The sequence below is a fragment of the Centropristis striata genome, chromosome 11, assembly GCF_030273125.1.
Source record: "Centropristis striata isolate RG_2023a ecotype Rhode Island chromosome 11, C.striata_1.0, whole genome shotgun sequence".
In the NCBI taxonomy this organism is placed as follows: Eukaryota; Metazoa; Chordata; class Actinopteri; order Perciformes; family Serranidae; genus Centropristis; species Centropristis striata.
The window spans coordinates 15,511,293-15,583,381 of NC_081527.1; the positions used below are offsets into that span (position 1 = coordinate 15,511,293).

Genomic DNA, 72,089 nt, shown 5'->3' on the forward strand with positions numbered 1-72,089 from the left:
GAGTTTTCATAATTTCGTCAAATTTTAATTAACGTCTTTGTTATAAGTTAAATCTGTAAATCAGATACCAACAGGCTTTATATTTGTGAGATTTTTCATAAAAAATGGCATGCGATGACACTGACATATTTCATAGTGAGTGCTTTATTCAAGTGTTCCTAATTTGAGCGATTTTATTCATCATTATGGAGAGGCAACAAACATATCAGGAACAGGAAGAACAGTACAAACCAGTATGCCTGAATGATCAGAGTGGCCAAGAGTGGTCTATGCTCCTGAATGATCACATGATCTACCAAAAAAAAAACTATGCTGTTGTCGTAGTTTTTTATTTGCTGTTTTTGTTTTTATTTATTCCAGTTTCACTGACAGATAATGAGTTTCACCGACAACCTGTAGAAAAATACATAATGTTGCACTTGAGTCCATTGACTTGACTAGAAATTCTCCAATGTACCAAAATTCAAACACACGTTCTAACCAAATGACAGAAACATTTCTTCCACCAAAGTTATTACACAGTGACATATATTGCATTTGGAGTCATAATGTCATGTGTACACCCAAGGACCCATGTAATCAGTGTATATACTGACATTTCCAAACAGCTAAAGAATAATTAACCTAGTATACATGCCAGTGACACATATTAGTAAAGATATTATTTTTAGAGTTAAACAAAAAGGCATCGACAAGTTCTGATTAGAGCCAAAGCTTAACCAAACCAAACTGCTTGAAACAGTAATCGCAGTGGCAGTGTCTCGTCATCTCCTGAAATGAGTGAAACAGCGCCCCCACGTAGTAGTGGCTGGTAGATGGTACTGCACCCTGTTAGTGGCTGTGAGCGTGGAGCCTGCAGTCTGATACATCATGCTAATATCAAATAAACTGATTGTTCAGTTTATAACTTCAGTAGCGGTAACTGCGAAACAGTTGACGTATTTCTGGAAAGTAAATTGAATTGTACTGTGATGCAAGCGAGTCGCACTCTGGCCTCACGGCAGTGGAAAGAAAGTTAACATAAAATAATCAACATTTACCAGCAAAAATTAAACAATTAGCTTTTTGCTAATGCTATTCTAGTTGAGGTTACTGACGGTTGCAGCAATGGAGAGAAGATATGAGGACTTCTGTTGACAAACAAACTGAATGACCATCACAGCAACTAGTGCAACAGTGGGACATTGAACGTTACATGGATAAAGACCACTTCACGTCAATGACTGGACGTCAGATAAAGTAAGTCAAATCTATCCTGTGACTGTCTATCTGTGTTTTTGCTTACCGCTATCTGGAGGTTTATGTCTTTCTGTGGGTATTTAAATCCCTTTGCAGTTGTTAAATGTAACTTATGTTTACATTGTTTTGGCATTGAAGCTGTTGTGTGCTTTCTGATGTTGTGGTTGTTATATTAATACATTCTGTACTGTGCCTTGCTGTATGACTCCAGGAACAACAGAGATTTAATATTTTTTTATTTTCCTAAGCAGCATACAACTACAGACTGTGCAAGTCATAAAGTCATATATTTAATACATGCCTTGGTTTTTTAATGTGAACATAAACTTTTTCATCTATCAATGATTTAAGTATTCAGTTGTGATATCTGTGTAAAACCATAAGCTTTACTGCATATCATTTTGTATGCTAATAGATAGTTAAGTGTGTGTGTGTGTGTTTATGCACGTGTGTGTGTGTGTGTGTGTGTGTGTGTGAGAGGTATCTAAGGTATTTTGGGGTTGGCGTGTAGAGCTGCAACTTTTAGTCGATCGAAAACTTTCTTCAGTCATTTTTTAAAGAATAAAAATGGCAAAATTATCTGATTTCAGCTTGTTAAATGGGATTTTCCACCTGCTTTTTATAGCCTATGTAAATCAACTGCATATCTTTCGGTATTGGATTGTTAGTTGGACAAAACAAGATATTTGAAAATGTCCCCTTAGGCACTGATAAATTGTGATCACATTTTGGACCAAATCCATTCATTTAGACATCACCGGATTAATCAAAAAATGAAAAGAATTGTTAATTTGTTAGATTACACTAGAATGGAATATTACTACAACTCTTTTTATTTTTTAAATGACACATTGTCTTACCCTATACCCTATTGAGATGACCTGCTGACTTGGCTTCTAAACCACCCAACTGATAAAATGAGCGCTTTGTTTCAGAGTTAATTTAACTGGCCCCTGCGGTGTGAATGGGCCAGAACCACCACTGCCAGCATAATTAAACTTTGGCTCATCATCCTCGTTTTGGGTTGCTCAGTCTGCTCTAACAGTTAACTCTCAACACATTGTGCTGAATAAATGTGTTTTTATGTCATTTTATTACCCACAGTTTTAAATAGGCACTGACTGCTGATGTTGTTGTTTCTGAGAATATTGCTGCCTGTTTACACACTGATGCATCCACTGACTGACTGAAACATATTTTAGTCCTTTCTTAGGTGGGTTTGATGGATTTGATTGTTGCAGTGCAATCCTCACAATTCTGCTCAATAAGAGTCTGAGATATAAACTGTGAGAGAGACAAGACAGTGAGTGATAGGGGAGCGTGCAATATTGTGACTATAGATTTGTACATAAAGGTTATTTGTACTTACATTGGATAAAGCCTCTAAAATCACAGCTTCATTTTCCTTATCATAGGATGAAGCAGAGACTTTAAGGTGAACAGTCACTGTTTGGGTATCTGCAGGAAGAAAGGGCTCTGTTAAAATCATAACTGTAACCCCAAAGTCCATGTTACTGTACCTTTACCTGAGCTGGTGGTGGATCCAGATTGGCTCCCATCTGCTGGTGAAGATGTAACACTACTAGCATCTGGAGTTGAACTGGTGTCTGCCAGTCTTTTTCCTGCTATGAGGACAAGGAAACTGTTAGTAGGTGTGCAAATGAATGTTGGGTATCTGCAGGAAGAAAGGGTTCTGTTAAAATCAGAAACGAAATACCAGTCCATGTGACTGACTAAAAGGTGTTTTTCCTGCTATGAGGACAAGAAAACAGTTAGTAGGTGCGCAAATGTAACTGAGAGTCATTGTTGGCTCAGACCCTGATGCAAAGTATAAAAAGTCATACTTAACAATTAAAGCTTGCTAATACATGTTCAACAGTGCACTTTTTCAGTGGAGATGATCATGACAAACCTGTAGCTGTGGAGACCGTGGATGCTGAAGTTGTGAGGTCATCTAATGGTGTAGATATAGTGCTGCTTCTTTGACTGGTTGCTGTAGTAAACACTGTGGTCACATCTGATGATGCAGTAGTGCTGCTTGTTGTACTCGGTGCTGTTGTTGAAGAGACTGCGATGCAACTGAGAAATGTGAAAGTGACAAAAAGTATTTGAAGAAATACATGGTGTTTAAGTATGTATTGTTTTTTTTGTGTTATTTTCGGTGGGGGCCATTTTGGATTTTATGGATAACTGCCACTAGGGGGGCCGCCCCAACTTGTATCCATGGATTTTTAAAAACCTTAGGCCCATACCTAACACCCTGCCAAAAATAAAAAACTTTTCCAGAAGTGCCCAATCTTCATGAATTTTCATGTATTTATTCACAGCTAAAGGCACATAGAGACAAACAACCATTCGCATTCACACCTACCGGCAATCTAAAGTCACCACTTAACCTTATTATTATTATTATTATTATTATTATTATTATTATGTGCATGTCCATGGACTGTGGTAGGAACTATTGTATAATATATAGTGTCAATTATCCAGTGCTCATAAATCATTTCTCTCTGTTCTCGCTTTGTGTGTCATACTCAGTGTAAGTGTTCCTTTTGTACAGACATGTTTACAGACTCTCTCCACCTCCCTGCACATTTTTTGTCTTTTTGGAGTGTAATTCATTTGCCAAAAAAGACTGAGGGACAAATTGGAAGAATGTGTGTTCTGAGTGAACAATAAAAGTGATGTCCAGAACCTTGTTTGACTGCCTTGACCCATTTATTTCCAGTGTATTTCTGCTCACCTTAGTACAGCTCAGTTCATAGGTCTTCAATCGTAAGTTTTTCTTTTGATAGTTTCTTCTTGCCAAAAACTATTTACTTCTCCTCTCACATATCTGCCACTCAACACCTGTGTCTTACCTTAATGCCTTTCCTGTGATAACGCCCCACCTACAGTAGTGTTACCATAGTTCTATCTCCTATTAAGTGAGATCACATTTTATGGTCACATATTCCTAATATGAACTGTTTCACATGAAACCTCAAATGCAAGACATTGATTGCATAAGATTAAGTTTGTCTGTATGAGTTTGTAAATGGCAGCCCGTTCCCTTTTGTAGTGTGTACTATTTGTCATCAGACTGTGATAACTGATTAAATTCAGTATATATACGTCTGCCATATCTTGCCACTCTTCAAAAATGTCTGCCTCCCCCTTGCCACCCCATAAATATTTTTCTAGATCTGCCCCGATGTCACTTAAACACATTTCTGCATTATGAGATAAATGTGTCATGACTTTCTTTTATTAAATTGTTAAAAATGAAATGTGATAATGTTTCACTTACCATCATAGAGAGGTAGCAACCTCAACAGGAGAAAGAAGCACAATACGATACGATCCATGACTGTGTGTGGCTGCTGAGTCAAACCAAGGCACACGGCTGCCAACAACAACAACCCATTTATTTACAGGAAAAACTGGAAAAGCATACCTTAATTTAACCAGGCGGCAATATTTGTGTCTGAGCATGGAGGCCAACCAGGAAGTGCTTTAAGCCTGCAATCTAACGAGAATTCCAGCAGGGGGTGCTAAGTTTGGCTGCAAAAAAAATCTGCCCATTCATTTCAGTGCAAAATTTGAAAACTTCTCACTTGATTTATTACCTCAGAAAAAAAAACACTATGGTCTCAATCGCTAGTAAAAAAATATCTTCAAGACAATTTGATGTCAATAGTTCTAATAATGGCCCCATTTAGAAGAAAATAGAAGATAAAGAATCGTATGATTTGGGGCGTGACTAGCTTTGATTGACAGGTCACTGACAAGGCGAGCTGTCACCAGGAGAGAAGCAGAGCAATCTCCACGGGATCCAGTATCCACAGGAACGAGTCAATAAAGTTATATTTTACGTTATATAGATAGAAAAGAGGATTATTATTATTATTATTATTATTTGTATACAGTCTATGGACTTGACATAATACTATCATGTTTCAGAAGTAACAGTTTTTCCCTAATGATAAGAACTGCAATATGTCAATATGTCAGGAATGCAGTTGTCGATACACGTGAGACTAAAATGACTAGACAAAAGGCGAAACAAGTGCATGTTTATTAGAACAGGGAAGAGTCAATAGAAAACCTAACAAAGCACTGCTATTCAGATATATATGATGAGCAAGTGCAAGCAACATTTTGTATTATCATTTATTGCACATTGAGCTTTTTTCTGACAGTATCAGATAGTGATAAATAATCAATTTATTGAAATGCATTATCAATATTATCATACAGTGTATGCACAGCTGTGAGAACAGAATCTTTGAATCAATAGTGTGTTTGGCAGTGAAACACACAGTCGAGTCTGATATATTGTCAAAAGATTTGTTCAGAAAAGTGAGATTTCAGAGGAACGTTTGGTTCCTAAAATTAACTTGAAAACTGGACATCAGATCTTTGAAACAATGCAAAATCCCAGAACAATGTGGGTGCAGTAAAGAACTATTTTGTTATACTTTCTATGATATACAGCAAAAAGCTGGAGGAAAAGAACACTGGACATCATTGCCAGTGGTCATGTTTAGGCCAAGTTATATTTAGGAGCTTCAGGTTTGGAGCAAAAGGAAATCACTATTAATTCTTTCTGTTTTTCTTGTGTACAGTAATGTTCCTTCTCGTGGTAGAAAACCTTCACTGGGTATTTTTAGTGTATGTGTCATCCTTGCATCTATGTGATATTCAGCTCTCTCCCAACTCTTGGGTCGAACTAACTGCAGACGTTCACCCAGGAGAATAGGGTTTGTGTCCCCTGTGAAAACAATTCACAGAAACTGCAGTATTTTTACAACTATGCTTTTTCAATGCTGTTCTTGTAGTTTTTTACTTGTTCTTTTTGTGATGATTTATTCCAGTTTCACTGGCACTCGACCTGTTTTTGGTCTAATTAGACCTTTTCCCGGGTGAGTTTGATGGATTTGATTGTTGCAGTGCAGTCCTCACAATTCTGCTCGATAAGAGTCTGAGATATAAACTGTGAGAGAGACAAGACAGTGAGTGATAGGGGAGCGTGCAATATTGTGACTATAGATTTGTACTTTGGTTGTTTGTACTTACATTGGATAAAGCCTCTAAAATCACAGCTTCATTTTCGTTATCATAGGACGAAGCATAGACTTTAAGGTGAACAGTCACTGTTTGGGTATCTGCAGGAAGAAAGGGCTCTGTTAAAATCATAACTGAAACCCCAAAGTCCATGTGACTGTATGTACCTTTACCTGAGCTGGTGGTGGATTCAGATTGGCTCCCATCTGCTGGTGAAGATGTGACACTACTAGCATCTGGAGTTGAACTGGTGTCTGCCAGTGTTTTTCCTGCTATGAGGACAAGGAAACAGTTAGTAGGTGTGCAAATGTAAGTGAGAGTCATTGTTGGCTCAGACCCTGATGCAAAGTATGAAAAATCATACTTAACAAATAAAGTTTGCTAAATCATTTTCAACAGTGCATTTTTTCAGTGGAGATGATCATGACAAACCTGTAGCTGTGGAGACCGTGGATGCTGAGGTTGTGAGGTCATCTAATGGTGTAGATATAGTGCTGCTTCTTTGACTAGTTGCTGTAGTAAACACTGTGGTCACATCTGATGATGCAGTAGTGCTGCTTGTTGTACTTGGTGCTGTTGTTGAAGAGACTGAGGCTGATGAAGACGGGATGATATCTGTCGGTGTAGATGTACTGCTGCTTGTTTGGCTGGTTGACGTTGTATCAGAGACTGTAGATGCTGAAGTTGTTGTCACTTCCACCAGTGTAGATGCTGCAGGGCTGCCTGTCGTGGTAGGTGTTGTAGTATCAGAGACTGTGGATGTTAAAGTTGTCATAAGGGTAGTATTGCTGCTGTTTGTTGTGCTTGGTGCTGTTGTTGCAGATACTAATGGAGTTGTGCTGTTATCTGCTGGTGCAGATGTACTGCTGCTTGTTTGGTTGGTTGCTGTAGCAGTAGAGACCATGGAGGATGACGTTTTGGAAGATGAAAATGAAAAAACATGTTATTTCAACAGATTTCTTTTTAAGCAGAAATTCATCAAGTTTCAATTATTCTATTGAAGGATCAGTTCTTTCCTTTCTTGTTGAGTGAAATACTCATCCTCACCCATCAAACCTTAAGTAAAACAACCCCAAATACCCCCAAAAGTCCCAGTCAAAATGTTAACATGTATGTCATGGGCTCAAATGTGTGGCTTCAATAGACTTGTCCGGGCTCAGAAGGGTGGTCCAGAGTTCTAGAAATCATCTATGCATGTGTTGGAGGAATGCACAGTCCATGAAGGGGGCGTGGTCTCTATAGGGGGCGTGGCCTCAGTAGCCCTGCAGTAAGCAGTGTGCTATGTGCTTGAGGAATAGCAGAGATATTCAAGTGTCCTTGAATGAAATCTGGTTGTTTTAGTCAAGATTATGGTAAAATATATTTTCCTCAACTATATTTAGGTTCCAACCTTCAATTTTTTGAAATTCGCAGATTTATTAGCGTTTATTCCCATAAATTCCTGTTAATTCCCATGAAAAGTTTCTAACTTTAAAAATGTGATGTTTGTGTGACTAAAAGCGATTGCTACAACTTAGCTATTGAAGTAGCTATTTAGCAAAGCAATAGGCTAATATAGCTAGCTAACTGCCAATTTGTTAAGATTTTGAACCCTGATATTAACAAAAATACCTCTCTGCATTACAAGTCCAAACATCGTTGAGGGGCAATTCATTATTCTAAATGCATATATTTTCTCAGTTGAATGACGTATATGATGGGATCATATTACTCAAAACATGCCGTCCCACTTTAGAAAACAACCTTTCCTTAAGTGTCCCATTAGTCCCAACTAATGGTCGCTTGAAAAACAAAACTAACAATCCTAAACACATGTTCACAATACTATTGCCTCATTTAATAGATAAATCCATAACAAACAATTTGATAAAAATTGTTTGTTAACCTTAACATGAATTGATCTAATTAATATCTCATTGGCCTGTGCATTGACTTCTCCTGCCCCCATTGATGACTTTACATCGCCAAAGTCATATGATTTGAATTTATTGACATCCTTGCTTGAATTCAATATCATTCATGTTCACTTTAATTTTGTAGAGGAAGAGGGGAATGCATTGAAGCTCAGCTGTCATTAGTCAGTTTTTCCCCTGACTTCCTATGTTTTGTGTTCACTCTCACTTACGTTGTGGGCAAGTTGATGTGTAGTCCACACAGCAGTCACCCAAACTCACGCAGGCCTCATCACAGAAACAATTCGTCCTGTGACAGGTGGAGTTTAAACCAAAGCAACACAGCTTAGGTGGACCTGCACAGCCTGAAGCACACAGCACAACTCTCAACAAGATCAACTCAGTTTTATAACTCTTAATTTATCACTCTGGTGACTTACAAAGTCATGATTATCTAACAAACAGTAATCAAACATTTGTCTAAGAGGTAGAAAAGAGAGTAGTGGTAGTTTTATCTTGATTAGTTTTTTTTTTTAAATTCTTAGTCCCACTGTATGGAGGTAATTTTCACACCAGGGTCAGTACAATTAGCACTGATGAATGACCTCAGACCAACATTTAATGGTGGATGTTATTTAACTACTACTTAACAAATAAAGCTTGCTAATACATGTTCAACAGTGCATTATTTCAGTGGAGATCATCATGACAAACCTGTAGCTGTGAAGACTGTGGTAGTATTGCTGCTGTTTGTTGTGCTTGGTGCTAATGGAGTTGTGCTGTTATCTGCTGGTGCAGATGGACTGCTGCTTGTTTGGTTGGTTGCTGTAGCAGTAGAGACCATGGAGGACGACATTGTGGAAGATGAAAATGAAAAAACATGTAATTTCTAAAGATTTATTTTTAAGCAGAACCTTATCAAGTTTCAATTATTCTGTTGAACAATCAGTTCTTACTTTTCTTGTTGAGTTAAATACTCCCCCCAACCCCACCCATCAAACATTAAGTAAAATAATCTGAAATCCTCCATTCAAAATGTTAAAATGTAACTTCATGTAGGCCATTCTAGGACATCTGTGATTCTAAAATCACACCTTCATTTTTGTTATTATAGGATAAAACAGAAACTTTAAGGTGAACAGTCACTGTTTGGGTATCTGCAGGAAGAAAGGGCTCTGTTAAAATCATAAACGAAATACCAGTCCATGTGACTGACTAAAAGGTGTTTTTCATGCTATGAGGACAAGAAAACAGTTAGTAGGTGCGCAAATGTAACTGAGAGTCATTGTTGGCTCAGACCCTGATGCAAAGTATAAAAAGTCATACTTAACAAATAAAGCTTGCTAATACATTTTCAACAGTGCACTTTTTCAGTGGAGATGATCATGACAAACCTGTAGCTGTGGAGACCGTGGATGCTGAAGTTGTGAGGTCATCTAATGGTGTAGATATAGTGCTGCTTCTTTGACTGGTTGCTGTAGTAAACACTGTGGTCACATCTGATGATGCAGTAGTGCTGCTTGTTGTACTTGGTGCTGTTGTTGAAGAGACTGAGGCTGATGAAGACGGGATGATATCTGTCGGTGTAGATGTACTGCTGCTTGTTTGGCTGGTTGACGTTGTATCAGAGACTGTAGATGCTGAAGTTGTTGTCACTTCCACCAGTGTAGATGCTGCAGGGCTGCCTGTCGTGGTAGGTGTTGTAGCATCAGAGACTGTGGATGTTAAAGTTGTCATAAGGGTAGTATTGCTGCTGTTTGTTGTGCTTGGTGCTGTTGTTGCAGATACTAATGGAGTTGTGCTGTTATCTGGTTGTGCAGATGTACTGCTGCTTGTTTGGTTGGTTGCTGTAGCAGTAGAGACCATGGAGGACGACGTTGTGGAAGATGAAAATGAAAAAACATGTAATTTTAAAAGATTTATTTTTAAGCTTATCAAGTTTCAATTATTCTGTTGAACAATCAGTTCTTACTTTTCTTGTTGAGTTAAATACTCCCCCCAACCCCACCCATCAAACATTGAGTAAAATAATCCCAAATCCTCCATTCAAAATGTTAAAATGTAACTTAATGTACGCCATGGGCTCAAATGTGTGGCTTCAATAGTCTTGTGCTCTGGGCTAAAAAGTGTGGTTCTAGAAATCATCAGTGCACGTGATGGAGGAATGCACAGTGCATGTAGGGGGCGTGGCCTCAGCAGCCCTGCAGTAAGCAGTGTGCTATGTGTATGTGATTAGCAGAGATATTCAAGTATACTTGCATGAAAACTGGTCATTTTACTCAAGATTATGCTAAAATGTATTTTCCTTAACTGAGAGTCTGATTGAGGGAGTCTGTGAGATGTTTTGTGGCTGCCTGGAGTCCAGGGAAAGGCTGGAAAGGATCACTGTGTTGACATTGTTTGATGCATGGGTGGATGCAACTGAGAAATGTGAAAGTGATGCTGCTGATTATTGTGGGGTTGAAACTGAGGCAGGTGAGTTGCACTAGAGGAGTGAGGTTGTGCTGTGGATATTACCTGTTGGAGTTATTGATTGAGCTGGAAAAATAAAAGCAACAATGACATTGCATTTATTAGTATGCAGAAAGAAATACACATTTAAGTTGAGCACTGCTCAAAATGAAAAATGGCACAATGAACTGTCTGGTTACTGTTTTATTTATTCTTCATGAAAGAGATGATTTGACATTTTTTGCCAACTTTCTCCACATGTATGCAGACTTTTCCTTATTTTTTTGTCCCCATATGAATGAATGAACGAATGAATGAATGCTTTATTTCGGTTACAAAAACAAAAAAACGAAGACAACAAAATAAAATCATGTTTTTACAAAAGAATCCATCAGACAGCAACCGAAAAAGGAATAGGCTGAAGCCCCAAGGCTTATTTTTGCCTCTCCTGTACCATCTACATGCATATACATTACATTATATACATTACATTCACTGAGTAATTCACATTGTTACAAAACACATGATACCTTAAACTGAAAAATCAAATTCAATCAAATGTCATTGTAACCCTTGATAATTTTAGATTTTAAAGTCTCCTTGAAAACTAACATAGAATTACACATCTTTATTTCATCATTTAGTCCATTCCATAATTTTACACCCAAAACTGACACACATCTATATTTGAGATTAGTTCTGATTTTGTGAGTTTCAAACATTAGCAACCCCCTTAAATTATAAATCCCCTGCCTTAATTTAAACATTTTTTGAATACAAACAGGAATTGACATGTTTACCACTCGAAACATAATTTCTAATGTTTTTGAATATACATTGTCCTGAAATTTTAATGTGTGTGATCTTATAAAAAGCTGATTTGTAGAATCCCGGTATCCAACTTCATTTATTATCCTGATAGCTCTTTTCTGCAGTTTAATTATTGGATCTAGGTTTGTTTTATATGCATTTCCCCAAATTTCAACACAGTATGTCATATAAGGCAACACAAGTGAAAAGTACAGCAAATGAAGGCAGTTCTTATTCAGTAGATCTCTTGTTTTGTAAAGGATAGAAATAGACTTGGATAATTTCTGTTTTATATTTAGGTGCATATCAGTTTTCATAATAATGGTGTCACATACCCCCAACCTTAACATGGTTAAGCCCCTTTTCTTAATTTAGGTAAAACCTGGATTAGTATCTTTTTTAAATAATTCTTAGTCCCACTTTATGGAGGTAATTTTCACATCAAAGTCAGTACATTAAGCACTGATGAATGACCTCTGACCAACATGTAATATAAAAACAGGTGGATGTTATTTAACTACTACTTTAATTATTTATGACATAGTCATTTACAGCCGAATTGCACTTGCGGGACACATTGAAATATTTACCTTTTCATATTTGGATAATCTAATCTGCTGAGTAATGTTGTATTTAAATGATTTAATCATTTGACAATCGATTGTTTTGTTTTTTTAAATCAGGACAACACATTTTTTTCATTATTAAAATAAGTGCGTATCAACCTCACTGTAACTGTGTATCCTACAGTAAATACATATAACTTAAACACATTTCTGCATTATGAGATAAATGTGCCATGACTTTCCTTTATTAAACTGTAATAAATTGAATGTGATAATGTTTCACTTACCATCATGGAGAGGTAGCAACCTCAACAGGAGAAAGAAGCACAATCCGATCCGATCCATGACTGTGTGTGGCTTCTGAATGTAACCAAGGCTTATTTATCTTGTCAAACAAGACAACAATAACCCTCCTGTCTACAAGGAAGTAGAAACACAACTAGTTGTGTAAAGGGTTTTTCCCTAATGATAAGAATGAACACTCTAGATATGCCAAGAATGCAGTTGACTGAAATGATTAGACAAATGGCGACCCAAGTGTAACCACAGTGCATGTTAGTAGTATATACAAGTCACTTTTGTGTGCGCATGATGATGCATGACCTTGTGTGATACCCCCCCCCCCCACACACACACACATACACCCACACACACACACATGAAATGACCTCACCCCCCTCATGTTATCAGCCCCCCTCCCCTATTCATATGATGATTAATGCATTTTGGGGTTATTTATTTCATTCATTTACATTCTCAACAGTTTGATGGCCTCACAAAGAGCATCAGCATACAATTATCTGTAGTTGTAGAGACTTTTTATGCTCAAGTCATCTCTTGATGTTTCTTTGGTGCAAGGTGCAGAGGAAAAAGACTGTCCATGCTGTGGTTTTGCTGCCATCTACTGGTGCAAATGTTGTACTGTTTTGTGTTGTACTGGATCCATTTAGCAGTGCAGTAATGAAAACTGTGTTCAGGAAGAAAGGTTTACATTCCATCACAGATATTTCCTCAAACTGATTAACACTGAATGTTAACGATGTGGTAAACCACCATCAGGACCGATAATTTATAAAAACATACAGTGCATCCTGCTTGTGTTGTGCAAGATCACAGAAAACACTGCTTTAAGTTAAAATATTTTTAATTGCCTTTTAATATATGCTTGTATTTATGTATTTGTTCTGTCCTACCTAAACACAACTGCAATTTTTTTGTCTCTTAGTTTGAGTTTTCATAATTTCGTCAAATTTTAATTAACGTCTTTGTTATAAGTTAAATCTGTAAATCAGATACCAACAGGCTTTATTTTTGTGAGATTTTTCATAAAAAAATGGCATGCGATGACACTGACATATTTCATAGTGAATGCTTTATTCAAGTGTTCCTAATTTGAGCGATTTTATTCATCATTATGGAGAGGCAACAAACATATCAGGAACAGGAAGAACAGTACAAACCTGTATGACTGAATGGTCAGAGTGGCCAAGAGTGGTCTATGCTCCTGAATGATCACATGATCTACCAAAAAAAAAACTATGCTGTTGTCGTAGTTTTTTGTTTGCTGTTTTTGTTTTTATTTATTCCAGTTTCACTGACAGATAATGAGTTTCACTGACAACCTGTAGAAAAATACATAATTCCATTGACTTGACTAGAAATTCTCCAATGTACCAAAATTCAAACACACGTTCTAACCAAATGACAGAAACATTTCTTCCACCAAAGTTATTACACAGTGACATATATTGCATTTGGAGTCATAATGTCATGTGTACACCCAAGGACCCATGTAATCAGTGTATATACTGACATTTCCATACACCTAAAGAATAATTAACCTAGTATACATGCCAGTGACACATATTAGTAAAGATATTATTTTTAGAGTTAAACAAAAAGGCATCGACTAGTTCTGATTAGAGCCAAAGCTTAACCAAACCAAACTACTTGAAACAGTAATCGCAGTGGCAGTGTCTTGTCATCTCCTGAAATGAGTGAAACAGCGCCCCCACGTAGTAGTGGCTGGTAGGTGGTACTGCACCCTGTTAGTGGCTGTGAGCGTGGAGCCTGCAGTCTGATACATCATGTTAATATCAAATAAACTGATTGTTCAGTTTATAACTTCAGTAGCGGTAACTGCGAAACAGTTGACATATTTCTGGAAAGTAAATTGAATTGTACTGTGATGCAAGCGAGTCGCACTCTGGCCTCACGGCAGTGGAAAGAAAGTTAACATAAAATAATCAACATTTACCAGCACAAATTAAACAATTAGCTTTTTTCTAATGCTATTCTAGTTGAGGTTACCGACGGTTGCAGCAATGGAGAGAAGATATGAGGACTTCTGTTGACAAACAAACTGAATGACCATCACAGCAACTAGTGCAACAGTGGGACATTGAACGTTACATGGATAAAGACCACTTCACGTCAATGACTGGACGTCAGATAAAGTAAGTCAAATTTATCCTGTGACTGTCTATCTGTGTTTTTGCTTACCGCTATCTGGAGGTTTATGTCTTTCTGTGGGTATTTAAATCCCTTTGCAGTTGTTAAATGTAACTTATGTTTACATTGTTTTGGCATTGAAGCTGTTGTGTGCTTTCTGATGTTGTGGTTGTTATATTAATACATTCTGTACTGTGCCTTGCTGTATGACTCCAGGAACAACAGAGATTTAATATTTTTTTATTTTCCTAAGCAGCATACAACTACAGACTGTGCAAGTCATAAAGTCATATATTTAATACATGCCTTGGTTTTTTAATGTGAACATAAACTTTTTCATCTATCAATGATTTAAGTATTCAGTTGTGATATCTGTGTAAAACCATAAGCTTTACTGCATATCATTTTGTATGCTAATAGATAGTTAAGTGTGTGCGTGTGTTTGTGTGTGTGTGTGTGTGTTTATGCACGTGTGTGTGTGTGTGTGTGTGTGTGAGAGGTATCTAAGATATTTTGGGGTTGGCGTGTAGAGCTGCAACTTTTAGTCGATCGAAAACTTTCTTCAGTCATTTTTTAAAGAATAAAAATGGCAAAATTATCTGATTTCAGCTTCTTAAATGGGATTTTCCATCTGCTTTTCATAGCCTTCTATGAAAATCAACTGCATATCTTTCGGTATTGGATTGTTAGTTGGATGTCCCCTTAGGCATTGATAAATTGTCATCACATTTTGGACCAAATCCATTAATTTAGACATCAGCGAGTAATCAAAAAATGAAAAGAATTGTTAATTTGTTAGATTACACTAGAATGGAATATTACTACAACTCTTTTTACTTTTTAAATGACACATTGTCTTACCCTATACCCTATTGAGATGACCTGCTGACTTGGCTTCTAAACCACCCAACTGATAAAATGAGCGCTTTGTTTCAGAGTTAATTTAACTGGCCCCTGCGGTTTAAATGGGCCAGAACCACCACTGCCAGCATAATTAAACTTTGGCTCATCATCCTCGTTTTGGGTTGCTCAGTCTGCTCTAACAGTTAACTCTCAACACATAGTGCTGAATAAATGTGTTTTTATGTCATTTTATTACCCACAGTTTTAAATAGGCACTGACTGCTGATGTTGTTGTTTCTGAGAATATTGCTGCCTGTTTACACACTGATGCATCCACTGACTGAAACAAATTTTAGTCCTTTCTTAGGTGGGTTTGATGGATTTGATTGTTGCAGTGCAATCCTCACAATTCTGCTCAATAAGAGTCTGAGATATAAACTGTGAGAGAGACAAGACAGTGAGTGATAGGGGAGCGTGCAATATTGTGACTATAGATTTGTACATAAAGGTTGTTTGTACTTACATTGGATAAAGCCTCTAAAATCACAGCTTCATTTTCCTTATCATAGGACGAAGCAGAGACTTTAAGGTGAACAGTCACTGTTTGGGTATCTGCAGGAAGAAAGGGTTCTGTTAAAATCATAACTGAAACCCCAAAGTCCATGTGACTGTATGTACCTTTACCTGAGCTGGTGGTGGATCCAGATTGGCTCCCATCTGCTGGTGAAGATGTGACACTACTAGCATCTGGAGTTGAACTGGTGTCTGCCAGTCTTTTTCCTGCTATAAGGACAAGGAAACAGTCAGTCACAGAGAGTCATTGTTGGCTCAGACCCTGATGCAAAGTATAAAAAGTCATACTTAACAATTAAAGGTTGCTATGTTCAACCGTGCATTTTTTCAGTGGAGATGATCATGACAAACCTGTAGCTGTGGAGACTGTGGATGCTGAAGTTGTGAGGTCATCTAATGGTGTAGATATAGTGCTGCTTCTTTGACTGGTTGCTGTAGTAAACACTGTGGTCACATCTGATGATGCAGTAGTGCTGCTTGTTGTACTTGGTGCTGTTGTTGAAGAGACTGAGGCTGATGAAGACGGGATGATATCTGTCGGTGTAGATGTACTGCTGCTTGTTTGGCTGGTTGACGTTGTATCAGAGACTGTAGATGCTGAAGTTGTTGTCACTTCCACCAGTGTAGATGCTGCAGGGCTGCCTGTCGTGGTAGGTGTTGTAGTATCAGAGACTGTGGATGTTAAAGTTGTCACAAGGGTAGTATTGCTGCTGTTTGTTGTGCTTGGTGCTGTTGTTGCAGACACTAATAAAGTTGTGCCGTTATCTCGTGGTGCAGATATATTGCTGCTTGTTTGGTTGGTTGCTGTAGCAGTAGAGACCATGGAGGACGTTGTGCTCATGTTCAATATTGCAGATATTGTATTGGGTGATGTTGTTGGTGAGACTGTGGATGATGATGTTGTGATAGATGTAGTACTGCTGCTTGTTTGGCTGGTTGACGTTGTATCAGAGACTGTAGATGCTGGAGTTGTTGTCACTTCCACCAGTGTAGATGCTGCAGGGCTGCCTGTCGTGGTAGGTGTTGTAGTGTCAGAGACTGTAGATGTTAAAGTTGTCATAAGGGTAGTGATAGTTGTGATAGATGTAGTACTGCTGCTTGTTGTGCTGGTTGTCGTTGGGGGTGGAGTAGTGCTCGCTGTAGTCAAGAAGAAAGAGAGCTCTATTATGGCACTGTAAACCAAAACCTCATCCCAATCTACAATCCTAAGCTAACATAACAGTGTAGCATGGCTTAGAATGAGGTGGAGAGCTTTTTTCAATTTGAACTTTTGTGCAGGTCTCTCTGCTTTTCCATTTTATTTAGGAATATCTTTAGTGAAAAGTTGGTTATTAAAATTATAATTTTTTTTTTACACATAACTGGTATGTAAATAAAAATGCTATGGTATATTTGATGTCTGTGTGACTAAAAGCGATTGCTATGATTTAACTATTTAAGTAGCTGGTATGCAAAGCAGTAGGCTAATATAGCTAGCTAGCTGGCCAATAATGACACGATTTTGAACCCTGTTCTTTAAAAAAAAATCTTGAAAAAAACAAAACAATCTTTAACACATTTTCACAATATTATTGCCTCGTAGATTCATTTAATTCCTATCTCATTGGCCTCTGGGTTGACTTCACTAGAGGTACTGCCTGTTTAACAATTGTCCCGCCCCCATTAATGACGTCACATCCCCAAAGTCACATGATTTAAATTACATGACACCCTTTCTTGGATTCAATACTGTTCATGTTCACTTGAAGCTCAGGTGTCATTAGTCTGTTTTTACCCTAACTTCCTATTTTTTGGTGTTTAAGTGAGAGTCACTTACATTGTGTGCAAGTTGATGTGTAGTCCGGACAGCAGTCGCCAGCAGTCTCGCAGTGGTCATCACAATGACAACTCGTCCTGCTACAGCTGTCGTTTCTACCAGGGCAACACAGCTTAGGTGGACCTGCACAGCCTGAAGCACACAGCACAACTCTCAACAAGATCAACTCCGACTAATAACTCATAATTTATCACTCTGGTGACATACAAAGTCATGATTATCTAACAAACAGTAATCAAGCATTTGTCTAAGAGGTAGAAAAGAGAGTAGTAGTAGTAGTTTTATCTGAGAGTCTGATTGAGGGAGTCTGTGAGATGTTTTGTGGCTGCCTGGAGTCCAGGGAAAGGCTGGAAAGGATCACTGTGTTGACCATGTTTGATGCATGGGTGGATGCAACTGAGAAATGTGAAAGTGATGCTGCTGATTATTGTGGGGTTGAAACTGAGGCAGGTGAGTTGCACTAGAGGAGTGAGGTGGTGCTGTGGATATTACCTGGAGTTGCTGATTGAGCTGGAAAATTAAAAGCGACAATGACATTTAATTTATTAGTATGCAGAAAGAAATGAACATTAAAGTTGAGCATTGCTCAAGATGAAAAAATGGCACAGTGAACTGTCTGGCTACCGTTTTATTTCTTCTTCATGAAACAGGTGATTTGCTAATTTTCCTACATGTAATATAAAAACAGGTGGATGTTATGTAACTACTACTTTAATTGTTTATGACATATAGAGTCACTTACAGCTCAATTTCACTTGCGGGACACATTGAAATATTTACCTTTTCATTTTGGAATAATCCAATCAGCTGAGTCATGTAGTATCTGATTTAATTATTTGGCAATAGAATGTTTTGTTTTTTAAATCAGGACAATAAAATTATAGCAATTTTAACATAAGTGTGTATTGACCTCATCCTAAATATACACAACCAGTCATAAACAAAATAATATGTTGTATAATTTAGATCCTTTTGCTTTGATGGTCTCAAACACAAATTCCACAAATGAACTCTTGACAAGGCACACCTGTTAATTAAAAAACATTCCAGGTGAGCAGCTCATGAATCTGACTGAGAGATTAACAGGAGTGTGCAAAGCTGTCATCAAAGCAAGAGGTGGATACCTCAAATAATCTAAAATCTAAACTATATTTAGTTTAGTTTCACACTTTTTCTTTTTTTAATACATAATTCCGTATGTGTTCTTTCATAGTTTTGCTGTCTTCAGTATTAATCTACAATGTTGAAAATAACAAATAAAATTAAAAAAAAGTAGTTTATATCACTTAAACATATTTCTGCATTATGAAATAAATATGCCATGACTTTCCTTTATCAAACTGTTAAAAATTAAATGTGATAATGTTTCACTTACCATCATGGAGAGGTAGCAACCACAACAGGAGAAAGAAGCACAATACGATCCGATCCATGATCCAGCCACACATGTGTGTGGCTGCTGAGTCTAACCAAGGCTTATTTATCTAGGCACACGGCTGACGACAACAACCCTTTTGTCTACCAGGAAAAACATACTTGACTTGACATAAAACTATCATGTTACAGAAGTAGTCTAACAGTTTTTTCCTAATAATTAGAACAAACGCTGTAAATATGCCAGGAATGCAGTTGTCGCTACACGTGAGACTGAATGACTAGACAAAAGGTGAAACAAGTGCATGTTTATCAGAACAGGGAATAGTCAATAGAAAACCTAACAAAGCACTGCTATTCAGATATACATGATGAGCATGTGCAAGCAACATGTTGTATTATCATTTATTGCACATTGAGTTTTTTTCTGACGGTATCAGATAGTGATAAATAATCCATTTATAGATATGCATTATCAATATCATCTAACAGTGTATGCACAGCTGTGAGAACAGAATCTTTGAATAAATAGTGTGATTGGCATTGATACACACACATATATATATATAGATATATTGTCACAAAGATTTCTTAGAAAAAGTGAGATTTCAGAGTAACGTTTGGTACCTTCCGGCTTCATAAAGTTCCTCAAATGAACTTGAAAACTGGACATCAGATCTTTGAGACAATGCAAAATCCCAGAACAATGTGGGTGCAGTAAAGAACTATTTTGTTATACTTTCTATGATATACAGAAAAAAGCTGGAGGTAAAGGAGAAAAAGGAAGTCCGTATTAATTCTGTTTTTCTTGTGTACAGGTATGTTTCTTCTTGGGGTAGAAAACCTTCACAGGGTATTTGTGATATTGTGATATTCACACTCTCCAGCTCTCTCCAAACTCTTGAACGCTCCTGGCCCTGCTACCATCTGGCTTCATCAAGTCATTCCGTTTTCTACCGTCAAAGTTCCCGCACAGACCTCCCACCTTCCTTTTATATATGTGTGGCAGAGTGATCTCTGTAGAAACAACATAAAACAAACCAATGTTATTTAATTCACAGAACACAACTCATCCATTGACATGGGATGGGATAATAAATTGTGATTTAAGAATTGGTTTGAAACCTACAAATTCTACTACAGCTATTTCTACTAGATTTGTTTTATGCAGTGAAGATCAGTTACCTGCTGTGCTGTGTCCGTCAAACTCCACTGTAAGACCAAAGTCTGTCATCAGGTAGATGCGAGATGAATGCCTCCAGATCTTTAGACCAGGAGTTGGTGAGGCGGGAGTATTAGTTCTCCTTCCATCCACCTGAAGAGAGACAGAGAGGGGATGTATCAGTACAAGATATCATATTTAAGTGGACTTGTCTATGTAGTATTATTTTTATCTATGATTATGCACATTGTGTGCAGGGATTGACATAACATATTTTTTTTTATGTATGCTACCTGCTAGGGCTGGGCGATATATCAATATAAAAATATATATCAATATATCTTTAAATGTGATATGGAATAAGACCATATCACATATATCGATGTAGTTTTTTTTTTTCTTTCTTTATATATAAATGCTGCCCTTACTAGGGTTTGTCATATTTAGTTTTTTGTAATGTTCGTTATTCTTTTCTCATATAAATATATTTATTTCCAAAAAACAATTGGCCTATTTTGTTTCACAGGCTATTTTTATTTCAGATATTTTTTTATTTAAACGTGCACTTTATGGAGCTTTGATTTAAAAAAAAAAAAAAAAAAAAGGTACTTCTGTTGTTATACAGTCACCTAAATAAACAGTTTCAATAAAACTTGTGACATGTCATATTTGGCTTTGACTTTGACTGAACATTTGCTCTCACTTTGTAATAAAAACATCGGGATATATATCGTATACCGATATTCAGCCTGAATATATCGGGATAAGACTTTTGGTCTATATCGCCCAACACTACTACCTGCACGTAGGCCTGGGCCGATAATCAATAAATCAATTAATCGCACGATAAATTAAATGAGCTCAATAATTTTGCCGGCCTCGATATATCGCCATGCGCATGCGTGTTTGTTTTCCTCGTCTGTTGCCTCCAAGCAGGCTGGATGACAAGAGGGTTCACTCTGTGCTCGATCTCAGCACCTGGGCGCTTTTGTTCCATAGCAGAATGAGCGGAGTGAACCCTCCTGTCAGTCATCCAGTCTCTTTGTCTCTGTGGGGAAGGCTGGGCCGCTAGCATTGGCTACACACAGAGTGCAGCAGGTGAGCCTCGTGCGGAGCAACGCGAGGAAAAAAGATGATTGCAAAGCCAAATGCCACAGCCCCGGTGTGGGAATATGTCGGTTTCAAACCGAATGAAAAAGGTGAGCCCATCAACACACGGACGAGCCTGTATGCCGAATTTGTTCAAAAGTGGTGGCAACAAAAAAAGCCACCACAACAAACTTGCATGCCCATCTAAAGCAGAACCACCCGACCCAGTTTTCCCAGCTGGGGAAAAAAACTGCACCTGGAGATGCAGAGCCTTCGTCCCGACAGTCAACACTGGTCGACAAAGTAAATATAAACGCTGTGCGCTCACAGAAAGTGGAGTTTGCTACATCGCAAAATAAATGCTGCCCTTTAAAAAAAAAAAAAAAAAAAAAAAGTTTGTTTTATTTATTTAGGATATTTAAACGTTCTTAAAATTACAATGGTAAAAAACACTGAGAAATAAAAGTGTATTGTATTTGAAAGGGTGTGCATTATTATGATATATTATCATGTTGACAGTAATATCGTTTATCAGCAATAATTTGTGGGACAATATATCGTCCAGCAAAATTTGTTATCGTCCCAGACCTACCTGCACGTCTCCATGGATGGATCCCACCCCCCTCGTAACTACTTCACTACTGGTATTTACGTACATTAATTTCATGTTTAAACTGTCTTTTATAACGCCTTACCAGGAAGTTTTTTGCCTTTAACCCAGATCAGTGGTTTTGTAGCCTTAATTCACAAAAACTGCAGCCTTACATGAACCGTACGTGTATGTATATTGATGTGTTCCCTCATTTTGACTAACGCTCATATAAGTCATTTAGGTTGGAGATCTTGTTCAAAAATAAATATCTTGGCAACTGTCTGATTAATCTCTATAAACATATCTGCTTAATGCAGAAACTGTAGACTATGGAAGCATAGCTTTCTGGTCTCCATTTGTAGATTTCCGTTTCTAGTAGGGATGGGCGGTTGGAAGAAACCTGCCAACTCGAGCATCTATAACGTTAACGATCAATGAATCACTTTGTTTTATACATTCTGCAGTATCTATAAAATCATGCATGCATGGGCAAAATAAAATATATATATTTATAGGACTATGCAAAAGCCCGTTTTGATAAAGGACGCTTTTATTTCGAAAGGACAAAAAGAGACTTCCTGTCCATCGTAAAAATAACGTCAATAAGTCAAGTGAGGTCATACTGTAAAGATAACGTCAAGGAGTTCAATGTTTTATGTTTTAGCACCCCCCGAAGAAGCATGAGTTTAGTTTGCACAGTAATCTTTCATATTTAAATGTGCTTTGTGTTTAAATAAGTTTTGGATGAAATTAAACCTAGTTTTTACAGAATTACAGAGTAATTCATGCTAGCAAGGTTTAATACAGTAAGCTAGTTTTGTGTGTTTTATAATTGTTATTGCAACTTTCAGTTTGCAAACTGTAGCTTTATTCTACTTAATTCTCAGCTCATTGGCTTATTCACGCACGGCCGCAGAACTGAACGCTCGGGAGTGTTTCAGTTTAGGGAGTACTGATAAGCAGTCATAGATAAAATTGAATTAAAAAACACACAGATCGATTACAAACTCTATGATCTAACAAATTCTTAACGACCATTAACTGATCATCAATTAATTATTCCCATCCCTAGTTTCTAGTACAAATAGTATTGTCCAGTCATGTTTGGGCGGGTTTGATTCAGACTGTTTAAAAAAACATGAATAAAACATATTGTTGAATATATATAGATATTCCAGTTGTAATATTGAAAACACTCTTTTCACTCTCTGACCACGGTAATGTTATGAATTCTGATTTCTTTAAACAAATACTCATAATTGTATGAAACTTTATACAAAATATAAGCTAATTAAAAAATATGTTACTCCTTGAATATGCTCAACCTTGAGTACTACCGTCTCTTGGATATTGAATGCAATCTACTGTGTGCAGGCCTTTTTAAAAAGACATGGCTCAGCCTGCCATTTAAAAATGTCAATATTGCAGATTTTTTTTAACATGCCCTCCCTTCCTTTCTCTCTCTCTTTTCCTTTCTCTTGCTCTCACACACACATAAACATGTGTAAAAGTGCCAGTAGGGAAATAACATATGACAGAGCATAATTTAGCACGCATCATCTGCCTCACTGCTGTCGTAACACCTCACAGAGAAAATATGAAGGAGGACTGGTTATTTCCCTCAGCGCTTTCACAAATGTCTGTGGGTGGGCAAAAATATGATGATATTATCCCATGAACGAAATAGTGTGTCTGGTGAAAAAGGAGCCGCAGGAAAATGAGATGGAGGCAGTGTGTTGTTAAAAATGCCCTTGATACTCACAACCAGCCTCAGTTTCTTCTTGAGTAGCACGGTGTGATCGTACACTCTGATCTTAAGCTCTTGTAATCGGTGGTGTTCCTCGTCCTCCTCACTGTCATAATCTTCGTCATCATCATCATCATCATCATCATCATCTTCGTCGCTATCTCTGCGGCTGTGGTCTTCTTCACTGCTACTATCACCATCTTCCTGACTATCATTGTCGTCATCCACAGTATTGATGCCCTCGATGTAGACATGTGGAATGTTATTTGGTAAGTTGTCGGTCCGGATCAGCACATATGAGTGCTCACCATCAAAGTCATGCTTCATGTGGTCAAAGGTTCTGTACTCCGGGTCTCCCCTGATAGTGCACTCACTGAAGCCTGTGGAGCAACAAGTGTAGAGCAGTTTATAAGTGAGTGAACAAGATGCAATGGTTTAGATTCATCACAGAGGTAAATGTTGGCATTTACAGCACCTGTAGACTGGCAGTAATAATCGCCCTCATCATTTTGAAGACAGACAGCATTTCCATAGCACTGATCCTTGTCCTCGCAGTCAATCTCCCCCACGCCGTCGTCTTCATCACATTTACATTTCTGACTGCAGTGATTGGTGTACCACACGTCATTGAACTGGCAAGAAAGAGAGAATAATCATACTTCTAGGATATCAATGTCCATATGCACCATTTTGGGCATTAATGGTCAGGCTGTGAGAAAGACCTAAGAAGTATTTGACCCTATATATAGTTTGTGCAAATTGTCATTCTGTCTCTCACCTGATGTTTGGTGCCATTCCTGTCCACACAACCGCATTGTTGGATAGGCACACAGGCCCTCCATTTCTGCACATAGCCTTCATTACATACACATCCCTGCACACAAGACTCATCATCACTGCAGCGTGGTGGGCCATTCAGTTGTTGACAGGTTGGTTGGCAGGTAGGGACACAAGTGGTGTAATGACTGTTCTCTGGGCAGGAGGGTGCTAGAGAGACAGAGAGGGGGAGAAGAAGTTTATACTTAGTCTAAAACATGGAGTTCCTTAGTTCACATGTGAATTTTGCGACTGGTATACATATGGGAAAACCAGTCCGATTACCCTTTATATAGGGAAATGTAAACTTTTTACTTACTTGATACAGCTGTTGTTGGATATTGTGGTCTAGCTGTTGTTGTAGACCCAGTTGTTGTTGTAGGCGCTGGTCTAGTTGTTGTTGTAGGTTGTGCTGCAGCTGTTGTTGTAGGTCCAGCTGTTGTTGGGGGTTGTGGTCCTGCTGTTGTTGTAGGCTCTGGTCCAGCTGTTGTGTGTTGTGGCCCAGCTGTTGTTGTAGGTACACCTGTTGTTGTAGGTTGTGGTTTTACTGTTGTTGTCGGTCCAGCTGTTGTTGTAGGTGCAGCTGTTGTTGTAGATTGTGGTCCAGCTGTTGTTGTAGGTCCAGCTGTTGTTGTTGGTCCAGCTGTTGTTGTAGGTTGTGGTCCAGCTGTTGTTGTAGGTCCAGCTGTTGTTGTCGGTTGTGGTCCAGCTGTTGTTGTAGGTTGTGGTCTAGCTGTTATTGTAGGTTGTGGTCCAGCTGTTGTTGTTGGTCCAGTTGTTGTTGTAGGTTCACCTGTTGTTGTAGGTCCAGCTGTTGTTGTCGGTTGTGGTCCAGCTGTTGTTGTAGGTTGTGGTCTAGCTGTTATTGTAGGTTGTGGTCCAGCTGTTGTTGTTGGTCCAGTTGTTGTTGTAGGTTCACCTGTTGTTGTCGGTCCAGCTGTTGTTGTAGGTTGTGGTCTAGCTGTTGTTGTAGGTTGAGGTCCACCTGTTGTTGGTTGTGGCTTAGCTGTGTGTGGAGGTTGTGGTTCAGATGTTGTTGTAGGTTGTGGTCTAGTTGTTGTTGGAGGTTGTGATCCAGCTGTTGTTGTAGGTTGGGGTCTATCTGTAGTTGGAGGTTGTGTTCCAGCTGTTGTTGGAGGTTGTGGTCTAGCTGTGGTTGGAGGTTGTGGTCCAGCTGTGGTTGGAGGTTGTGGTCTAGCTGTTGTTGGTGGTTGTGGTCTAGCTGTTGTTGGTGGTTGTGGTCTAGCTGTTGTTGTAGGTTGGGGTCTATCTGTGGTTGGAGGTTGTGGTCTAGCCGTGGTTGGAGGTTGTGGTCTAGCTGTTGTTGGGGGTTGTGGTCCAGCTGTTGTTGGGGGTTGTGGTTGAGCTGTGGTTTGAAGTTGTGGTTGCTCTGATGTTTCAACTCCTGGGTGCTTTGTTGTTGGTATGTGGGGTCTAGCTGTAGTCTGGGGTCCAGCTGTGGTTGTTGTGATTGGTGTTGATGTCATTAGTAACTCTGGTGTTGTTGTTGGGACGTCAGGATTGGAAGTGTTGGGGGTTACAGTTGTTGCTTGTTTTGTTGTGGTGTGTGTATCACTAGAAGTTGCTGCTGTTGTCATGGCAGTTGTTGTTGTAGAGGAAGTTGTTGATGGTGGCTGTGGGATAGATGAAGTTGATGTTTGTGGTTGTGTAGCAGTTGAGCTGTTTGCTGTAGGAAACTCTGGACCTTCTGTTGCAACTGGATTGAAGGTTGTTGGAGCAGGGTTTGTTGGTTGAGCCACGTCTGTAACCATGTTTTACAATCAAGTCAGTCACATTTTTAGTTAGGGTTGTGAACTAAATGAATGTCGGTAGGAAAACAGATTTACCTCTGCAGTGCCCGCGGTGAAGAGATACATCATCTATGGCAACATCAGACTGATCATTGGAACCTCTTCGCCCCTCAAATATAATCTATATTTAAAAAGAACAGGTAAAGCATAATATACCTGTTATACAGTTATCATACAGATTCACGAAATCCAGTTACACCTATTTATTGTAGTACATTATAAGTGTTTTGCTCTGCAGGTTTCAAACATTCAATATTAGACAGGTTAGGAAAAAGAAAACATATCACCTGGAAAGCTCCAGTTGTTGTAAAGTCCACCTGAGCCAGTTGCCACATATTTCCATGGTCATTTCTTGTCCACCAAACAGCCTCGGCTAATCTGTCCTGCAGCAGGTAAACTTGTAGGCCCATTGTATCTGCTGAGCCGTACATATGGTACCAGAACTGCAGACACTGAGGACCAGAGTCAGGACACTCAGAGCTGAGGAGACGAGCTGTGTCTCCATATGATGCGCTGTTGGCTTCGATGTAAAGATAGTGGCCATCTGATTAAGGACAGAAGAGTAAATTAAACTGGTTGCTAAATGCTAAATGTATAATGCATATTGTATAATACAAATCTCTTTGAAAGGCAAACAATGACATCATTTATAGGCAGCAGCTGTACTCTACAGGGCTCTCTATCACTAAAGTAATTCTTAATCGACTAACACTGATACAATTTTGCCCACTAATCATTCTGTAAAAACCCCCTACAAATGGCACATCCTCAGCATGCAAACGAAAAGCTATCTTGAAAACATACAGTACATCAAAAACACTTGGCTTGTTTGACTGGTTTGGCAAGGAAGAAATAATTCAACAAATAGGGTTTTCCCCCATTACTTATTTGTGACTGTAGCTGGTGTCAGACTGGCAAAGAGTGTGCTGACAGTTCTACATCAACTTTTCTTGACCTTTGTCAGAAGGCTAATTACCTCCAGTGGTGTGATCTGAAGAAGGCCCTGTCATCACAGTAGGTGTGGTGCCTCTATGCCTCGTCCAATCAAAAACATCAGTAACAAGTTGACTCCACTGACATAGATCTTGTTCAAAATTGCAGTTGAGCTGGCATGCTGGAAACAAAAGTTACATGCATCTTAAGATTGCTCAAAATCACAAAAACTGAATGTGGAAAACATGAATAACAGAGGTCCCAGCATCGGGTGTACAGGAGCTGCTGTGGAATTGGGACTGTACCTGAATGCGGTGGTGGTCTGTTGTCTGAAGCTTCAGTAACATTGCCCGCATTAAAGAAGTCTGTTGTTGCTTCCACTATGTGAGGTATGGTGACATTTGCAACAGGGGGCTGAGCTGTAACGGGGAGCAGAGCAGTAACATTGACCAGAGGAGGCTCTGGAGCTGTAGTGGTTGGAACAGGGACACTTGGAGGGGCTGTGTTTCCATCAGTTTCAGGACCACTTGTTGCCACACCACCACTCAGATCTGCAGCAGTTATAAATATAATTTTATATCAACATTTTTAGGGTTTAGTGATATTTAATTAGTGTACTTAATTATGTTTCTTACCGGAGCATCGACCACGATAAAGTTTTACATCATCTATTGCCACATCGGACTCTTCGTTTGAGCCTCTACGCCCTTCAATGATGATCTGAGTTAGGATGAAAACGATTTTTTGTTTGTAAGATGTCACCATAGCTAATATTTTTAAAAAACATTTTTGGCTGAAATTCTTTAAATCATCTGAGTGCCTGGTGGAAAATGTCTGACCTGGAAAGCTCCAGTTGTTGTGATGTCCACCTGAGCCAGCTGCCACATATTTCCTTGGTCATTTCTCTTCCACCAAACAGCCTCGGCTAATCTGTCCTGCAGCAGGTAAACATGGAGGCCCATTGTATCTGCTGAGCCATACATATGGTACCAGAACTGCAGACACTGACGACCAGAGTCAGAACACTCAGAGCTGAGGAGACGAGCTGTGTCTCCATATGATGCGCTGCTGGCCTCGATGTAAAGATAGTGGCCATCTGATGAAGGACATAACAGTTAGGTAAACTTGAGTAATGCAGACTGTAATAGAAAGTTTCCTTAAATAATGTTACAAGTTCAAGGCATGTCAATTTGCAGCTAAAACAAGTTGCTAAATGTAGACAATACAAATGTCTTTTAACACTGAATGGCAAATAAATGATATGATTTACAAGTAGCAGTACTCACCTTTGTGACTAAACAAATTCTTAGTCAACTAACAATAATACATTTTTTTAAATGAATCAATTACTTGATTTAATTCACTGATCTGTAAAAATGAGTTGCTCCACAAATATCCATGCAGTATCACCACCTTAAATCTTGTGTTTACCAGAGATATTCTCATACATTTCTTGGAAATAACTCATTCAGTGTGAAAATAAAAACACAAACAAAACAGATAATTGATCAAAGAATCCTAGTCGACTTAGACCAAAATGCATGTCTGGTCAACTAATCGACTAAGATGGGGCCCCTCCCCACTACTGACACATCCTTAACAAGGAAAAGGAAAGATATCTCAATAAATGACAGCACATCAGAAACGCTTGGCCAGACAATCTGCCATTCCGGTTTGGCAAGGAAGAAATATTTCAATAACAAAGAAAGCTGTCGCTGGCAAAGAGTTTGCTGACAGTTCTACATCAACTTTTCTTGGCCTTTGTCAGCAGGCTAATTACCTCCAGTGGTGTGATCTGAAGAAGGCCCTGTCATCACAGTAGGTGTGGTGCCTCTATGCCTCGTCCAGTCAAAAACATCAGTAACAAGTTGACTCCACTGACATAGATCTTGTTCAAAATTGCAGTTGAGCTGGCATACTGGAAACAAAAGTTACATGCATGTTAAGATTGCTTGAAATCACAAAAACTGAATGAGAAAAACATGAATAATAGAGGTCCCAACATCAGGAGTGTACAGGAGCTGCTGTGGAATTGGGACTGTACCTGAACGCTGTGGTTGTCCGTTATCTGAAGCTTCAGTAACATTTCCCGTATTAATAAGGTCTGTTGTTGCTTCCATGATTGGAGGTATGGTGATATTTGCTACAGGGGGCTGAGCTGTAACGGGGAGCAGAGCAGTAACATTGACCAGAGGAGGCTCTGGAGCTGTAGTGGTTGGAACAGGGACACTTGGAGGGGCTGTGTTTCCACCAGTTTCAGGACCACTTGTTGCCACACCACCACTCAGATCTGCAACAGTTGTAAATATAATTTTAAATCAACATTTTTAGGGTTTAGTGATATTTAATTAGTGTACTTAATTGTGTTTCTTACCGGAGCATCGACCACGATAAAGTTTTACATCATCTATTGCCACATCAGACTCTTCGTTTGAGCCTCTACGCCCTTCAATGATGATCTGAGTCAGGATAAAAAGATTTATTTTTTGTTAGATGCTCCCAATAGTTAATATGTTTACCAACATTTTTGGCTGAAATTCTTTAAATCATCTGAGTGCCTGGTGGAAGATGTCTGACCTGGAAAGCTCCAGTTGTTGTGATGTCCACCTGAGCCAGTTGCCACATATTTCCTTGGTCATTTCTCTTCCACCAAACAGCTTCGGCTAATCTGTCCTGCAGCAGGTAAACATGTAGGCCCATTGTGTCGGCTGAGCCGTACATATGGTACCAGAACTGCAGACACTGAGGACCAGAGTCAGAACACTCAGAGCTGAGGAGACGAGCTGTGTCTCCATATGATGCGCTGCTGGCCTCGATGTAAAGATAGTGGCCATCTAGAATATGTGAATGAAATGATCCAAAATGTCAAACACACTTTACATGGTGTGTGAGACAGATTTTTATTTCAGATATTTATTTTTTGTATATTATTTGTCACCATAATATTACATAGAGAAAGAGAATATTACCACCAGTGTGGTCAGCAGAGGGCCCAGTCATCAGGCTGGGGGTGGAACCACTCTGAAATGTCCAGTCAAAAGCATCTGTAATCATCTGTTTCCAGCTACAAAGGTTGTTGTCAAAGCTGCAGTCCATTCTGCAGACTATAATGAAAACATTTGCAAAAAAGTAACACAAACTAAGTATTGAGGCCCTTATGCAACTTCCCAAAATTGTAGACAATGTATAACTTCAAGTACAATTAGACACTGCACATTTACTAGACATAAATGTTAATTTGTAACCACACTTCTGCTTTCTAATGCAGAAACAAGTGGCCCATAAAATAATGCTTCCTGTGCACTTACCTGGGTGTGGGGAGAGCACTTCTGCAGTTGTGGAAGGAAACTCAGTTCCACTAACCAGGCCAGGGGAGCTCCCTAAAGGAAGTGAATATTGATGTTGTTTAAAGCCGGAGATATCTGTTACAGTCATGGTTTGAGATGGCAACTTACTTGCACATTTGGAAATATCACATTTAAAGTTATGATACAGTAGATCTTTAATCAAATGTTGAATCTTTTGTACTCCTTTTAGTTAGAAGGAAATGTCACCTGAGCATGAGCCAAAGTGGATGGAAATGTCATCGATGGCGACATCTGATTGAGCATCAGAGCCTCGAATTCCCTCTACTATTATCTGAAAGAAGTAATAGGATAACATAATGTTTTACAATATAGAATATGATCATCATGTAAAGGCCCATATTGTCTGTATATAGTGTCAGACTTACTTGAAATGGACCAGACACTCCGATGTCAACATTTCCTAGATGCCATTTTGGTCCCTGGTTGTTCACCATGGACCAGACTTTGGTAGCTTTATTGTCTTTGAGCAGGTAGATATTGAGGGCCATGGCTGTGGCTGAACCATACATATGGTACCAGAAGTGCAGGCAGAGTGGGCCATTATAATGGCAATTTGAGCTCAGAAGACGAGCTGAATCTCCATGGAATGCACTATTTCCCTCAATATACATGTAGAAACCAGCTAGAGAAACATTGGGGATAACACAATGAACACGAGTGATGAAATACCAATGCAGTAACACAACAGATATGATCGTGAGGCCTGAAACTGTGTTTTACCTCCAGAGGTGTGGTCTTGGTCTGGGCCAGTTAAGCTTGATGGGGTGAGCCCTGAATGTCTCGTCCAATCATAACTGTCCTGTACAAGCTGCTCCCACCCACACACATTTTTGTCAAAGTCGCAGTTTATGGGACAGACTATGAAAAATCATACAAACACAATGGGAATTATAAGTATTATGAGCTAATAATGCATAGGAATATAAGGATATGAACATAATTGTATTTTAGACTATATTATCCCACAAAAAAATGCTATTTCATTTAACGTATTGGATACATTCATTCATTAGACGTTAGTACAGGTTTTGGAGGCAAGCATTATTCGGTAAGTCTGAAATGTTTTTTAAATAGTTAATTATGAATTGGATTATGCCACTGATTATCCAAACCAGTAACCAATAAACCTTCCCAATCCTGAATGCTCTTACAAGTCTGATCGGGCGTTGGAGAGGTAGGAGTTGGAGTTGTTGGAAGAGTTGAAGTGGTTGGGGGGTCAGCTGAAATGGGGACAACAACAAAACAAAACGCCAAACAAACAAACAAAGAAACAAAAAAAAAAAGGAAATTAGTTTACCACCTTTCCTTTTTGGTGCCCTAGGAGATATTTTTTGTTAGGAAACCCCCAAATTTCTCCCCTTTCCTTATATCAATAACAAAACAAAGAAACAAAGAAACAAAAAACAGCCTGACTAAAACTAGGCAGTTGCCTGGTTTGTTCATGCAGTGGGCTGAACATGTTTTATATTCCAAACATGAAAGGCAGCAGCAGGAGTTTTGAAGATATTATCAGCAAAGAGAAACAGTGAATTTGAAATACAGAAAATGGACCAGAATGACTTCATCTAATATTTAGTGCTAAAAGATCACCATCAATTTAGTTACAGCCAAATATTAGTATACATTCTTTTCCAGAATAGCCACACTGTCATCATCATCCTCATGTCTGACTCAAACACTCACCACAGGCTGTGTCTGCCTGCCAGTAGGGCAGCTCCACTCCTGCAACCTGGCATGCTGCTGCATAGGACTTGAGAGATTCACATAAGGTGTGAAGGTCACCACTTGTGGCGCAGTAGTCATACACACAACTGTTGAGGTAGATGCTTGGATGAATGTGTTCATGGCAGGGCTGGAAGGCATCTCCTAGCAGGGCGTAACACTCATTGTAGGCCTCATTCTCCTCATCATAGTCACAGAGTCTGGGATCATTTGGATGGGAAATACACCTGGAGGTGAAAGTTTAGACAATTAAATAAGGTGTAGATATTTGGATTTATTGTGTCAATTCATAAAAAGTTTAGGTAAATGAGGTTTCTTAATGGTTGTTAAAATGTATGTTTTGATACATAATAAGTACACAACTAGTTAAGGTTTTTAATAAACTAAGCAAGCAAGCCAGGCTGTGAGATTCTGTGCTTGATAATGGATTGTTGCTTTTGGCTATTACCTATTTGTAAAGAACAAACAGCTGCCTGTATACAAAAGATGTTTCTGCACTTGGATACAAGCCCCCAGGGACAGCACCAGGCTTTGAAGCGAATTTAACATAGTGGTCTGACCATGGAAGTACAACTTCCGGGTATGTCACTTAATGCTAGTGGGCCCAAAAATACTTTTTCCCATTGACTTACATAGCGAAAGAGGTGTCTGGGCTCTGTGGGCCCATAGATGCAATCATTTTTTACATAGAAGTTTAAATGTTTTGGTTTCAACTTTCATGTGCCACTGTGCAAATATCATAGGAATGAACAGGGCTGCATCTCCCACATTGACTGAGTTATTTTTATTCTAAGGTGCTGGTTTGAGCTAAATGCTATAAGCTAGATGCTAACAATGAAAATGCTAACATGCTAATGTTTATTAATGTTTTCTATGTTCACCGTCTTAGTTTAACGTGTTAGCATTCTTTAATATGCTTCACTGAACACAAAGTGCAGCTGAGGCCGATAGAATATGACTAGTGCCATGCTGCTAATGTGGCTATAAAACCCTTTCCATTTCACCTGCTGTTAAAGTGGTCATGGTATGGATGTATTAGAATGTCATAACAATATTTTTATTTGTACCAATATTTGCGCAGATTCCCTTTATAGTAGAATAGCTTACTCATTATTGCCTGGCACCTTCCAGCTGTCACCAAACTCAAATATCCCAGTAGCATTTTGGCCTTCTGGTGCCAAGATGTCATCATCCTGACGATCAGAGTATGTGCCACACAGTCCACACAGTTCATACTTGTAGCGCTCATCCACCTGCAGGAAGAGTCTGTTCTGCGCATCTATCATCATTCTGAGGCCAAAGGTCGTCTCCAAGACGACATAATTTTTCTTCAGGTAGACCCACACTGAGCCATATGCACCAGTGGTTGAATGAGGGAGTGGGACACGGCTATTATTCACCTAAAGAGAGGACAAATTTGTAATGAGTTAATTCTTGTGAGTTTATTTAGAATGCCTGACATAAAACGGAGCAGTAATGTTTTTCTTCTACAGGCATTTAGTACAACCAATTAGTTTCCAGCTAGCTGTTCAGGGCAAAGTCAAGTGGGTCAGCTATTAGTTTGTGTATTCTTGTAAGCTCCAGATGACAAACGAGTTACTTCCCCCAATGACCTGACACAGAGCATTAACTGACCCCTATAAACATGGGTGTGTTGATACTAAAGTCATTAGCCATAGTCATTAATGACTCATAGATAATACAGAAAAATGGTGCTCTAAATCCAATAAATGGGGCACATGCAGGTCATGAGACATGCTTGCATGCACTGGAACATATTTGAACAACAGACTGTTTCACCCATGTGTCATAAAACAGTTGGGATTATTTGATATGTAGAGAATTACAAATAGTTTTCATGCTTACATAGACCACTCCACTCTGATTCAGGGTGAGGTATAGCTCGTCCACCTCTAGTGTCACAGCTTCAAGCTTTGATCGGGTGTTTTGCAGGGGAGGATGCATGTTGTGTCCAATCACGCTGAACTGGACTGAGCTTTCTCCTCCGCACGTGGTAGTCAGCGTGTAAGTGCAACCCCCTTCAAAGTCATACGCCATCCCGTCAAAGGTGATATAGTGCGGGTCACCATACACTCTGCAGGTGGCGGGTTTGAAAGGGAAGCAGCCTTTGACCCCATCCTTGACCTTACAAACCTCATTGTCTGCGCATTGCATTGCAGCGCACTGCACGTTATTATTACCCATGCATTCACACTCCTTTTCACACTCTCCCTCTACAAATGTTGCTCCTTTCTGCAGACAAAAAGGGATTTGTGTGAATAAATTTGAGCACTGTACAAGTAAATAGGTGAATATGAAATAGTTCCCAGTTCATCTGCCTTACTTACCTCATAGTGTTTTCCATTGTACCAGCACCCACAGTCCTCTGCCGGGACACACTTTCCCCCACTAAATTTAAAGCCAGAGTCACACTCGCATCTTTCCTCACAGCTTCCACAGGAGCCAACTATATCCAGACTGGAGCACACTTCGGGGCAGCCATCAGCACATGAGTTATAATGGCTGTTCCCCTCACACTGAAGGGCTGAGAGGGCATCAAGAAAGGGGGAGAAAAGATGAGAGGGCATGAACGTAACTGTTATTGTATTATTATTACAGTCATTATTTCCCTTATTTTTAATTACAGGGTAGAGAAATAAAAGCAGGAAGCTATAAAGCAACATACGGCAGAATGTAGAGTTCCTCCATGCAGGTACGATGACTCCAGCCTCCTGGCAGGTATCAGCATAGATCTGTAATGTCTTGCATAGTGCTGCTGGGTCACCATGAGTCACACACATGCTAACCACACAGTTTCTGAAGTAGCTCTCTACCCCCAGAACTGATAGGCATGCAGCATAGGGCCCAGTGCTAGAAAGGAGGCCTCCACAGTACTGCTCACTGGCATACTCGGCCTCCTCCAGGGGGTCACACTGATGAGGGACGAGAATGGTTTCACAGGAGGAAGTGTTTTGGCCAGTCTGCCAGCTCTCAGCCAGAGCTGTGGCGTCTGGAGCATTTGTACCATCGGGCTTTCTGAAGTCATCTCCTCTGAGGTGGTTAAAGTTCCCACACAAGCCACAGACTTGATCAGAGTAAGTGGATGGTAGGATGACATTGACAGCACCAGTGTTGTCATATGAGACAGAAAGACCGAAGCTGGTTTCCAGTACAACAGCAGCAGGGTTGCTCTTGATGTTGACAGTACCCCTGCTGATGCTCAGTGGAAGCTTCTTCCAGATGCCATTAACCTGAAGAACAGTATACATTTTAGACTTCCTTACTGGCTGTCATCACCAATATGGACTTGCTGTATGTGACAGTTTGCATAAAAAGCAGCTTTCTGGAGATAGCTACTATCTGTGGGAGCTGATAAGTCTGATAACTCCAGGACATTATGCCTCTAAACTCTGCACTTTAAGATAAACTCAGTTTATTGGTAGAATGGGCTGCATATACGGGAACCACTCCATTCAGTACATGACTTAGCTCAACACTCATTACACCGTTTGGGCAATTTGCCCAAAAACGTTTCTAGTGCAGACGGTATTATAGTAAATACGACTCTTTGGGGAGTGGGAATACTGTGTGTTTTAGAGGGGGAAAAAGTCACTCAAAAACAAAAACACTCAAAGTGTCCTCAAATGTGTGATGTGTGATTGTGCCATTAGTTAATGGTTACATGGTTGTAGTTTCTAAGGCAGAAGTTTTAAACCATTTAAGGGTACTTTGGATGTTTTGAAATAGGGTTGTATGAGGAATTTATTTAGTCAGTGTAATACCTACAGTAGATTGGGCATGGCAGTTTGGAGAAGCAGGCAGGAGCTAAGCAATGTACATATTATAGCTACCTAGTAAATGGCAGTTCAAGTGCATGCTATGTTCTGTATAATTTCATCACTTTACCTTGCTGTCAGACAGCCCTTTGTAATGAAGAACTTAAGCTTTTATCGATGCTCTCTTCAAAGCCACCAGACCTCTTTTGACAAAAAAGGTAATTTTACCTTGCAGATCACGGGAGGTGCTGGTCTACTGCTGCCTCGATCACTTAGGTATTTTTTTTGTTATTGTGTGACTCTGTTGTTTTCAAGGGTTAGTTTGAATGCACCAAAGTCACACAATGACACAAACAATTTAACCGATTAAGGCAGAGGAAGACGAGCAACGACCATGTTCTGCGAGTTAAAATAAATAAATTTTGTCAGTGGGGTCTGGTGGCTTTGAAGAGAGCATCCATAACAGCTTCAGTTCTCCTCATGTAAACTTAAACAAGCCTGTCTGACGGCAGGGTAAAGCATTGAAAATGTTCTTAAAATTGCATACACTTAAACTAATGGAGGTTTTTTAGGTGAACCCTTTTTAAAGGTGGCTAAACTGTGTTTTGCTGTATGCCCCTTTGCACAACTATACCTTTCTTTCTTCGCCCCGAACTGGGGCATGCTGACTGCCATCTACATTAGATAATACACTGACTATGGATAAGTACCTCATATAACCCCATAAACATCCAACCCATCCATTCAATAAATCTTATTTGCATGCTCAGGCTCAGAAATTAATTTTTATAAATGTCAGAGAAACTCCCTTTGTAAAGGCAGCATGACATTTTAGCTTTTTGTGGAGAATTGTTCATCTGTTGGCAGAGGATACAGACACAAGCAATGGATCACAGAATATGTGCCTTCCTGAATTTCTGTTCCCTTTTTTAAAGTTACTCACCACAACGCGGTGTGTCTGCCTTTTCAGCAGGGACACTCTGAAGTTCCCCATGTTCACTGTGACCTGCTGAACCGTTGGCAGAGATGAGTTCCAGTTCTGCTCATTGACCACTTCCACACTGAACATGGGTAGAGCCTCGGAGGGTGAGCAGGTTTTAGCCAGAGTGTAGGTGCAGGGGGCCATGAAGCGGAACAGCACACCATCAAAAGTGCTGCAGTCTGTATGACTGTGTATAGTGCACGTCCCAGAGGCAGAAATCCCACTGGAGCTTCCTTTTTGAGGACTGCAGATTTGGCCCTCAGGGCACTGAGAGGGAGAGCAGGAGAGCTGGCCACCGGAACAGAGGCAGCGGGTGGACTCATCTGTCCATAACTCTGTGTTAGGCTCACATTGTGCTCCTGTGGGGGATGTGACCGAGTAAACAATCACTTTATAATCACAACACCATCTGGCCAGCAACAGCTGATTAGCAACAATGATTAATTATTATTTTTTCGTGTTAATAGATGGACTATTTTTAATGATCTTAGTTATCCTGTAAGTGATACATGCATCATTAATCAAAAGAATGGAAAACATTCTTATTGCCTTACAAAAATTGTGAACCAATCTGACAGTATTATGACAGTAATAATTTTAATAAACATTGTTATCACCATGTATTCCTGCAACACATTCTCACCCCCAACTCACCAGATCGGGACGCTTTGTCAGGGTCCTTCAGTGTCAGATAGGGACACTCTAGGGACCCCTCTAGAGTCACAGCTACTGACTAAACATCAGTATTCGACGTGTTGGGAGTGAGAACGTGTTGATACCTGAATATGGTATGATTTTTCTATTTTTTTCCTATCATAGTAAAAGAAGAGTTAAATGATATTTACCGCATGAGCCTCTCCTTACACCTATCTGGTTAAATTCGAACTGGCCCTCCAGGGACGTTGCTTCGATGACAACCTGATAAAAAATAGCAGAATGTCAATAATAATATGTTTTTATCACCATATACAGTATAAGTATGTGGTTGTAAGCCATTTTACCTGAGTCCCTGGTTTGATGGCGTTCAAGGGGACAAACACTTGTCTCCAAGAATCCCGGGGGAGGACAGATGTGGTCCATATTTCTGTCAGATCCATGCTGTTTTTCAGTAGAACACGAAGTGCTGAACTACTACTAACCGGGGATAGATGCCAAAACTCCAAACAGGCCTCGCCCTCCAGCCCCAGTGGACTGCTCTCTAAAACAGTCCCTACAACATCTTCTGGAGGTGAAAAGAACAAGAAGAAAATATAATACACAATGCTTTCAGACTCATTTTCAAAAATAGTTCTAATGTAACACTTTCTAGAGTATGAATTCAATGACAAAGACCACTCCATTCTTGTTAAGTCACACGATATAAAACCGTGAAATATATTTTAAACTCTGCATGTTAGGAATGAGCTTTTATGTCGTGTCATCATTTTAATCACTTCAGAAATAGCAAACCATTCCCGCGTCTTTGTTATTGTAATAAAACAAGAAGTACATCTGTTGTGGCGCAATTATCATTAAATGCAAAATAGCAGTTTAGAGTGTTTTGTGCTAAATTTGAACCTTAAGTGCAGGCCCTCTACTTTGATTGCCCCTGGGAGAGCACCAGGCTATAAAAGATTATTAGCCTGCTTCAGATCAATTAGTGATATGCAGCGAGCCACGGATACAGTCACAGCCTGCCTGGAGATTAAAACAGAACTGTGGACTGATGTTCCAAATCCCCTTGAAGGGGTGGGACAAAATGAAAGGTTACTGCAGGCAAGTTATCTCTCAGTTCCAAAGTGAACTCTAACTGAACCGTTACCTGGCTTGATGACTTTAAAAGTCAACACATTTGCCTTTGAATTTCATTATTGGATTTAATTAATGAAATCCATCGCTGTGCTATTTTTGCAGTTATCATCATGTACCTGTTCTTCGTTGGTTCCAGTCACAAATCAGATTGTCCTGTTTGTCGTAGAAACACTTTGTAACATATTCTATAAAAGGAAAGAAATGGGTCAAATATGTTATTAGATACAATATGCATGTCAGGTAGGGCTGGGCGATATGGACCAAAAGTCGTATCATGTTATATTTAGGCTGAATATCGATATACGATATATATCCCGATATTTTTATCGCAAAGTGAGAGCAAATGTATACTTTCCTCTCCACTGTATAACAACTGTTTTTAAAAAAATCAAAGCTCCATAAATTGCAAATTTAAATAAAAATAGCCTATGGAAATAGGCAAACATTACAAAAGAAGTAATATGACAAACCCCAGTAAGAGCAGCATTTATATAGAGAGAAATAAATTTTTTAAAACTTTATTGATATATGCCATATGTTATAATTCCATATCACATTTAAAAATATATCAATGTATTTTTTATATTGATATATATTTTTTATATCGACATTTACAATTTTTCAATCAGCCAACGTTGGCCGCAACAACTGTCTATTCCTGATATATTGCTACAGGTGCGTGTGTACTCCCAAACCACTGTAGTTTCAGCTGAGAGCTACATTATGTTCTACAGACTCCCTTAGCTTCTTCAGGCCAATAAATAGACAAAATAAACTAAAAACTTTGCAATAAAAGGATATAGTCTCACACTTATTTTCCTTAGTTAACAGAAATGTACACCTGTAATACTCAATAGCAACATAATAAAACTCACCAAAACTATGTTGGATAGTGCACTGTTCTAGCAATCATTAACTCTAGTTTGATTAAAATAAACCCCTTAATTCATAGAGTTAGATGTGAAAATATGCTACTTTACACGCTGTCTCTCTCTGCCAGTGCTGGCCACAATCAGTGGTGTACTCAGCAATATATTTGTCCAATCGCCCTACCCTAATGCATGTATCGTTGTCTGTTAATCAAAATCCGTGTTGTGACAAATTATAGTGATTACAGATTATCTACAAGTCATAGTAATTGTAAAATATTTATAATGTAAAAATTCATACCTGAATTGCTCCTCCAACCTGGTAAAGTAACCAATGAAAAGTCATCTTCAGCTCTGAAATAGCAAAACAATAATCACAGACTCGTTTCAGTTTTTTTTCTCTTTTTGGCATGCATACATAAAATCTCTGATAAACAAAACAAGATCCCATTCACTTTCCGCTTATTTCCACTAATATAACTACTATAGCAACATTAACACATCAGCTAAAATTTGACAAATAAAAGCTGAATGATCCCGACACTTACCTACACTGAGTCCCTGTCTGAGCTAGAAAGAGTAGAGTCACTGTGACCAACAAATCTGTGTGGATGCCTCCAAGCATGGCTGATCCCTTAACGGCAGCCTCTCAGCTGCTCTCCCGTTGCTAATACTCTCTCTTTGATGAGTTGAAGAATGAGTGATGAGCAGTAACTGTTGTCGAGCCTCTCTGTGGAAACGCAGCTTACGTGACCCTTTAACTGCCAGCAGTTAGAGGTGTGGGCCCACTTGAATCATTCTCAGGAGGGAGTGGCGGCTTTTAAGCATTTATAGCCCCCCTTCCAGCTGACCAGGTAACCTCAGCTGTGGGCGGAGAGGGAGGACTGGTGGACAGAAAGACATAAATGGGTTGGACTGGGTCTGTGGCATGAAATTATTCTAAGAGTGCAGTGCAGTTACAGTAAACAGTGATAGGCAAGGTCAGGGGTTAGTATTGCTTGGCCATAAAAGATAAAGGCTACAGTTATAAATGCTTGAAAAAAATTAATTAGTTAAAATGTGACGTATCTAACCAAGCAATTTATTGGATTATGTGGTCTAAAAAAGTTGTAGTTGTATTTGGTAATGGCCAAAACATAATCAATGAGTATTGAAACAGCAATCTACTGCAAATCTGCAATCTACAACTATTCAAACATTGTACAGGATAGAAAAAGGTAGAAAGGGAAACTCTGGGGTTCTGCTTTGCTGCTCATTGTCACTAAAGCATACACATATAATCTCTTAAAAATAGATTAGAAACGAGTATGTTTTGGTTTTTATGATGGAAAAATACATAAGGTTTGTGGCAACTCACGTTTTCTGATCTTACAATGGATTCAAACAGTCTATTGTGGTGTTCATTTCTGTACACACTTCAAACTACAGCAGTTCAAAAGCACATCTATAAGTAGAGGGTGAGATTATACGTACAGAAATAATATTTTATGACTGTTTTGAAATATGGTACCATTATATTCTTAGAGAAACCAAAAGCACTGTTTATTAGATTGTAGATTGTAGATTTAGCTTAAATCATCTAAAATGTTCATCTAAAGATAATCCTTCGGCAACAATTCAAAGGTATTTGATAGTGTGTTCTCCTTCAGACACTGATGCAATAAAAGATTATTGTCTTTGTGATTCTGAGCTGAGTTTCTAACACCGTCTCATTTAGCAAAGATAAGGAAAAAAGATGAGCCATTAAGAGTGTCAACTTATGCAACCCATAGACTTGGAAAGTACACAAAGCATGTGTGCATTGTGACCTGATAATTCACCAAAAAACAGGCTTGAAGAAGTGTCTGCTAGATAACAGCGCACTCTGTTAGAACAGGTGGGAAAAGAGTGATAAGAAAGACACAATTTGTGGGAGGGGCTGTCTGTTTCATCTATTGTGACATTCCTGAAGTCCCATCGGTATGTGTCAATAGAGAGGGTGGCCCAAAACAAATATTAGAGCTCTTTAAAACTGTCCAACCGAAAAGAAGCTCTTTGTTAGGGGTCAGGTACAACATGTTACTTTATATTCAGAATATAAAAACTCTTCAAAGGCTTTTGTGCTTGGCAAAGACATAGCAATACAGTGACTATCATCTAACTACAGAGATAATCTACAATAAAAAGACACCAGCATGATTTCCCAACAGATAACCAAGGTTTATCTCAGTGTGCCTCAGGTGTCAAAGGTGATGAATGCCACAGGAAGTGAGTTAAATATAAACTGACCTATAGGTGCCAATTTCTGTTCCTGGCAGTGGATGCTCAAAACAGTTGAATGCCCTCCCCACATGCCCAAGATTAATCTTCAGCAATAACCATGACTAGCCTACATGTTGCTACAGATTTGGAAAAATGAGTCATAAACACATTTCAGCACCAGGAATGTAAAACACTACAACGGCCGACGTCCTATTGGACTCGGACTGAACCCATGGCACTTCCTCGTGTGTTGTCTTTGACTTGATCTTTGCTTGTGTTGTATGAACTCTCAAATGTACGTTGCTTTGGATAAAAGCGTCAAAATGACATTGTAGAATGGTAGAATTGTAGACAAACACAAAATATTTGCCGGAGTTCAATCTGACACAATCTGACACCATTGTAACTATTAGACAACACTGCTATCTTTTCACCTAAAGGATGCAACATTACATGAAAGGCTACAAGGAGGCTGCCTATTAACAAGCTGAAGATGTTTTTAATAGGCTATCTTGCATTGTTATACATGGAAACAAAGCCTACAAGAGCATGGAGTAAAGTACAATTTATAGTGAAAATGCCAATAATGTAACAACCCAGATTCCAAAAGAAGTTGAGACACTTTGTAAAACATGAATAAAAACAGAATACATCTAATTCAAAATGAGTGTATGTATATACAGTACAGGCCAAAAGTTTGGACACACACCTTCTCATTCAATGCGTTTTCTTTATTTTCATGACTATTTACATTGTAGATTCTCACTGAAGGCATCAAAACTATAAATGAACACATGTGGAATTATGTACTTAACAAAAAAGTGTGAAATAACTGAAAACATGTCTTGTATTTTAGATTCCTTAAAGTAACCACCCTTTGCTTACTAGAATATAAGACATGTTTTCAGTTATTTCACACTTTTTTGTTAAGTACATAATTCCACATGTGTTCATTAATAGTTTTGATGAATCTACAATGTAAATAGTCCTGAAAATAAAGGAAACGCATTGAATGAGAAGGTGTGTCCAAACTTTTGGCCTGTACTGTACAAAAAAAAGTTTCCCAGTTTGAATAATTAATATCTTGATATTGTACTGTATTCTATTGAATGCAGTTTGCAAAGGATTAGCAAATCATTGCTTTTTTGCACAACTTTGTGTCACAACTTTTTGGGAATTTGGCTTGTGATGGCAGAATACATGCATTCATTTAATTATTTTTTTTTAACAAAATGTTTTCAATTATTTATTTATTTATTTGTATTAATTGGGTGCTAAACCTTCTCTATTGCCCCCGCCTGATAAGTGCGTTTCAATTAACCCACAGAGTAGGGATGCTAATTAGGATAAGCGATAGCTGACCCTCGCTAACCGATCATTAACCGTAACCCTTAACAGACAAACAGGCATCTGAGTTCCACTTAACCCGTCTGGGAGAGTTGAGGCTTGGTTGGGACATCCTGTACTTTCCACACCCTGCGCCCTTGGTCTTGTACCAGTTGCTTTGTCACAATGTTGCCTGAATTGTCATGGACACATGTAGCCACGTCCCCAAGGCTGCACTACTCGTTTAACTGTGAACTTGTCTGCTGTGAGTCTGCCTGGCATACTTTGTGATAGTAGGACAGCTGATTTAACCCACCAGTCCTTGATACGATGGCATGTATCACGTAGCTCTTTATTTTGGGCCAGACTTAGCAGAAAAAAAAACTTGTAGTGCTTAGTTAGCACTAGAAAGTTGTGTTCTAAGCTTTTCAATTATATACTCCAATAAAAGGCATGCATTTTAAGTTTATAATGTTGTTTTTAATGTTTTTTAAAACTGTTTAACTGTCAAAAATGACGTTGTTCATTATCTGGTAATTATTAACATCCCTACAGAGATCTGTACAGAAACGGGGACTGATATTTTTATAGCCTTTTAAATGAATCACGCAGATCTACGGCTCCACAATGTCTCTTCAAAACCTGTATTTACACTCCAAGACAGCAAATATGTTTGCCTTCTTTCAGTTAATGTGTCACACTAAGTTACTTATTGCCTTTACTATATTCATACTTGCTACTGTGCTTAGTAAATTGGGACACTGTACACCCAAATAGGCAAGTGAATTACAGTAAAATGTATAGCAAAGGGTTTTATTTTAAGAAGCCCTTGATAATTACTGGAAAGGTGTTATCAACTGTCTGTTGATAAGGCGTAACCTGAGGTCAAGTGCGTTCCAGCCACTTTATCAGGACGAACCCTCCTCTGAGAAAAAACACCATGATGCATCTTATTGGTAACCAAGACAGTCACTGATGTTTGTGTCTTTCTGCCTCACCCACAGCACAGGGGCAAAATACAATTACAAGATAACCTCATTGATATATGCTTGTAATTATGTTAAAAACACAAAGATTACATAATCAATAAAAAATGTTGCTAAATTACATACCTATAAATCCATAAACCTGCACTTATCCTCATACCTCCTGCCTCCTGCAGGTCTTCAGTCAACAAATAAAAAGGTCATTAATAATCAACCTCACCCACAGGAAGTGGGAGAAAGAGCAACAAGGGTCTAAGACCAAATGCAGAGCAATATACCGTGGGCTTTTCCAAGGATCACTGTGGACTAGAGATGCCATGATCCATGACTAACAGTTAATAAGCCTGTGTTTGCTCTTTGAATCACCCTTTTGCTGGCTCCACTGTGTCACGGGTAAAAATAGAACACCATAGTAAGGAATGTTAGTTATGAAAAAAAAGTACTGTACTGTAATGTTTTTTAGCAAGTAGCACGACCTGTTCCCCTATAGTGTTTTGGAGAGCAAGTGTACCATTAATAATTATGCAATACAAAAAAAATTAAAAACCAAGTTATAAGTTACATATTTTGAACACGCATGAACAATCTGTAATGTCTCCCTGGTTATATTGTCCACTAGCACTCCTGAGATTAGCATGAGCAGTTTTATTTTGGAGTAAGCTATACAGTAAAAGTGTAAGTGGGTGGTAGTTAAATTTCCAGTATGCTTCAACAGAAGTGTTTATCAGATGGTCAAACAGCTTTCCTTATTCCTTTTTTGTAATAAAAAATAATGCCTTTTAAAAGGTATTGTTTATACTTTTTGTTACTCACAGGAAGAAAATAATTTGGGGAAAATATCAGAAACATTCTTTATCATCTCAGCCAGCTGGATGGGGCATGTCACTGTCTGTGTTTGATTGACAGCAGCTGTCAGGCTGCCGGTGTTACGCCGTAGGTTATGAGAGACAATTTAAACAACTTTGTACTGTAGTCTATACGTCATTGGAAGGCAGTGTGTAGTTAAGATGGAAATACTTGCTTTTAATTACATGTTTGCGTGCACATTATGGCTTCCTTTTTCTACCCTGCTTCTGTTTGGAGCGTTGCTTGTGCACGTCTTCAGAAATCAATTCTACATGTCCACAATATGCAATATGAGTGGTAAGGGTAGTGTAGAGGCTGCTTCGCCATTGTCACAATGAGCTTTATTTAGGGACCTTAAATAGCATCTATGATAACTGCTGTTTTCTGCTGTATATATATAAGAAAGTGTGAATGTCTCCCTTTTAGTTTCTGATTTTTTTTCCTCAAGGAGAACACAGAACAAGGTTTATATATGGTTTATATTGACAAAAAAAGCAATTAAATTTCAGTTAAACACAACTATTTTTGTCATGTAAACAAACAAGCGCAACACAACAAATGCCTTTTAGGAGAGACTAAAAATGTTAATTTTAATCCCCATATTTAAATGATAATGCCGGCCTTGCCCTTCTCTATTATGGCCAGCTTTTAACCCCGCCTTTAAGTGTGGACATTTGCAACAAACAGCTATAAAACTTGCTTTCTTACGTAGTCACACATCATACAAACTAGTTCTTTATGAGGCCCTTACGTGACACAGTTCATGAGCTGAATCCTTACACATGACCCTAAGTCTATTTGTCCCTTGGAAAACCTTTGCCCCTCAATCTTGGAAAACTGTCCCCCACCCTGTCCCTTCAAACATTTCTTTGACCTTTTTTTCTCAGAGTTCAGTTTATACCAGGCTTACACCCAAAGGTCACCCCTGCTGAAAAACAGAAAAATCAATCGACAATGCAGCCTTTCATCTACAAAAAGGCCAGTCAATGGCATATGAAAATCTTCCACCCAGCGTGCTTGTGTCTTCGCAGTCTGCAGTCCCTAGAGATGTCCTCTGCTGTAGCAGCAGGTCAAGGTCACGGGCTGATAGATAACACAGGGTCAGACAGGGCAGACGCTGAGCTCTCCCTCATGTCAGAGATTTAGCACTTATACTTTTTATTGAGCTCTCTTTCATTTACTCGCTCCCTTCTTTTAGATGTGGGAATTAAATGTGGACAACTGGGATCACGTTGCCTCGTCTTTTTGCTGTCTGAGGCAATGTCCGATGATTCAATGTAGGGTCAAGGTCATGACGGATGGAGACCGGTGGGAAAGAGGGCCAGAGAACAGGCTCTCATTCGTGTCTCAAGTTTTAACAGAAATCTTTGAGCTTTTTTTTTTTTCCGGTGATGCCCTATTTCTGCAGTCTAAGGAATATAAATAGCACCTTTCTCAGCTTTGAAGTGTGTGTGGATGTTTGGCATTTCTAAACAGCACATGCTTTTCCCCCCCTTCTCCTTTAAAGTTTATAGAACATAATGTATGGCTCTTAAAGAACTGCAGAGGATTGAGTGCTTGTGAATTTGAATAACATTAATATAATGATATACTTAATACTTGTGGTAGTAAATGACATCAGTACATGAATGTTGAGGACATACGTTACTGCTTAAGTGGGTCTATAACATTGTATTTTAGGTCCCCTGACTATTTATGGGCACATTCTTACAGGAGCTGCCATTTATAGTCTGTCTGCTGGAAAATGACCTATTTTCAATGAGGTTTTTAGAATGAAGAGTTACCACTGAAGGGTGAAAGAAAGCAGCAGAGGGAATTTAAAGTAGGTAAGCTATAGGTTAAAGCAATCGCTTCAGTCTTCCGAAATAAAACAAGTCTATCAAAACAAATTAGGCTTCAATATGCAGCACCTGTTTAATATTCATTGAATCATTTGACTTGCCAAAGCATTTCTTAATTTCACAGGGACAAGTCAAACTTGTTAACATTTCACCCCCAAGCCCCCAAAGTGAACAAGTGTTTATAAAGCAATAAAGCAATAAATAACCTCTGTCTCGTTCCAATTAATATTGCAATAAACGCAACCAATTTGTTGGTTTTGTTTATGTTTTTGGTTCGTTTCGTTCATTTCCTCCCCCTTTTCCTATTTCTTAAGACAAGGTCATGAGCCGTCCTCCCCCGTTCCTTCCCTTCGTCACGCTCCATTGAAAAGTTTCCGTGCATTCTTGCAGGTGTTTCTTGGCCCGTGGCGCTTCGTTTCACAAACAGAGCTTGACTTCTCCTTCCGCCGCATGGTTGCTAAACAGGTTGTTTAATGAATACAGGTGCTGTGGTTCTGCTCTGCCTATCAGGGAGACATGATCAATACTGTAGGCAAGCTGCGTTTAATTGTCTTTTGTCAACACTCTGTGAGGAGGCGAGAGGAACATTACCCACCCGCCACATCCACCTAAAACACAGTATTTATTCCTTTTTCTCAGACTTTGTGGTACATGCAGCTTGTTTAGAAAGAACAAGAAAAAGAAACAGGAAAGTTTCAGTGTTTTTGGCTCGTGTGAGGGCCAAGAGAGAAAGGAATTATCATTCATTATTAGACACATTTTATCATCTATCATGGGTATCATATAGGACTGCACATTATAAAAAAACTCTTCTCAATCATGTCAAACCAGAAAACTTTCATTTTTATGCACCAGCATTTCTGTTTTGTTATTGCCATCTCAAGCCCTCGTGTGCTTTGAGTTATTTCAACCATCTTAAGGGTGTTTTTTAATTGCTAAGCTCATTTTCTACCAGCCATATTCATGAGGACACTTAATAGGAGCCAGTGGAGCAGAACATCTACATTATGCATCCTTCCACCAGAAGGTGGCACTCTATTGCCTTCTGAAAACTACTACTAGTGTCAGAGCCATGACTGTAAACTTACTGAAGGATTAGCAGCCTGACCATATTATAAAAATCTTTGATTTTCTACCACTGATGGAAATGTGCAATGTCTAACTGAATTGAATATTCATTTTACATTTAAGAAAAGGCCCTAAAATACGTATATGCGAAATAATAAACAGTAATAAAACAGTAATGTAATCAGATTTGGGCATGGACTGGCTGAAACATTTAGTCTGAATGGGGCTCTGCCAGGTCTTTCATGCCCATAAACCTGACCCAGAAACAGATGAAAAGAATATGAATTTAATTACAGTAACAATTGATCTCGCTATCTAGTCTGTTAAAGCAAGATAATTCCCATTTGCGAGGTCTGATAAGGAATTGTTTTTTTTCTGGGTTCAGTGATTCTCTCTCTGATAAACCCGGTGCCCAACCACAATACTCTGGCAGACAGTGGCCCAGTGTCCTATCTCCCCTCAATTAACTTCAAACTGCTCTCCATTACACGCTACAATGAGACACGCAATTTCATTACCTCACACAGGCCCATCAGCGCTACTAATTGTTTTTCTTTTCATTTTCAGCATCCCTCCATCTCCCGAGGAGTGGGTGTGAAAATATAACATGTTCAGAAAGATAGAAGGATACAGGAGGTCCGGGGGGCATGAGACTTCTTAGACTCTAGTTATCCTGTGCACTTGCTGTTTACTGGTCCAGTAGTGTTAGTCCGTGTAACCTTCAAAGGCCAGGAAGCCGAAGCACTCACCGACACTTAATTCACAATCAGCAAAAGGTCAACACAGACACAGACACATATACAGAGTGTAGCTGTAGTTTACGCAGCTAACTGGCCACTGTCGGTATGGCTCCACTTTCTGTCCTCCAAACACAGCAAATCATCACCCACTCCAAGGAACGGTAGTGATGCTGTGTGAAAAACAACATATTTCCTTTGATATACTGGACCTCGATGGACTCGTCAGACAGAACAGTCTGAAGAGAATGTGAAAAAAACAGTTTAGACGCTGACAGACTGCAAATTGCTGATCCAAAATAGACCATTTACCCACCAACTGTTTTAGACTTAGAACTCTTGAAGAAAAACCTGGAAGAGTAATCTCCTCAACAGTTAAATGGAAACTCTTTCAATCTACTGTACTATAACTAGTACAGGTATAGTACTAGTACTAGTAGTACTATAACTGTACACTATTAAAAAACTAGAGTGCTAAAACTCAAATTTGTGATGTCATCAAGTCTGGTGCTGCTCCACAGACAATGAATTGGGAAAAACACACTAAGAGCACCTGAGTTGTGTATATGGGTACGTTTTCTGTTTCAGAACTGACAACACAACTATAGAACAAACTCATTTGGGAATAAAAAAAGAAAACAAACACTCTGTGGGTCCACAAAATCAGTCTGTAGAGCAGCTCGAGCCTTCATGCCTTATGACATCACAAGTTGGAGATTTACTTCTTTGGATTCTGACCTTGAGAAAGAGTAGCTTTTGTTCACAAATACTGTCTTAACTTTCAATGGAAATAACATATTGGAATTCTTAATTTAGGTGGGTTTTCTTGTCAACGAATATGTATACTAGTTTTAGTTATATGAATAGTGTAGAAATTCAAGTTTCTGCACTAAGGCCAAGCAAATGAATACTTAATGATTGGCTTGTTAAAGAAACAACAATTTCAAACTTGACTTTTAGCCACTTGGGGGCAGCGGAAACCAACACAATATCTATTAAGTTGAGATAGCGAACCTGTTAGCAAACAGTTGTTTATTTAACAGCGTCATGGAGCAACATGAGCATTCATTTGGACTTATGTTTGTGTCCATATCCACTCTCCTTTTAGCTAAAAATTGATGTCCGCCAACTCCTGAAGTAAGCATGTGGCTCTTTATCTCCTAAGCCCCACTGTGTTCTCCAGCTAGCTGCTAAGATAATGTGTCTTTGGTGCCGGGCAGGTAGCCAACAGTGGGTTTTTTGGAGTTTTCTTTCAGCTACTTGCTTCGACTGGAAACGAGAACATGAGAGATTGGTGGGAATGGATCAAAGCAGTAAAGTCAAGATTGGTCATTTGCCGTTTATAGATAATTTCAGTACCATTTTAATTATTTGTTTTACATCAGAATTTATTCTGCACCGGTGCACTGTTAAGACCTAGACATGTAAGTCTGACATCAGCAGCTCTGAGTCGAGGGACAAAATGCAGCCAAGGAGCCAGGATGACTTAACTGCCACTTAACCACTCGGAGGAAAGAAGTCTCCTAATTAATAATGCACAGAGTTGTGCATATGAGTAGTGGCGGTGGTAAGGCCCACAGAATGACTCATTCTGCTTCACATAACCTCAACAGTTAAATAGTTTTCTTAAAAAGGCAGAATTGGACTTAAATTAGTAATGTGTCATGTCATGTTGCCTGTAATAGACAGTTTATATTTATTCATAAGCAAACATTGGACTGATGAATAGCAAGGGATGCTGTCTTTTCTGCATTTGCTTTCTGCCATCCAGGGTTGTCAAAATAATATAATTACAGAAAATTAGAGCAGATTAATTGCCCTCTATGATGCACCTTGACCCTGCATGTAACTGAACCTATGACCATTTAGAGAAGCTTTGTAAACATGATGGAGGCAGATGACAAAACATTGCCTGGACCTTTGAATGGAACATTTATATTTGAAATAAACCTCCAGAAGAAACTGTTTATAGGAGAACTGTTCTGTACTATTTGACCAGTAAGGAATTGTCATTATATTGAAGTACTTCAGGGATATACGGTGGTGTAGTGCTTACTAGAGCCCGATGGATATATTGGTTGACAGATATTATCGGCCGATATTGGCCTATCGATATCGATATAGTTTGCATAATGTATAATAATGTATGACCATGTTAAATTTAATAAGTTTCCATATTTGAGAAAGTATGAAAATGATTGAAGTTCTTCAAGGCTGAATATATCAGCACAACACAAAGCACTTAAGAGCTAGCTGAAGGTCAGACCTAGCACAGCCCCTGATGCAGGAGCAAGCAGCCAGTCTCGTCCAGCCACATTGGAACAGGCTATCAGATGCAGATTTAGGCTGAATCCCATTACCTCCCCTTACCCCTACCCCTCTGTCTGAGTCTTCCCCTTGCCCCTCAATACAGAGTTGATGGTGGTAGGGGTAAGAATGGTCCCCTAAGAAAAGAGACATCCCTCCATCATCATTGTTTGACGCTCGCGGACTGTTACGTCAACAGAGGCAGCAATTTTAGTCACGTCAACACAATCCAAAATGCAGCCCACACAAGTTGTGATGTTTGTTGCCTGGGCCATTTTTTTCCGGAAGAAGCTAGAAGCTAGCTAGCCACCTACACGAAAGGAGCACCGAAATATTAGCATCGGCTGCAACTAACTAGTGATTCAAAACAAACTTGACAATTAAAAAATGCTTGAACATAGTTACATTACATGACTGCCGTGATAAAAACGCTGAAAATACTTAAATTTGTATTTCTCCTTGGCTTGAGCATCGCTGCCAAAAGTTTGCTGGACGGCTTTAAACTTCGGTGACGAGTTACGCAGCGGATGCTGGGAAATTCCTCAAAGCCCTTTCAAGTGTGGTCCTTCGGAAGCTTAATTTCAAGGCCGTACACCTTGGCCCTAGCTTAACCCAAATGAGAATTGAGACAGCCCTACCTCTCAAATGAACGTGCAAAAGCAAGGTGGAGGGGGACGGGGTGGTTATTCAGTCTACATGTGACAGAAACCGTCTCAATCACTAAATGAACTAGGACGAGGACAAGGGGTTAACAGAGGTACTGAATATCTTTGTTTACTGACTCAGTGGGCTTGATTTTCTTATTTAGTAGTTGCATATAAAGACAATATGTTTGTTGGGATCAGTTAATCTGGAAAACTTCTTAACAGATAGGATACTACAGGTCAAATTCCATGTTTCCAAGCCGCTCTCAAGCTTTTGTTTCACAACCCCCGCTGTCCTTCAGCACACTGCCGTCCCCGTTCCTTCACATATATTAGCCGAATTGAATCGAATACATCCAATTGAACGTGCCCCCGATGACTGAGACGTGAGGCAGGGTCTCCGATCTCAAACTGAAATCGTTTCGGTCGTGCTATCCAGGATTTGATTCGCTCACCCAACCAGCCGAGACCAGTTTGTGATGAGATGCTGGTCTCCAACAGAGCTATAGAAATCACATGCATGCTGTTTCACCTTAGCTGAGGCATACAGCTACTACACTGAGAGAAGAAGGAATAAAAAAAAATAGAAAAGAAAAAGAATGACAAACAGGCAGAGAGAGAGAGCGAGAGATAACAGGAGAGAAGTCTTGAAGCTTCAAGCAAAAAGGTTGCCTGCCCAAAATCCTGTGCAGTCGAGCATATAAGAACAATCAAAGCTTTCATACACACATACACACACACACACACACACACACACAAATTCTTTTTACAGCTTCTTAGTTGTGCCTAAGTTACTTTGTTTCTTGTTTTTCCACTACTTTAAATATGTGGCTGTTGCATGTTATGGTCAGCCAATAAGACTTAGAGGAATAGCGCCTTCATTTAATTTAACAAGAGGGAAAAGAAAACCTTTTGGTATTCTAATTACTGAGTGATCTGCATATATTCAAACAACAGCGTCTTAGCCCAAGGTGGGGCCTTTATGCCCTGACAGGAAGAATAAAAGTATTTTTCTCCTTTTCTGTAAAGGGACCAGACACACAGGCGCCATGGCAAACCCTCATTATGTTTTGAAGATCCGTCTTCGCCTGCAGCACCCAACCTATGAACCTTTTTTCGCTCAACCTAGCTGAAACAGATAACAGTGAGCAGCTGCAACCAGGTAGAAAGGGCCACATTTGAATGTCAACCGTCAAAAATATCAGAGCACAAGCTACAAATGGCACGGCAACTTTGTCAGAGTCGTAAAGACGCACATTATCTCACCATGGAGCAACTCTGATAAGGCGAATAAAAAGCCATGGGAATTTTAATCATGATATTGGGGATTAGACTTGGGAACTGAAAGGAATTAATTTGAAGTTGCCTAGCGCAGCCCAGAATGCAAAATGAAAGCAATTCATAAGAGATGCATAAAGAATAGGCTTGGTAGGAGGTATGTTTTAATAATCGATGCACTGCTTTATTTATGCAAATACTAGCTAATTTGTAATTATCTGAGTGGGTGCATGTTTGGAATCTTTTTTAATCATCCCCTCAGCGTATAACTAACAGCACCCATCTATAGCTGCTGATGGTAATGAGGTAACTAGAGAGTACAGTACCTTAGTGAATTATAAGATGTTAGAAAAATCTAGCACAATGATGAACCGTATTTTAGACGTTTTAGGTGTCCAACAGTTCATCATTTTCAGGCTCAATCGCCACTTATTTGGAGCCAGACCTGCCATCAAAAGCAGAATGAGCAATGGGGATGAATATGCGATGTGTTTCTGAAAGGAAGAATTCTAATCTTTTTGGTGGACTGTCATAGAAACACCATTGAGGGTTTGTTACAATGGTTTGCTCTATGCTTGCATCAGGTTGACTACATGGACTGAGAAAGATTGTTCCTTCCTTGGAGGTCTGACTGCCTTTTTGAGAGTTATGCTCGTGTATGTGTGTGTCTGTGTTTACTCTCTTGGCCGGGCATTCACCATGTACGTGTTTGCATTACTGGTAAAAGTTTGACCCTCACTTCTCTGATGCAACTCGTGTATTGATGCACAGATGAACAGTGAGTTTGCAGTTGTCTCCAGAGGACTCGAACACTGACAGAGGGCTACGGGTGCACGCTCACCTAGTCGATAAACAATCTGAGCACCACAAAGGAACAATAGCCACCATTCTATTGCCCACCCAGCAAACACGTCCTTTTAAAATGTCAAATGAAAAAGCTGTTGCAAGGGTGCAGTGTTCTATTGATTCAAAATGGGCTCATCATTTGACCACCATGCCCAATTTATGGGCTCCCTTCCATCTTGGATACAAAGTGGTGGAGTTAGGCCCACGGTTATTTAAGAAATTGCAGAATAACACATGAAATCTTTAAAGTCATCCTTGCAGTGTATGAAGCAGCAAAGGAAACTGAAATAGCAACACTTTGAGCTGTGCAATTTGTAAAAAAAAGTGTGGAAAGAGCTAAGGAGGATGAGAGAGGCTTAAATGAAACAATCAGTTTCTTATTTACCACAAAATCCCAGCAATAATCTCCACTAACTATTAAAAGTCAAAATAGCAATAGCAATGCAAATAAGTGACACAGGCAGGATTGATTAAACGGCTCAGCAACATAAACATCTACAGAACGAGAAAAGGAAAACAGTGTTTTTTTTATTATATATGTGTGTTTTCCACTGCCTTTGAAGACCTGACGCACGGTGCAGCGCAACTGTCATTGCTAGTTTCCGTCTAACACAGTTATCATTTTCACACCCAGTGCCCATGTTGTGTAAGTATCACTTTTGCCTATCTGTGTGCCTATGGGTGTGTTGGTCTTAAAATTAGGTGTTTTCAGGTCCATTATTGGCATATTTCTGTTTTGAGGCAGCAGAAAAGTAACCCAATATCCTACAAGTAACATGCAGGATATCCGGTTATTTTTGCTATATTATTTACCACTGCCTGTAATGATAATTATTTGTGATATCCAGTTCCTCAAGAATCATAAAAAACTGCCACTACTCCAGGCAGGTTAGAAAATAATCTGGTTCCTCTTTCCTTCCACTGTTTCGGGGAGAGAACAAAGGTAAACAGATACTTTCACAACATCTTGATCAATGGCAAAGTGGTTTCGAATGGTAAATACTTTGTATTGCAGCCATATAAAATCTTACCAGAATGATGTAACCTCTCCATTATTTTATTAAACTAGTAAAACACAGCATACGGCATACGCTGTCCGGATCATTCAATAGAAAAACTGACGTGCAAATGTACTGAATTACATTACCACTGTTGTTCTGCAATACTAATCTGGTTTGGAGAGGCTATTGTTGGAGAATGGAAGGGACATTTTCAGGAGCTTTTAACCCCAAATGACATGCTTTCTGATAAGGAGATAGTGATGGAATATTCTAGTAGTGGGCCCATTACCCTGGCAGAGTGACAGAAATATCTAAGGCATGAGGTATTTTTGTTGGTGATCTTTACTGTGATCCTTGTGCGGCAGGTGTGGTATCTGCCACAGCTGCAAAGCAATTTGACAAAAATAGTAGTTGTGTTAATGCTGCTTTTATTACAAATAAATCAAACAATAAGCGGTCTTAGAACAACTGTAATGACAAACGAATGTTTTTTTAGCGCCAACTATACCGTGGTCTTATCATGAAGTCCAATTATACTCCATGTAGTTATATTTTTGAAGAGGTGCACACCACGGCAGCTTTTGTACAGGAACCAAAATGCCTTGAGGCAGAAACATAATTGAGCTTTTATCTAGCTATCAGTATTCCTAATGTAAGTTTCTCTCTTGCCAAATGTGTGAAAAAGCCTCAAAACTAAGTCAGTGTTTGTCTGTCTGCAGATATATGTGTGCTGCTGTCCTACGTAGTGTGTTCTTCAGGCCTCAATAGATCTGTGATGAATCCTTATGGCCCAGCAGGCATCTGCCTGTATTACAGCTGGGCCAGACTAATGAACTGGACCCAGACACAGTCATAATCAGATTAATGACTGTATTCAGGTATAAAATGATCAAAATCAATGGGGAAAAAGTGAGATAGAGGGAGAGTGGAGCCAATCCATGGCTAAAGGATGATTAGACACCGTGCACAGGCATGCAGCCAAGGTCAGAGACCAACCAGCCGATTCTAGGTCACAAGAAGCTACTACGCCAGGGAGCAAAATAAATATAAAAAGGTGAGCAGGTAGTCAGAGGCCTGCAACATTCTGTTGGCCTGCTGTTGGTGCCATATGGAAAATTACACTGAATGAATGCAGATCGCTAATATTTTTGAGAGGCATATGGTGACAAAGGTCAGGGCCATTCCTTCTCTGGCCCGGTCACATCCCCAAGGACAGTTTGACTCATGGCAGGGACTGTAAAAAAAGATAGAGATTGCACTGTGACTGACTAAAACTGAAACATACAATTGATTCCAGGCACTAACATTCCAAACAATATGTCACAAGAAAGCAAAGACTGCATGGTAGAGTAAATGTCAGAAAAAGGTAAACTCTATGATAATTGGGAGGGACTACATGCATAATAACTAATGTAACTAAAGTTATCTATGGGATACATACAACGATGTCCAAAGAATGAAGAGAAGAGATTGCTGTTATTGTGTTTGTGCCATCTTGGCCTGTCACGATACCACATTTTTTAGGATGATATATTTTCGTCGTTTTAATTTTAGAACGATATTAGTGCATAATTAGTACATTCTTTTACACAGCAATGACTTTTTAAATCTCAAGAATATTTAACATTGGAATTGTAATGTGGAAAAGAAATATTAAAATATCCTAGATAAATAAAACATAAATTAATAAGCTACAACCAAAACAAATATAATTAACTTTCAGGCTCTGTTAACCAAAAAATTGCACTGAGATAAACACTATGTATTGTATTATTTCTATTATTAAAATAACGTATAAATAGCTGGAATGGCTGCTTGGGAAATATAGGTTTTTTTTGGCAATTCGTACTGCCTGTACATTTGCAAAGTCACGCATGTAAACAACGATATATTGAGTTCAGAAAAAAAACTATTGTGTCCATTTTAATATATCAAACGATAAGTCGATATCAATATTCAATCAATATGTGCTGTGTGTGAGCATGACTAAACGTGTGTTTGTGTGCGTGCATGACTAAATGCATGTGTGTGCGTGTTTGTGTATGTATACATACAGATGTGTATGTGGGGGAGGGAGGGGTGGGTTTTGTCATTTTTATTGTCTGTTTTTATTCTTATTTTTTGTAAAGCACTTTGTGTTGCATTTTCATGTATGAAAAGCGCTGTATAAATAAAGTTTGATTTGATTCGATATAGTAATTATCGTGACAGGCTTACTGCCATCTTGGCAAATTGAGGATGAGCAACAAGGCTCAGGTAAGGATTATTTCAGCCCTTGCATTTATTGTCTAAACAAGTGCAGCAACCTGACAGAAGAGCAGTACTATTACCAGCCCAAGCAGCATCTACTAAACGCCACACACAGACAGCTCTTATATACCCTTGCTGTGACTAACTGGAGTTGACTAAATGGCCAGAGGGGGAGCTCACACTAAAGGAGTGGGAGTCCAAAGACTAAAAAAAGCTACTGGAAGTAGTAGAACCCAGTAGGGGGTTTACCGCGATAGATTTAAAAGATGTTTACTTCATGTTCTGGTGGCTTACACGGTAACATGCTTACCTCATGTTCCAGTAGCTTCCAACAGATTTTCTTCACTTTGCTTTTTTAAAGGATAGCTACAAGTGAGTGCCATTTGGCTAGGTTATGGCACAAACTTTCTCTAAATGAGTGGAGATGGCACTTGAGGGCTTGAAGTGCCACTGGACGACCGTTTTCTTTTACTTTAATGACCGCATTACCATTACTTCCTCTCCAAAGTGGGTCATATTCCACGCAGCCCGGGTTGACACTGCTCCTAACCAGGCCATGGTCATAATGGGCATACAGCTACCGTCCAATGCACTGTACCTGCGAGTGGAGCTTAACTCTGGCAGTGTTTGTGTTTGGCTATCAGAGCCCAGAGACATGAGGATAATCCAACTTGTTCTGGCATATCAATCAGCTGAATGTCAAGTCAATCTTTTATCTTCATTGTCCCTTGAAGGGAAATGTTATGTGCTGCCTTTCTGTCACAGAAAAAAGCCTCACAAATACAGTGAGACACAAAAGTAAACAGGTGAGTCTTTGGAGACAAGGATCTTTCTTGAGGCTGGGATTGAGCTTTTCTTTCATGCACAAAACTAAATCCTTATTAGTATGTTTTTCAGAATTCTCTGAAATATGTTGACTTTACTGTAGACATGGGCAGCAAGACTCTGCAGCCTGCCTCAAGTATTTTTTATTTCTTCTTGTGCTTGTTGGATATTACTTGGAATATGGTTCATGGATACACTGTGTCCATATCCTGTGGTGAGGCATTTTGCATATTAAATGCATTTGGATGGGGACATTTCTCATTATGTTTTGCTAACAGGTTGTTGATTTGCTGCTGCTCTCTCTCTTTTTCAGTATTTCTCCTACACACAATTCCTCTCACACACACTTTTTGAAGGCTAGCATGCAAACACACACTCACGCAATTACCAGACGATTTCACCTCATCCAGCCGCACACGCCTTTAATGCTGTTCCAAACTGGCAGCCAAGGGAGAGGGCACATGGGAGTTTCTTCACAGCAGGCACAAAACACTGGATGAGAAAGTGTTTCTCATTCTGGTGTATCAGTCCGAGACAGATGCCACCTCAGAAAAGAAAAAAAAAGAGACATTTTGAAGCAGTATGATAATATGTTTACTCACAACATGAATTTGCATCAGCCTTTTTTGTCGTAATAGCATGTTTGAATTTTACTAAGATAAGCATTTCCTTTTTTAGCTGAGAGCACTTTCTAAGAGCTTTGTTTACTCATCTTTGGTTCAAACCACTAGATCTTAATATTAATCCCTTGTATTACTTATATATATATCACATATATATCACTTGACTTGTTCTTGCCTGTTCTCCCGTCAAAAACGTCAATAAAGGTTGTGTGTACAGGCAGCGAAAAACGAGCTATGTCTCCGTATTTCACCTTCCGCTGTAATGCTCCTGCCGCCATTTTTGCTGTCGTAGTAGTGATTGACAGCTAAGCGAAGTTTAAAAGGGCAGATTCCCACGTTCAGTTGGAGGTTGGGGTGGTGATTGGATTGAACAGCTTTCACCCAGGAGAGCGGGGTTTGCGTCACATGTGAGAAAACCATTTTTTCTCAAGTTACATTGTTTACGTAAGTAAATCACATTTTTGAACGTAGCTAACGTTTTCTAGGTAACTTGCAGCAACTGTTTAAACTATCTTTTATAATGCCTTACCAGGACGTGTTTTGCCCTAAACCTAAGGTCAGTGGTTTTACAACATAAATCCACTTAAACGGCAGACTTTTTACAACCGCAGTCTGTATGTGTGTGCTATTTTTAGAATGCGGCGTTGTACCACGAGCCGCGATACATACCTATGTGCCGTTATTTGTGGTACTGACACAGGACCTCTTCCGCCGTTTATGTTGGATAACTTGTTGCCTGTGTTTTCCATTGATAATTTTTTAAAATATTTTTTGGTGTCATGATGGCACCCCCCTAGTAATGCATTAATTTGACAGGATGCCATTCCAGTGTCCGTCAATGTATGTAGACCTTATACAGCCACGCAAATCTTGCATAAAGCAGTAACGTCAGTGTTCTTTCATATACAGAGCAGATAGTCACACTGACAGAGCCAAATTACTGCTACACAACACAAGAGCCACAGCTCCACCAATATTAGCTTTTCTGCTAAAGTGTCCTTCTAATAACTTACAAACATGAAGACACGTCTTGTCCTGCGTCTTAGCTCGTTGAATGGGCAACCAAACTAACATTCACTGGGGGAAAAGTGCACTGCTCACGTCAGTTTGCAGGCTAAATTGCTAATTATCTGCTCAGCTGCAGCACATTAAACAGCATGCAAACGTACCTGCAAATGTCACTTCTCTCTGCTGGGATGCTGCTGTGTTTATCTTCCATACTGCTAACAACACTCTGGGTAAATTCTAGGCATTGATTTGAAAGAAAAATAAGCTATCGTTGAAATAGTAAATGATTTGCTGTGTGAAAAGTGCTTCAGATGCTTCATCATAGGAATGCCTAATTAGCATGTGCTAGCGCTAATTGGAAGCCAGAGAGCTATACAATACAAACATACAAACATGATGCTGATCACTTATAGCTACATGGAGATGAGTGAGCCGTTTCTTTTCTTTCGTGTGTGTGTGGTTGCTCACCATCTGCCACAGTTCTGTGAGAGAAGATACATTTCAGCAGTGGAGGAAAAAATATTCAGATCCCTTACTTAAGTAAAAGTACTAATTCAACACTGTGAAATTACTCCACTACAAGTAAAAGTCCTGCATTCAAAACTTACGTTACAAAAGTATCAGCATCAAAGTGTACTTAACGTATCAAAAGTAAAAGTACTCATAATGAAGAATGACCCCACTCAGACTGTTTTATATATTCTAAATATATTATTATATTATTTGTATTGATGCTTTTATGTAAACAGTGTTTTAATTTTGTAAAGACAGGGCTCATTTAATTACTTAATATACTGTTGTATGATTTAATTTAAAAAAGTCTAATCACTTTAAATTGATCATATATTTTATGTTAAATCTCGACCTGTAAAGTAACTAAAGCTGGCAGCTAAATTTAGTGGAGTAAAAAGTACAATATTTGCCTAAAAATGTAGTGGAGTATAAGTAAGATGTTACATAAAATGGAAATACAAGCACCTCAAAATTGTACTAAAGTACAGTACTTGAGTAAAGTTACTTTCCACCACTGGCTGTCAGTCAGGTCAAATAGCTACAAATTACTGCAGAAAACAACACAATAATGCCCTCAGATGTCAACTTTGCAAATCATGTTACGAGTGCATATGTTTACAGTCAATATTGTGAGCTTGATGTTAATTTTGTTGGCAACTCTATACTGTCCTTTTACAGAAATGGAAGAAGCGCAGTTATTATTTTAACTGCCAAAAAGGCATTTTATTGGCTCACAGTGATTTGCAGTATTTGTGAAAATATTTTACTTGTAAATTGTTCCATAATTTAATTATCTTGTCAACAAAGCTAGCCAGTTGTCTGAGGCTTTCGTTTTAACTTGTGGATTCTTTTTTTTTAGGGATTTCATTTTGATACTTTCTCTTTTTATGTTTTGCATGTCGAACAGATCTTTTTGGAAGTGTGTTTAGCTGATTGCATAGCTCAGTGAAAGCAGAAGAAAGTGTTTAATTCTGTCATATTTGATTTGAATGGTTATGTGATTTAGTCACTTGGTAACCGAGCTAATCTTTAAATCTACTTCTGTCTAAATAGCCAGTTAGTAGAAAAACATGTTGCTGCAGCGTTTCAATTTTGAGTTTCCTGTTTAATTTCTTGTCTCTGAAAGCTAAATAATCAGATCGTGTGGCCCACTTTCAGGTTCTCGCCTTGCAACATACCGTCTGTCTAGCTCATGTGGAAACGTGTGATTATTATCTTTGGGAGTTATTGTTTTACTGTTGCTGACTTTTGTTGAAGGGATTAGCCTGTTGTTAGTCTGTTTGAACTCACAGCTTATTGCAGGTCGTCAGTGCAGATATGGATAGCTGAACCACAACAGGCTGCTGCTCTCATCACATATTCACAAGGAATCATTTGCCTCCATTGAGCGGTAGTCAAAGCTTGCAGAAAGTCTCTTTAATGATCCCCTCCACACTGTAAGATGTATGAATAAAACACACCAAGATCAATGAATTATTGACTAAGTGTCATCAAGTAAGGAAACTCCTAATGAAAAAGTGATATCAATCCAGGCTGTAATGCGACGTATGCAAACAAAATCCATTTACTTTATATAGTCGCTAATCAAAAGAATTATGACCCTGACAAAGTGTTATGCAACCTGTGTACAATAAAAGAGGAAACAAAGAAATCATCTTTACAGTGCACTTATTCTTCAACACAGCAGCCTTTTAGATTGTGGGAAACTTGGAAATGACTCATTTTTTGACGCAACCCTACATAGGTGGTGCTTTTAAACCGTTTCTTAATCACAAGGGTGATGATGGTAACATTAAAATGCCCCCAAAATAAAAATATAAGATTTTCCACTATATGTGTATCTCTAAGTGTCATGCAAATTTCTGCATAAATGCTGCCTGTGAGTCAGTAATTGACTGTGCCCTTGAATAAGAGGTGTGTTTTTTTTCTTCTCACATCTCAAATGTATAACACCCAAGTGCACATTTCCATACAAATAGGCTAGAATTGCATCACAAAATATTTAAAATACTCACATTATCGCTCTCTGCCTGTGTCTGCTGTCTAAAGCTAAATAGTGAAGTGGTTGTGGCTGTCTATTTCTGAAGAGCGGTGAGGCATGCGCCCATTTTCTGTCTTTCCCTGACAGCCCTGTGATGTGTACAAAGCCCCCATTCCTCAGCTGGGAAATCAGCCTTACTACAGCCCCGTCACAAACAATCAGCACTCATTACCCACTACACAGCACTACATTCTACCCCATTTACCTGCAATGTCTAGGGCGTGTGCTTGTGCGTCAGTGTGTGTGTCTTGGTGCGCACGGCTCATGATGATTTTGTTTTTGCACAATGAATTGCGAGCACTCTTCGGTGGATTGCTGCGTAGCTTTCAGTCTCTAGCTTGGTGAATGAGCTCTATGGTCAGACATTGTGTTGATGTTACCGAGGCCCCTCTAACCTTGCATTGAGTAGACCAACTGTCAAATTCAGAGAGGTGCTTTTATCGGCCCGGTGCGGCACCCCCAACGCTGAGCACTCAACCAATTACCTCCCCGTCACACATAAACATGTATGCCGTGTTTTTCCCTCTCTCTGTCTGTGCCTCTTTGAAGGACACGATGATCACAACGAACCTCGTGTCAGAGAGAGGGCCATTCCAGGAATTGAGTGTAATTGGTGAGGAGAGGTGTGAGCTGGTGGCTCTGTGTGTAAGCAGATTACAGGCTGGCATAGATGAGACCCCCTCGGGGCGGCACAACATGGCTGTTGGTACGTGGTGTGTAAAAACAAGCATGTCGTTCATGAATTATACATTGGAGAATGCCCAGCCATGAAACTAGGAGAGCGGGCAAAACATAAGGGAATATAAGGAGGTAAAAACAGGAGAGAGACTGAAAAATGAAAGCAGGGGAGACCTCACTTCATGACAATTAAGCAGAAAACAGGTGTATCCAACCGCAAGCAAGCCAGGAACAATTTGCTGAAAGCAGGCAGCTCCAGTGCGTCTGCCATTTTGCATTGTTTGCAACGCATTGTTGCTGTTTTGTGCACTTGCCCCGCCGCTAACAATGAGCTTGTTTTGCATAGTCCAAATCGTTGCTTATCATGTTTGCCAAAGAAAGGCTTCTTCGTGCACAAGCTTTTGTTCTCTCTTGGAAGTGTGTCGTCTTTAGGATTAGTCTCTTTCATCATTCTAAATAGGTCCCTTTTGGACTATTAAGCTTTCCTCAGCACACTACGCTTCACTGCTCATTAAAAGAGAACAACATACTCATATACGCATAAGCCAAAATATTATTTGGCAAATAGACTCTGTGTGTTTTCTTGTCTGGAACTTTCCAGAACAGTTTTGTACAAATAAGTTGTCATCCCACCTCTGCAACCCCTGGCAGTTATGCATAAGCAAATTAAATAAATTTTTTCAGCTTCAATATCGGGCTAATATCAAGAGGTATGCACAATATATATATTCATATACATGTATATTATATATATGTATGTATATGTATATATGTATGTATGTATATGTATATATGTATGTATATGTATATATATATATATGTATGTATGTATATATATGTATATATATATGTATATATGTGTATATATGTATGTATGTATATATGTATATATGTGTGCATATATATATATGTATATATATATTGCTTTCACTGAGTAAACAAGTGCAGCATCAGTTCACTCTGACGAAACAATCTTATTTTTATTACATTGCCATGTTTATGTCAAAGCATTTAACTTGAATTATTATGCAAAATGCTCTTTTAAAGCCAAATAATGTTTGAGAAGTTTTAATACTTTTCTCAAAATGAATACATGAACATTTAGAGTCAGAGCTGTTCTTTCATTTTCTTGTGTAAACAATATGTCAGTTAGATTTGGTTATTATATTAAACCAACCTTTAAAAAAAAAAATCAATACAGCCTTTGTTATTCACAGGAATGCATAAACTACTGATTATAAGCTTTTTAAAATACAAAAATGTGAAATGATCAGTTTTTGTATCAGTATAGGCTATGAGAAGCAGGTAATTGCTGGTTGAAAAAAACCTCCATATTATGAATCATTAAAATATCAGTGTCTTAGACGTTCCTATTCTGTGTTCTCTGTGTAAAAATTAAAGGCTTTTGTAAAATATTTTTTTCTTTTGTGATTCATAAAAGATGAATAAACTATTGATTACTATGAACCTTGGAAACAGAATATTGAGATAGGCTTTCTTTTTGCAACAGTGAGAGCAGGAACTTTTTGAGAGCATTTGTCCGACCTTGGGCCTTCATCTGCATACAGTACTTGTACTGGATGAATATATCCACAATTTAACATCAGAATTTTTACACTTTAGTTCACTGCCATAGGCAAACACAGGTTCTTTCTTCACATTCATTTTGCTCGATGACAATACATTTTCTATGCTAAAATAAATGTAGGAATAAACTTGTTTTGTGGACTTGTGTTTTGTTGTGGGTGGTGTGTTTCTGCAGGTTTCATGCTTGTTATAAACCAAAGATAGTTACTCATTCTAACACCCTAGTTCACTTTGAGTTGACATATTTTTCAGACTACAATTGTAATTGAACTTGGTACATGAAGGACATAGAATACATATTCAAATATAGGGCTCATTATAAGCTGTGAGATGCTTTTTGAAAAGAGAAATATTCAGCAGAAGTTCTATATTTGTCTCTGTTTTCTGCAATAACTTGCAGTACAGTACAGCCAAGCTTTGGCCAGAATTAACAACCTGTGCCTCAGATAGTGGGTCATTAAGTATGTATGGACATTAGTCCCTGAACAAGGTGCTTCATTTAAAATCTGCACAAATACACCCACAACACAAACTCAGCATTCTAAGGCATTTTGAGCGACAATGTGGCAGACATGTTCATTTTATCAGTTCATTTACTTCTCAGCTATCAATGAAAAGGAACGGAATAGCTTATCGCTGTCAAATTTTTTTTACCAAAATTACACGGCTGCTGCACAGCGGGACTCAGCCAGTCTAACATCAGCCCATTGAGAGTGTCACAGTTGATAATGATGCTTATTTCAAGACACATGACAAAACAAAACAAAGTCAGCACATAGAGGCAGCCTCCGATGGAGATTGTCCGGTGCCAAATGAGCATCGCATGTGCAGCTTTAGCAATTCAAATCACCTCTCTCCTGTGCTTTGCATTAGGATGCAGCAGAGAGAAAAAGCTTGATAATGGTTTTCATTTACCCCCCAGCCAGACTAATCACACCAGCATTGGTTCCACTCACTACTCTGGCTTATGCGTTGGAAAAACTGCAGGCCAGCACTGTAGGTGGCAGTGGAGCAGGTTGATGCACCCTCATCACCCTGTGTGCTGGTGCCAGCTTTCACCACACAACCTCAGGGCAGGAGTACAGATGATCTGGGCCGATTGGTCACAGCGCATACAAAACAGTCATACATATAGTGAATGCAACGAGTTGGAAGTGCTTCTGCACGCTAACCTTTGCAAACCGATCACCAGGGGCCAGATGCATAAACATTGCAAAAACCACGCATATGGCACTTTTATGATATTTATTATAAAAGAATGTGCAGTGAAATGTGTGCACTTCAGACTGTGGATAAACACTGTTTTCTAAAGCAAGCAGAGAGTGATAAGGTGAAGGGGCCATGGAAAAATAATGTGACAAACTTATTTATACTGATAGTCAGTTTCAAGAGTGCAAAGATACCTTGCAGTCTACAATAATAATAATAATTACAATTATATTTATAATGCACATTTATAATTCACATATTTTATTATTATCAAGCATTAAATAACTATTCATTACCTTTCTATGTTTGATGACAGTGATTGAGATACAGTGCTGCTAATGATGGTGTAAAGGTGAATCATTTGGGATGAATCAGAGAATGAATTAACTATTGGTGCTATAAATAGCTAATGGCTGTGTGTAAGGATTGCTGCTCTGGCACTTTTGGAGGACCTTGTCAATGGTATTTGGTCAAATTGTGCTTCTTCTTTGCAGTTATGTTTGATGGCAACAACAGGTTTGTTCAAGTACACACAATATGCTTACACATGGCTTTATAAGTATGATTTAAATAGATCTTATAATTATTTCTCTATCTTTTTCCCTGTTTATACAAAGGGAGAACATAATAGTTTCCCTAAAGTGAAGCCAAAACATCTTGATCGCCCCCTGGTGGCTGGCTGCAGTATAGGTCATAAATCCCTCCATGTTAGTGGATAGGACATGAAAAAAGCATTTTTTGACCAGTTTGGTTATTTGATGCTATGAAAAGGGGGTGTGATGGTATGATTGACAGCTCTTTTGACTGTGGATTGGTCAGGTGGGTGTATGGGCGGGACGTAAATACTGCAGCTCCAGCACAAGAAGGCAGTGCCTGTGTCTGGTGGACTTTATTTTTGTACAATGGGAGGAAGAAGAGAAGCATCTTCCATCTTTAAATACAGTCTATTCTTTACGTACACACACTTTAAACCACAGTCTTATGCATCCGTCCCCAGGAAGCACCTTGCAGTAACTGTGCACAGTGACAGTTGCAGTAAAACTACATTCCTGCTTACTTCTGAGAGGAAGTGGGGTGGGTGTCTGCATACATTTGTATCTCTATGTGTGCATCATCACTGTCAATATTCTCTCCAGTATATATGCTGTTGATGACACAGAAGTCCTGGAGCTGCAGTGAAACACAGCTAACATAATCTTATTAACTCAGGCATTTAAAATACACTGAATTATTAAAGATACATTTGACAGTATGCATGAGTGGAAAGCAGTATGGATTATTCCTCCTTATTTTTATTCCTCCATAAATATCCAGGGCAGTCAACATTCACTCAGAGAATTAGATAACTGGCTTATAATTTGAGTCAATTCTTTGTGCAATCAGGCCCAATTCCATCCTGCACTTAGTCACAATTTATTCCTGCAGGTTTGGTTTTCAGGAAGTGTATTGCTGTTTAAACGTAGTTTATATAAAGTGAAATTATATTCCGTCATTGCAGCATCTTTTTTGAGCGTCCTGCTGATTTATCTCAGCAGTAGCCATACGCTTTTTGTGGTTGATACAGAAGCAGCCTCGCAGCGAGAAACCTCCACCAGGCTTTTGACAATTAATCATTCAGACCTGAAGGTTCCATTTGTGGAGATCGTGTCCATTTGCCACATGGTCGAATAACTGAATAAGTCAACAGCAACAATGAGAGAGAATTTGTTCTTGGCTTAGCCATCTCTCAAAATAACTCTCCTGAGGCTGAAATTGAGACGATGAGAAAGGGAGAGGAAATGGGAAAGCCAAATGCATGCTGACACTGTGCACCGCCATTCTTGCTCGGCTGTCTATGAAATAATAAAGATGGAACACTGAGGTCATACTTTATTCAGAGTAAAAGCCTCTTGTGTTTTTGTTGTGTTAAAAGACTAATAATAAACCCTGTCAGTGTTGCTTTCTGATTCTGTCTTCTCACAGCATCTCCCTGATAACGTCAGGTCAAGTCCTCTGTGCTGCTCCAACACTAAATTAAAACAAAAGAAAGAAAATTACAAGAATGAGGTTACGCAACTTCACTTCTATGCAAAATACAACACAGGCCATCCGTTTCAAAGGAGTATCAAAGTGTTTTCAAAGGTGCAGAAGTCTACCAGGAAATGAGGAGGAAATGTAAAACAAAATGCTTAAATTACTAATATGCGTTGATTCCCTGCACAGACTTGAAACTTTTTTCTGCTGTGTCTCAATTATCTGTAATTTTAGGCTTAGGGATGTACTGCTCAGGATTTACAAACAGGAAATTCTAATTACAACAATGATGCAAGGACAGATTTTCTTATTGTTTGCCGTGATGGTTGATTAGGTGGATGAACTCATTAAACAACATTCTCCTGTATAATTAGCAAGATGCTGACAATCCAATTTAACAAGGATGATTATGAATTAACACTTCCAGTCCCAGACAGAAGGTTCACATTTTAAAACTTAAGTAGGTCGTCTTTCTAAGTGACCCTCTGTAACCTTCCTGCTTTGTGAACAGTTTTCATATCTAACATGATAAAGACAGACATAATGATATTGACTCATTTAGAATAATGATTTCCCTGCCACTGACATCGATTAAAGTTGCTAGCATGGGCAGATTATGGTACAATGGACCCCTGGGCACAGACATACAAAAGGCCCCACCACCTCTCCTGCATAGCAGCAAGAACCACATATTTTATAGTTGCTAAGCATCTTTTTGTTGTTTTTTTGTTCTTGTCACTTTGTAATTGTTTGGGGTTTTTCTTGTATTTTCTGTGGTTGTTTTTCACCTTTCTTTGTAGTTATTTTGAGTGTCTTTGTAGTTGTTTTGTGTCTCTTTGTTGTAATTTTGTGTCACTTTGTTGTTGTTTTGCCCCTTTTCATGATCATTAGTTGTGTTTCTGTCAATTAATTCTATGCGCATTTTGAAGATTTGCATGAGAAAAGCTTGATGAAAACACCACCATTTGATAAAATATTAGAAAATGTGCATACAAGTTTTTACACTGGCTTGAGGTGGTTTTTCTCTTTTTCGAGAAATAGCTTAACGATGGAAACAATTTTTCCAAATACGTTCTGACGTAGTGAACATTTAACTCACATGACTGACCAGCTGTTTCTGCTCTGCTGGTCAAGACGAGTGGACATGAAAGAAAAATTCTAAATTGCCCAAATTAATCCAATTCCTGAAGACTTCTCTCCATTTTCCCTCGTGGGTGGCCAAACTTGATTAGCAACCTCTTTTTTGTTGTGTTTTTTTCCTTCTTGTGCAATCTCTACTTCTACTGTTTACTGGTGGATTAGCCAATAAAAATAAAGTACGTTTATGCAGCTTTGTTTATTTGCTTTAAACCAGTTGATGAAAATGTCCCTATTTGCATTTTCTTTAATGCGACATTTCAAAATTTTGCTTCATAATTTGCTTTGACTTCAATGAAAACACAGCTATTGTGAGCCTCATGTCTCTCTTTGCAGAACTTTTTGGTCATTTTACATTTCTTTGTGGTAATTTTGAGTCTCTACGAGACGATGAGTGACATTTTGTAAGTGAAGGCCAGGGGGGTCCTGACACAGGCCCCTTCGGTAATCCACCCGTGCTTGCTAGTGATAAAAAAGAAGAAGAAGAAAAAAACTTAACATTTTTGGGGGAGGAGATGCTGGAAGGATGAAAGGATGAGGAATATGAGTTAAATTGCCACAGTTTTGACAGAAGTCTTTTGTATATTAGTGGATATTACTGCAATGCCAATTAAGCATTGTGAAACTTCAAGAAACTTTTAACTAAAAGCATTACGAAATCATTTCTAAAGAGAGTGCCATCTAAAATCTAATGGAAGGCTTTTTGTCCATCACAAATTACATAATAGTTCTACTTTGATTTGATTTTTCCCCACAAAACTAAATGCTTCAGATTGCTAAAGGAACTTGAAGGAAAACTGCTATTTTCAGTTTTAAGAGCTAAAAATACGATCCTCTGTTAATGCTTACAATCACTATACATACTTTATGTTCACATTCTGTTTGTGCATACAACACACGTCTGTGAGTGAGTGTGTGTGTATGTGTGTGACTTCATACTCCATTGGCTTGAAAGCTACTTCACTTCGCTGCCACTGATGTGCCCTGTCAGGGAGCAGCAACATGGGTCTCTGACCTGTCACATTGTGGCGTGGCATTGTTTGATGATAAGAGAGTGCAGACTCTGGGGTGATCAAGTGCTGTAGAGGTGCTGCAAGACTGCCTCAAATTTGTCTCGGGCCGTGGCCGAGGCTGTCACAGGCTGATGTTTTTTCCTTAACTCTCATTTTATCTTTTTCTCTGCCTGCTCTTATTTCCTCCACCCTTTTTCCATTTGAGTGGTTTGACCCTTTGTCCTGTCCTAAGTTCCACTAAATGGATACATGCTTTCACCCATTGCATTCAATGTAAGAAATGACCGAGGCCAAACTTGTGCTCGCTGGGTTGTCTTTATTGTTATTTTCTTGTAGCTCTCAGACCCAACTGGTTCATGTCTTTTAATCTTTCCATGGTTTTTGGAGAATATATAAAGACACTGTCCTTCACCGACATCTTGTTGTCATGGTAGTACGGTTGACGGCGATGTGGAGTTTAAGTGGTGGATGTCATACTCGGGGCAGGAGGTTCGAACAAACGGCAGACATTCACCCAGGAGAACAGGGTCTAAGTCCCAGGTGAAAAAAAAACGTAAACGACTTTTCACGTAACTTCCTTGGCTCATGTCACCCTCATCACTTCTTCACTTCCAGCATTTACATACATTTATTTACTGTTTAAACTGTTTTTTATAACGCCTTACCAGGAAGTTTTTTGCCCTAAACCTAGATCAGTGGTTTTGTAGCCTAAATTCAGAGAAACTGCTGCTTTTTAACAACCGTGAACCGTACGTGCATGTATAATGATGTGTGTGCTATTTTTAGAATGCTCTGATAGGACACATTTGTGGTTTATTATAAATCTAAGAGATCAAGTGAAGAGGTGTTTGTTTAATGCGCATTTATTCCATCCGACGTCGGATTCATCTTCAGCCATGCTACAGAAGGTGAATGAATTGTGACAGAGACTGGACACTTATATATGTCATGGCACGGTGCCAGCTATTTTTGTACATTTGCAGGTTGCCGAAGATTGTACATACATAGTCAACATGTCATACACAGATGAAACATGCACTGCAAAAAAAGAAAAGTTGGTTGAACTCAAAATTTCAAGGCAACAAACTTCTGTAAAATTTTAGGTTGGACGATTAAATTAAATATTTTAAGTTTTGTTTTTGAGTTTGCTCGACTCTGAATTCAGATTTTTGTCAACTCAACTGTAAGTTGTACTAACTTATAGTTTTACATTGTAATAACTTTTAATCCTTACTTCTGCTAACTTCTGCAATGTGCTGAATTGGCACGATTGTAACGCCGCTATGAAATGTCAGCTAATGTTGCGACCACAATTTTGAGTTAGCATTGATACGCTAATGGCTACTCTTGTAGCTGTAACAAGCAGCACCGCTAGCATCAGTTAGCTGCTAGCATCAGTTAGCCACTAGCTTTGGCTAATGACCGAATTTCACCGCTTTCCCGCATTTCACAACAAATACATAAGAGTTAGCAGAACTACTGTCCCTTGTTGTGAACCCCAACTTTAAGATATAAGTAACAACAACTCACAAACTTGTTTTTGAGCATACAACTGGCTTCCTTTGTTGTGCTAACTTACATAATTGCCCTAAATGTCAATAATTTATATTTCCAAGTTTTACCAACTTAAATCACTGTTTTAGGCCAAAAAATACAAGTTGGCTTTTTTGCTGAGTGTGTCAGGTGTAGTAAAAAAGGTCAGACTGGCCACAGCTAATATGGTCAGACTGTATGGTCAGTGTGTTGTCAGCATATCAATATCTTACTCAGATGTACAGTGTAGAGATGCAAAGTCTGTTCCTCAAAATACACAAGTATCAAGTGTGCTGAGTTTACCAATAAATGCTGTGGAGGAACACTGAGAAAAGCATACTAACACGCTCTGATGTACCGTGAGCCGTGAATCGCTCACATGGGTCATCATGACTCATATGTGTCATTATGGGTGGTATTGCAACAAGTTCTCCAACATAAATGACAGAAGAGGTCGTGTGTCAGTACCATGAATTATGGCACGTAGGCCCATATTGCGACTCGCATTTATCGCCCGTTTATTAAGAATAAATGTACGGAAATGCAGTAGTTACAAGGGTCATGTGACTGCTGCAAGTTAAGTAAAAAATCGTAATTTACGTTCAAAAACGTGATTCACGTAACTTAAGTTAAAAAAAGTTTACTTTTGTTTTCACACGGGACGCAAACCTCGCTCTCCTGGGTGAAAGTCAGCCGCTTGTTCGAACCATCTACCACCCCAACTTCCAACTGTATGTGGGAATCCGCCCTCTTAAATTTTCCTCGGCTGTCAATCACTACTACGTCAGCAAGATGGCAGCGACTGGTGAAATACGG

General features: G+C 39.0%; 2 protein-coding genes across 4 annotated transcripts; both read right to left on the reverse strand.

Moving 5' to 3' along the window:
• Positions 1-5,304: 5,304 nt before the first annotated feature.
• Positions 5,305-8,941, reverse strand: LOC131980810 (uncharacterized). Its single transcript, XM_059345114.1, has 6 exons — positions 8,895-8,941; positions 8,414-8,545; positions 6,721-7,173; positions 6,462-6,560; positions 6,301-6,389; positions 5,305-6,217 (listed from the first exon to the last, which is right to left on the reverse strand). The coding sequence occupies exons 3-6, from the start codon at positions 7,061-7,063 to the stop codon at positions 6,131-6,133; spliced, it is 618 nt and encodes a 205-aa protein (XP_059201097.1). The 5' UTR covers positions 7,064-7,173; positions 8,414-8,545; positions 8,895-8,941; the 3' UTR covers positions 5,305-6,130.
• A 10,851-nt stretch (positions 8,942-19,792) lies between these two features.
• LOC131981114 (zonadhesin-like) lies at positions 19,793-40,498 on the reverse strand. 3 transcript variants are annotated; one of them, XM_059345419.1, is made up of 33 exons: positions 40,271-40,498; positions 40,024-40,076; positions 38,970-39,038; positions 38,064-38,284; positions 37,908-37,980; positions 37,024-37,421; positions 34,991-35,555; positions 34,653-34,849; positions 34,171-34,557; positions 33,412-33,704; positions 32,266-32,531; positions 31,734-31,802; positions 31,303-31,440; positions 30,948-31,204; positions 30,769-30,853; positions 30,523-30,594; positions 30,187-30,318; positions 29,792-30,048; positions 29,589-29,673; positions 29,259-29,504; positions 28,995-29,132; positions 28,054-28,310; positions 27,850-27,934; positions 27,520-27,765; positions 27,258-27,395; positions 26,569-26,825; positions 26,318-26,402; positions 24,790-26,232; positions 24,433-24,641; positions 24,130-24,286; positions 23,670-24,034; positions 20,250-20,379; positions 19,793-20,081 (listed from the first exon to the last, which is right to left on the reverse strand). In XM_059345419.1, exons 1-33 carry the CDS (start codon positions 40,345-40,347, stop codon positions 19,939-19,941), a joined length of 7,593 nt encoding a protein of 2,530 aa, XP_059201402.1. In that variant the 5' UTR covers positions 40,348-40,498; the 3' UTR covers positions 19,793-19,938. The 3 variants fall into 3 exon arrangements, with proteins under 3 accessions (XP_059201402.1, XP_059201401.1, XP_059201403.1); XM_059345418.1 differs by having other exon boundaries at positions 30,184-30,318; XM_059345420.1 differs by lacking the exon at positions 31,734-31,802 and having other exon boundaries at positions 30,184-30,318.
• Between the last annotated feature and the right edge of the window lie 31,591 nt (positions 40,499-72,089).

Excerpts from the sequence above, each read along its gene's own strand:
- LOC131981114 (XM_059345418.1), bottom strand. The coding sequence starts at position 40,347 with ATGCTTGGAGGCATCCACACAGATTTGTTGGTCACAGTGACTCTACTC. Across the intron at positions 27,766-27,849 it reads TTATCGTGGTCGATGCTCCG|ATCTGAGTGGTGGTGTGGCA; the intron begins GTAAGAAACATA and ends TAACTGCTGCAG. Across the intron at positions 24,035-24,129 it reads TTATTACTGCCAGTCTACAG|GCTTCAGTGAGTGCACTATC; the intron begins GTGCTGTAAATG and ends GTTGCTCCACAG.
- LOC131980810 (XM_059345114.1), bottom strand. The coding sequence starts at position 7,063 with ATGACAACTTTAACATCCACAGTCTCTGATACTACAACACCTACCACG. Across the intron at positions 6,561-6,720 it reads CACGGTCTCCACAGCTACAG|CAGGAAAAACACTGGCAGAC; the intron begins GTTTGTCATGAT and ends TTGTCCTCATAG. Across the intron at positions 6,218-6,300 it reads TTTTAGAGGCTTTATCCAAT|TTTATATCTCAGACTCTTAT; the intron begins GTAAGTACAAAC and ends TCTCTCTCACAG.